Here is a 53026-nt window from a genome sequence, read left to right as displayed (position 1 = left end):
AGGAACAGGGAGGTGATCATACCCCTGTACTGGGCTTTGGTGAGGCCCCACCTCGAGCACTGCGTCCAGTTTTGGGCTCCTCACTACAAGAGAGACATTGAGGTGCTGGAAAGGGTACAGAGTTGGGCTGCCAAGCTGGTAAAGGGCTTAGAACATAAGTCTTAGGAGGAAAGGCTGAGGGATCTGGGGCTGTTTAGCCCAGAGAAGACGAGATTGAGGGGAGACTTCATCGCTGTCTACAACTACCTGAAGGGAGGTTGTGGAGAGGTGGAGGCTGGTCTGTTCTCCCTAGTGGAGAGTAGTAGGATGAGGGGAAGTGGATCCAAACTGCACCAGAGGAGGTTCAGGTTAGGAAGAATTTCTATACTGAGAGGGTTGTCAGCCATTGGAACAGGCTGCCCGGGGAAGTGATTGAGTCACCGTCCCTGAAGGTGTTTAAGAGACGGGTGGATGTTGCGTTGGGGGAAATCATTTAGTAGGTTGATAGGACTGGGACAGAGGCTGGACTCGATGATCTTCTAGGTCTCTTCCAGCTGATACGATTCTATGATTCTGTGATTCTAACTTGCCCTCACACTTCAGGAGGACTAAATATACCGTTTTTACATCAGATTTCTGTTTGCACCTGTGACCTTGTTGTATTTGTCTTTGTAAGCCCAGTAGTGCGCACCTGTAGGATAGAGGCAGACAGAAATGAGAAAACCCAGTACAGAGATCAGTTCCCTTGATGATACTGACTCTGTCCAAAGGCACATGAAACTTCCATAGGTTTTTTTTTTCCCAGAATATTGTTGCAATATTCTTATTATGCAGTTTCTGCAGGAAAAAAGGTGTTCAATTTAGTGTATATTATGTCAGCCATCTGGGAAATAAAGCAAGCACTCTGTATAAGAGAGAAACTGATGGAATCTTTACCCATTATATTAAGATGTACAACGTGCTGCTTAGCTTCCCAGCCCTATTCCATTACCCCCTGCTGTTGTATGAGGTTTGACAAATTGGTTTGTAAATGGAGAACAAAATACTGATTTTTTTTTTCAAAATCTTTTAAACAGATAAACCACTCTAACAAGAAGAACAACAGATACAGTGGCTGGCCAGCAGAAATCCAAATAGAAGGCTGTATCCCAAGAAACCTATTCTGAACAAATGTATACTTCCTTAACAAAGATGGTTCTATATTTTTATATCTATGACTTTTGTAAATTGCTTCCAGAACTCAAAAAACATCTGAACAGTAATTGTAAAATAAGTCATATGCATAGTTTTTAACCTTTCTTTCCTGTGTCAAGTTTTATTCTAATGTGAAAACAAATAGGTATTTTAACGACAAATGGAAATAAAATAATCTGGTTTAGAATTATGATATTCAGGAAATCAGTCGTCATTAGTAATTTTAGAGTTCTGATTTTGTTTGTTTGTAATTTATTAGTGTATGTTTTCTTTTGCTTCCCTTTAAAGACTAATATGCAAATAGAACTTAGTCTAAATTGTAATATAAAATCACTAGCAGTAAAGCAGATTATTTTGATATTAGTTTATTGGTAACATAGCTGCTGCCTGGAAAAGTTTGGAGATAGCAGTTACAGTTGTTCAGGTGGTTTTAGTGATGCTGTCAACATGGAATAGCAATGTTACATGTAAAGATCAAGTTATTTGAATTATTTTACCAAATTTAAGCTGCAAATCTACAAGTTGTGTTAAGTCAGAGCCTTCAGTTTGATATTTCACACATCTAACAGCAAATGCATATGAACTGTTGTAACACACGCTGAACTCAGCCTCATTCTTGAAACCTAGGGATCTGACTGGAAGACCCAAGGTTTGCTGGCAGTTACAGACTACTTTGCAGTTAGGAAAACTTCTCTGTATCTGCTGCTATTCCTTACACCTGTGTTTTTGAAAGGTACCGCCTTCTGCTTCAGGCCACAATTAATCTTACATAACGTACAATTAAATTCTACACTGATTTTTCTTCAGCAGTTGCCATGAGGCGTGGAAGTACTCCAAGTATTCCATTCTCTTTACATACTCAGTTCATTACATTTGCTCTGTTCTTCACACTCTGTGCAAGTATTCTGTTATTTTCAAATGGTCAGCAGTAAAAGGTGCATACCCAATGTGAATCAAAGATATGACTACCTGAGAACCTTTCACAGCACAAGTCTCAGCAAAAAGTCTCTCTCTGCTGTAATTGTGTTTTCACTTTTTCAAAGATGCAGTTGAGTCATCTAGACAAGAGAGTTAACAATCTGCAGTGCTGAATAGCTATCATCAGCTTTGCTTCACTCATGCTACAGAGTTTCAGTATGGTAGGCAGAGGAGCCTCCAGTACTTTAATAACTCTCTGATCTCAAGAAATCATGGAAAAGTGGTCACCTGAGCAAAAACAGTGCCCCTTTTTCAATCACTTTTCAGATTAGAAGCAATCTTGCAGAGAGTCCGTTTGAAAGTGGGATTTTGACTTTGCACATGGAACTTGAACACTTTTAAATGAGCTGCCTCCTAAGGAGGAGTAAGAAGCTTTTTCATGAAACTGTAGTTCTGAAAAATTAAGCTGGGGAAATGTTAAATAGCTTTGCATTTAAAAAATACACCAAAAAATCATGAAGTTAAACATTTATTGGGAGCGAGGCCACAAGGTGTAAGGACCTCTAAAGCAGATCTCCTACCTTACCTTCTCTCTGTCCTGTGCTCTAGACCCCTGGCAATCGCCAGCCGTGGAGGTCAGTGCGGTTGATGTCAGGGGACACTGCCAACCACAAGGAGGAGGTAGGAAGGGATTTGCTGTCGTCACCTCGGTCAGGTGGGTGCTGTGGTGACACGCGGAAAAGACTCTATAACTCGAGAAGTTATAAAGTAGGTATGATTTAATAAGCGCGCTGGTGCACGAGGGATCTCTCCTCCAAAGACGTGCACACCTGAACGATACAGTCACCTTGGTTATATGCAGTGAAAATTACATATTCATGAGACACCTATACATATTCATGAGCTATCCCGAAAAAGGCACTCAGTTCCGGTGGTTGGCTGCTCCTCCTCTTGACGCTTGCGCAGTGCCTCCTGGTGGTCTTGGGCAGGGCTCTTCAGGGATGAAGGCCGTAGGTCTTCCTCACGATGAACTTTTTACCTTAGTCCCAAAACTAGTTGTTCTCAGCACATTTCATAAGGTATCTTGTCCTTGAATTCCACAAGGGCCTTTGTCACCAGATGGTCCTTGTTAGATACTCTTATCACTAGTGTTCTTGTCAATTATTTTTGGTTTATGTTCTTTTACAACGAGTACTAAACAACTCCCCCTATCTTGGGTACCATAGGCCTCTGACTAACTGCCACCTAACGATTCTGAGAGATTGCTTTCTGCAAGATGTTTCCTCCCTTATCAATTCCCTTCACGGCTCACGGGATGCTACTCCCCCCATCAGTGGTCTTCACCATACCTTGTGAAACACTTCTGGGTGCTCAGTAGAGGATGTGGAATTACAACCATGAAATGAGGTTAAAACCTGCAGAACAGTTCAACTTTTCCTGACCCTAGCAGGCAAATCCAATGGGAAAACATGAGCTTTAGGTAGTGTTAGGTTAGGTAGTGTTACTCAGGGCTTGAGTTTGTCTGTTGAAGAGCAGTGTCACAGCAGGTGGCAGCAGCATCTTTCCAGATCCTCTGCATCTGTGTGTGGAAGTATCAGACCTCTTTGCAGTTACCTGTCAAGGGCAGACACTGGAAGCCACAGACACGGGTGGAAGTCACCCTGTCTTTCACTTGCATATGGGACAGAAGCCAGAGGCTTTTGCCTCTGGAATGCCAGACTTTCCTTTTCTGTGCTTTGCCAGTGGTGGGCTCCCATTTCAAATATCCCCACCATCACTGTCCTGCTGGTCGGCGTTCCTCACAAGAAGATCCCTCATAACGCCAACCATTTAAGTAGGCATTTTAGACAGAAGCAATTAGGAAAAAAAAGCTCTTGTTCCCACTTTTCCCTGCAGTGTGAATGTGTGAAGTACCTAGAAGTGTAAAGTACCTGGAAGAGTGAAGCATCTGGACAGAGGCCCTTTTTTATGCGTCCATTTAAGAGAATGAGAAGAGTTTCAGGGTTTTGATGTGAGTCTTAAAAATCCCTGGACCCCTCGTAGTCCAATTTGATTGCAGCGGTAGGAAGTATTGATCGAATAATAGGTAACATTTTCAGTTTCTCAGGGGTAACTGTTTCTTTAGGTTCTTTGTGTAACGTTCAAGTGGGACGTTTCCACTACATTTAAAAGAAAAATACAAGAAAGGACAAGTTCTTTGTTGAAAGATGCCCTTTTGCAGGCAGGTTGTACATAAAGCAAAACTCTCACTGACTGCAATCCACTCAAAAGAGCAAAGAGAAGCTCATGTTTTACTTATACATAATGCCTGGTGGGAAGTAATGTATGAGTATCATACCTCTGATCTTTTCTTAGCTGCAAATGAAGTGCAGGGGATTAAGATGGGTAGTTTAAATAATGTTTGAGAAACAGCAATTTCTCTTTTCCTAGGACTCTGCAGATTTGATTTCACTTCTTTACTGTTTGTATTTTGGTTTGTTGTGGGTTTTTTTCATTCCAGGGTAGATTTTCAGTAGCCTAAGAAATGTGGTTTCTCCCACTTCAAATCCAAACTTTACACTAGCAGCTCTAACATGACTTTTTCCCTCTTCCAAAGATGAGAGCATAGAGACATATGCTTTAGCCTGTCCCAGTGTCCATTGCATGTCTCATTAAAAATAATAATAAAAAAATATAACAAGATTAAAGGAACAGAAGTGGAGTAAGCACAAGCAGGGCTGGTTCCACCTAAACAGTTCATAGGCAATCACATACACTATATGCGGTATTTTAGGCGTCAGACACAACCCTGCCACCCAAACAGTAACACTAAAGCACCAAAGAACTGCGAGGAACTGACTTAATTTGCCTTATCTGTAACAGAAAATGTTCTTCTATTCCTTTCCCATTGTCAGAAGCATCATTCACTCATTGCTCACATCACTCTTTGGGGAATGATAAAGTTTTCTACTCTAGGCTGGCACTTCCTATATGTAGAGATGCATTGAACAGTAAATCCCAAAAGTACATCCTTCTCCCTTGATAGTACATTTCCGTCATGTGGTAACGTTGCCCTTGGTGGGTATATACAGACAACTCATCTGCAGTCACCAGAATGATGGTCTTGCAGCAGCAGAACAACAGGCAGCTCTGTAGTTTTACAGAGCTACTAAGCAGGCTTTGTGGTATGAAAGTGCTTACTGAAATGACACCTCAGTCAACATCTCTTTTTCACATAAAAACTATTTGCCTCACCCTGCTTCTGTGTGGTTGGAGCTCAGGAGACAGTGGAAGAGGAGACAATTGAAATGAGCACCCTTTCCAATTTATATTCCTTATATTCTTCATATTCTTTACATATATATTATATAACTTCCTGAGCTGAATAATTTTGAAGAAGCTTAAGTGTTTGCTTTTCTTTTTTGTTTTAAAACAGTTTGGGTGTTTTTCTTATTTTTTTTCCTTTTTCCCATTATTTTTGGTAGCTTCTATTTGTTGGAGATTTTATTCACATAATCACAGAATCACAGCATCACAGAATCACAGAATTGTTGAGTCTGGAAAAGACCTCTGAGATCATCAAGTCCAGTCTATGATCCAACACCACCACATCAGCTAGACCATGGCACTAAGTGCCACATCCAGCCACTCCTTAAACACCTCCAGGGTCCGTGACTCCACCATTTCCCTGGGCAGCACATCCCAATGCCTGATATGCATTCCAATGCCTGATTTTTGCAGGATGTTTTTTTATGTGTGTTTTTTGGAGGGAAGGCAGGTTCTTTTTCCTAGTAGTTGTTTGTAGGATTTGTTTCTTTGCTGGCTTTTTTTTTGTTCTGGCTTATTTGTGGGACTTCCATATATTTATTTAGGCAGGGCTTGCTTTTTTGGGGATTTTTGGCTTGGTTTTTATTTTTGCAATATTTTTCTTAGCAGTTGTCTGAGGATGTTAATTTATTTGGGGTTGGTTGGTTAGTTGGTTGGCTGGTTGGTTGGTTGGTTGATTTGTCCGCTCAGGGAGGGCAGATGTAAAAATCCTGTCTGGGCTGGAGAGTCTCGCTGAGACGGGTTAAAAAATACTCCCTCTTCTGTGGAGGGCCCCTCACCCATTTGGTTTTTGCATGAAAGGATGAGGAGGATAAAAGGGTTCTTCCAAAAGGCCCGGGACCAGCATCCTTGCTGGGCAGCCCTGATGGGAGTGGGACACAGCAGCTTGCTGTCCTCCTCCCAAAACCCATCTGGTTTCAGGCCACCTGCAAGTGAACTGACATTCTGTGGGAGGAAAGGGGGGGATGTTGCTCACAGGCAATATTTGCAAGTACCTCTGTCATTTGCCCCTGTCTGCCCACCACTGCCCTGCAGCACAGCCAAGCGAGGAGCCAGCCAGCTCTGCTCTTAGGAGTTGCATTTCTGTCGTCCACCAAACAACGGAAAGAAATGAAAGGAAAAGAGGAAACTGCGTTGCACAAGTACTTGCACAGCTATCAGAAAGGAAGCTGTTTCTCAGGTCAGAATTGGTTTCGTTTCATCTGATTCCTGTCACAGCGTGTAGGTGGAGCCTGCAAATAAAAAACCGCCACAAGTTGTTGCAAAGTTAGTACTTCCTGCTGCGGGGCACCACACAGGTACAAATTTCTGTTTTACTTCTTTTAAAATTAATCATGCAATTTTTGGCTCTTTTAACTGTTCATTTTAATAGTTGCATGTGAGAAGGCTGCATAAGAGTCTTAAGTGTGGTCAAACAAGGTTGCCAAGGGTAGGATTTGTTGTTTTCAGGGATGGGGAAAAAGAAAAGGACATTAGGATTGTTTCTTCTTTGAAGCAAGATGACTGAGAGACAGTATTTAAATTGGAACACATTTTTTTAAGTACGTAGTGCACGGGGACAGTGTTCCACAACATAGTCTAGCTGGAAGTCTTCACATGTAGCATCACAAGATTTGCATTGCTTCATTTTTTTCTGAGAAGACAGTTAGAATTAATAAATAACCCAGACACTGTGTAGTTTGAAATCACAGGAGACATCGGGGCGCTCTCCTGGCGCGAAACAAAGTGAGTAAACGCAAGAGCTCTGTGGGTTCCAGCACTGCAGCTTTGCACTCTGGGTTTGGTAGCGGGTTCTGTTATTATCCCTCAAGATGCAAAGCTGGGATCGTTAGAGGAAACGGATGCACCTCCTCTTCAGGACTGTCAGAAGGTTGGTGCTTCCTGCAGGTGTGGTTGTGTAGCATGGTGCTTTGTGTTGTGCCAGGGGAAGTTTCCAACACACAGGCAAGCAGGTTCAAAGAAAACAATATTTTCACAATGATGGAGGTAGCAGCAGCTCCAGTGAGGGGGGTGTTGTCAGACTTTCAGTATCAGCGTGTCATCCAAATGTTATGTTTCTCATGTGGATTCTGGCCATTTTCAGAAAGGCACTTAGAAATTGCAGCTCTTTTCCTCCTCTCCTTTCTTTCTGTGATGATTTGGCCCTGGCTGGAGGCCAGGCGCCCACAAAGTTACTCTATCATTTGCCCTTCTTAGATGAACAGGGGAGAGTAAAAACCAGAAGAGGCTCATGGGTCAAAATAAGGACAGTTTAATAAAGCAAAAGCAGGGGCTGCGCATGGAAGCAAAGGCAAACAAAAACATTATTGTTTACTTCACTGCAGCAGGCGATGTCACTGGGAAGCTGAGCTTCAATACCTCTAGCAGTTGCTCCAGAGACCAAAACACAAATAATGAAACCCCACCCACCACCATCCTTCTTCCTCCTAGCTCTCTGAGCTGACGTCACATGGCATGGGACACCCCTTTAGTCAGTTTGGATCAGCTGGCCTGGCTGTGTCCCCTCCCAAGATCTTCCCCACCCCCAGTCCACTGTTGGGGGGGAATGTTGGAAAATCACAGCCTCGGTGCTGTGCAGGCACTGCTGAGCAGTAGCCAAAACCCTGGGGTGTTACCAACACCCTTCTAGCTACCGCTACTAAACACAACACTATGAGAGATGCTGGGGGGAATATTAACTCCATCTCGGCCAAACCCAATACACTTTCTTTTATCGAATGTTGTCAAGGCTCAACATACAAAGAAATCGCTATGCCTGCGTGGCACAGTGAAGGGTTGCACCAATCTATTTAACCTTTCTCAGGTTCACGTGGAGAACAGCCGGCTAGCCCCAGAAATCTGTGGATGATGCTTTACTTTGCTGCTTGCTGTAGGTATCTTTTTTAGCTTGTCTATCTGTGTGTGCGCACTGCGGTCTGCACCTTAGACCTAGCTAAAAAAGCACTGGAGGTATAGCCCTTGCACTAAAATATTTCCAAGTAGTCACTTTTTGTGGCAAAATCCTTAAGTCTCAGTTTCCCATTTGTCACGTTTATCTTGCAAGATCTTTGTTGTTAATTTTGTTTTCTTTTTTCCTGGTGGCCTTACCACACTCTTTTTGCATTTCATCCTCTATTCTCTGTAAGGATAGCTAAAGATTGCTGTGTAACCTCTTTCTGAAGGGAACACATCCATGCTTAGAAGGCCATATACTAAAAACATTATGTGAATAGCTCTGAACACAGCCTGTTGAATATAAATGATAATGTAAAATTAATGGAAAATTGTTCCTGGGTAGTATTTACATTCATTCCACTAAATTGAAAGACAGCGAGTGGGAGAGGCAGTGAAGGAGATTCCTGTTAGAGACATTATGATAAGCACATTATTTCCTGTAACAATAGAAAATCCAAAAGAATCTAGTGGCCAGTGAATGGAGAATGCACTGAGATAGAGCAGATCAAGCACCGAGTCCTTCTTGAAGCAAGAAAAATCTTATAATTCATTAACAGAAAGAAAAAAAAAAAGATACTGAAATATCAGAAAAAGGGGACACGAGGAGAAAGAGGAGAGAACTGTATAATGAATACTTATAAAGAAATTAAAGTAGTTAAGTCATCTTTTATTGCTAGTCAGAACTGAGAAAGTTTCCGATAGTAATTTATTATTTATTTTTATAAAAGGAGACCAGAATATCTATTTAAAAATGTATTGCTTTAGGAAGAAGAAAGACTGTATGGAATTAATCTATATTTTTCTAAACTTGTTTTACATATTGAAAAACATATGCTTTACACATTGAAAGTGTATTTAAAAACACTGTCTCTGATAATGCTGTTTTGACATCTGCTCAGATTAGAAACCTGTAAACTTAATTCAACCAGAAAAATTAAAAGAACAGGAAGTTATTTCAAGCAAAAATGTGTTTCTCCTTATTTATTTTCCCAATTGTTTGACTTAAATAGATCTTAGTTTTGGCAGGGGGAGTTTAAAAACAGTCTAGCTTTGAAAATATACTGTTGCAATTTTTTCTTTAAATCATTCTCTCCAGAAATCAATTTCCCTTCACATTGAAAGCTTCCAGTTCTTCAGGCAACCATAAAAAATACCTCAACAAAATGTTTACATAAAGAAAAACTGAACAAGGAAACAAAAAAGTCTTCTAGTTCTCCCTTCTCTAACATCATGTCAAGAAAAGTACTTTTTGGAGAGGGTTTTAAGCTATGAGGGGGGACTTGATGTACTGAGCTTCCAAAACAGGTGTAAGACTTGTCTTGGACAAGTGTTTCTACTGTGAGAGAGGTGAGTTGGGCACACAGCAGGCTATGGCTTCCTGTTGTCCTACTCTCATTGCCATTAGCCCACCCATGCAGACCCTCCTTGTGCAGCCGCACAGCCCTGTGCTCCTAACCCAGGTGACTGAAATTAAACCCTCACATGCTCTCTCCAGCCAGGCCCAGTAGCTGCTGTATCAACTGAGCTTCTCAAAACACCTCTCAGCAAAATATTTCATTTAGGAAAATTGGCTTTTAGCAAAAACTGGTGTAATTTCCCCCCTCCACAATATTCTTGTTTACTCTGGCAACTTTGGGTTTTTGAAACCACGAAGAAAGCGTAAGAGAGGTAGAGAGATCTAATCTAGTGAAAGATGTCCCTGCTCACTGCAGGGCAGTTGAACTAGATGGCTTTTAAAGGTCCCTTCCAGCCCAGTGCATTCTATGATTCTAAGTGTTTCAAGTCTATCCTTTGGAGGGGCAATTTTAAAGATTTGAAAAGAGCTGTGGCACTTGATACCTACTGAGCGTTTGAATCGATAAATAAAAGTCATGTTTGATTTTCTCTGCTCTGATCACTGTTGCGAGCTGGAGTCACTCAATGCCCCATGTGTGACTCCAGAAATTGTGCAAAAGAGTGGTGGGACAGTGATCAGTAATTAGTGAAGCACTTGTGGACTAGGCTGTCAAGTGGTAGGCCAAAAAATCATCAGGCCATGAATGATAACAGTGTAGTGATCAAACAACTTTCTGAAAGAATTGCACTTTCCCTGAAGAAATATCTTTTTGCATGACCTTCCTTAGAGCCATCTTGAGGAGCTTCTGTAGCATCTCTTGCACCAGACTTAGAAAATAAAGGTCACCTGATGTCACAGAACATGACTGAGAAGAAGCTTGTGTGGGATCTGAGTAAGCTGAAGAAACAGAACAACGGAGAACAGGACAAGGTAAGGCAGATACCAGAGGAGATCATAGATCCTCCCCACTCTTACTCCTGTGTTTCAGTTTGTGCCCCAGAATTAATTCTCATGTCTCTCTGCACAATCAGCACTTGTTAGGTCTAAGCCAAGGAGTACTTGTGGGATCAGGCCCAAGCAGTCACTTGTGTAACTTGAAAGATAGCTACCTGCAATTATTCTGCAGGCATAAAAAATACAGGTGTAAAAAGTAGGATGCCAGTGGCCTAGGAGCCAATTCAATGTGCAATGTGTATCTGTTTCATTGATAACAATTACCAAATGTTGAATGGAAATCCTAAAAACTGAGATTTTTTTTACTTGAGGCTCTCATACCTTCAACAGAAATACAAAGAAAGACGATTTGACACTGAAAAGAGATTGTTTTCAAGTGTGTGTCATAGTTACTGAAATTCCCTGAGAATGGTTAGGGTTTACTGGCTAGTAAACATCACAATGAAGACAATGGGGAGGAGTTACCAATATGGTTTTAAAATACATGCTTCTGGTAATGCATATTGTCTTTCTCATCTTGAAAGAAAATTCTACTCTAATTACATCTGATTTTCAGATGTGGCTTTCTTAGACGAAGGTGATGGTGGGAAACTTCAGTTTATTTTTTTAAAAAAATAAGTTATGAATGTGCCTGGCCCATTAAGGTCTGTAAAATACTGGTGTTCTCAAAAATCACATTTCTAAATGCAGCAGTCAGAGTGGAATATGGGGAGAGGAATAGGAAGAAGAGACAAAGCTAATGTTTATACACTTTAGCTGAGCATATTTAAAAGCAGGAGGAGCAATTTTCTAAAGGACTGGAAAGTATTCAGTTTGTTTTAATGAGAATTAAGAGTCTATGTTAATATTTGGCACATGTATTAAAACCAAAAATGTTACAATAAAACATCTAAACCAAATCAATTTATCCTTCACCCTAGCCTAAAATGAGACAAAGAAAGAAGAAACATGATGATCTAAAAGATTTTAGCTACGTATTAAGGACACTACTGCAGAATGCTTTTGGTATCAACACACAAAATAAATCTTCTGACTTCAAATCAAAGATTTAACAAGATATTCTATACTGATTTATTTTATTACTGAGACTAGTCTTCATTTGTGTCCACATACTTCAGTACATCTGTAGATGAATGAAAGAAAATGGCAGTTATGAAAAAAATAAGTTAACAAAGCACACTTAGTAAGTCTCCTTTTAATTTTTATCTTTCAAGGAAAGGTTACAAAGTTTGGTATTTTTACTAAGGATGGTCATCAAGCCAATCTCAGCTGATTCTGTTGTATTTACATATACCTGTTTGTAACATGAAGGTACAAGGATGCACAGTGGTATGAAGTATAGCTTGGTGCCAGTACATAATGTTTACTAGAGAATGATGAGCTAGAAAAGTTGCCTGAAAGATGTTTTTTGTGGAAAAAAAAATCTTTTACAATATGTCTCTAGCAGACAACAGAACATCCTGTGTACAGACAGTATGTGGGAAAGGTCCGCCCCTGCATTGATCTCATTGACAGCCTGAGAGCTCTTGGAATAGAAAAAGACCTTGCTTTGCCCACAATTGCTGTAATTGGAGACCAGAATTCTGGGAAAAGATCCATCCTAGAAGCCTTGTCTGGTGTTGCTCTTCCTAGGGGAGATGGTAAGTATTCACTTCCTCAGGTTTTTATCTTACTATCTTGCTTTCACTTTGATGAGGTGGAAGGGATTTTTTTTTTTTTTTGGTCTGGGATTAGATAACTCTGTGACTGAGACTGTATTTAAATTGTGAGATTCCAGAGGCCTTCTCCGCTCTGGCTTCCAGAAGAAATGGATGTGCAGGCGGTGGCACTGCAGGGTAACTCCAACGAGGCACATGTTCTGGGTGGTCAAGAGATCAGGAGTAAGAAGAGTATACTGTAGCATTCTTGACCCCAATCTTGTGCATTTCCCAGCAAAGAACAGTGTGACAGAATATAAGTTACCATGGAAGACCAGTTTTAAAATTTGCTTTTAGGATTGGTTTGCGGTTTTTTAGCAACATTTTCTTACAGATACAATTTTTTTGGCAAAGAACGTACAAAGATCTTTACATACAAACATGTGCCTTGCATGATATTTAAGTCAGAGAAGATTGTTGGAAGACTTTACAGCTCAAGAAGATTCACTTTCCAATTCTGCATGTGTGTGTGTATACACACACATATAAGTTCTGCAAGTTCTCTATGAGTTGACAGTACCATCTAGTCTTTCAGGCTGGATTTCAAGAATCAAATTTTCATAGGATGTAGGTTCAGCACCAAAATGCTCACCCAAAGGGGTGCAAATCTCCACCCTTGGAGGTTTGCAGGACAAGACAGGACTGGACAAAGCCATGTCTGACCTCATCTAGTGCTGGTGACAGTCCTACTCTGAGTAGGAGGGTTGACGAGAGCCCTTTGGCAGTGTCTCTTGCAACATTTCCACATCTCTATGTGAAATATTAGGCAATCGTGTGTAGGCCACGCAGCCCATGGCTGTGTATCATGCATAACAACTGCTGGGAGAGTCACCTCTGTCTTTGGAACTGCTGCAGATAATGTTACTCCATGTCCGTTGGAGCTTAAACTGAAAAGAATACCTGCTACCCAGGCATGGAAAGGAAAAATTTGTTTCTGCAACGCCAGCACAGAACTCCAGGATGCCTCTGAGGTGAAAGAAGCATTAAGAAAAGGTAAGTTATAACGTAGTCCCCTCTTATGTGGTTTGCTCAATCTCCTGTGAATCCTTTCTCCCCTTTCCGTAGGCTGAGAAGCAAGCCCAAGACTAACACAATGATTGCAGCCAAGAGTAACATCAAGAGCTGAATTCAGAGCAGGAGAAGGTGGGGTAGCATAATATGTGTCTCTCAAGACAGTTGTACTACCTATTACTTCAGTGGTGAAGATTATAAGCCACTCATCCAGGATGGAGAGATAGATAAAATATTCCATAAGTGTCTGGGAGAAGTCTCACATTTGCTAGCCCTTGCGCTTGTTGGGGACTTCAGCTTTCCAGATGTCTGCTGGAAATACAACACGGCAGAGAGGGAACAATCCTGGATGTTCCTAGGGTGTGTAGAAGATAAATTCCTGACACAGCTGGTGAAGGAACCAATGAAGGAAGGTGCCCTCCTAAACCTGCTATTTGTGAACAGGGAAGGCCTTGGGAGGGATGTGGTGGTTGGAAGCTGGGAGAAGATCTGGGACAAATAACTTGATCTCTCAACCTCTGTATCAAAATGTGAAGAATATAGAATAACCAATATTTATCTTTCAAGGCACCCAAGGATTAATTAATGCCTACAAAATATCTTGATGTTGAGGAAGCATTTCTACAATTGACCAGTATTTTATCTGATCACTTTCATTGTGGTTTATGTACATGCATTTTGTCTCCATCCATGAGAGTTCATAAGGATACGCTCTGTAAAATATTACAGTTCACATTCAAAAAGGACTCCACATGTCCATGTATTACATAATAACTTCTTCAGGGTTTTGCATAAGGGGATTTAGATGTGCAGCTGGATCTGAAAAAAGAGCCAAGGCTAAAAAACCCTTCGGTGGTAGTAGGTGCTTTTCAAAGTCATTGTGTTCAGCTTTGATTTGATGCATTGTTTGAAGCTTGTATTCATTGCCTTGCTCTTTTCTCCTTGCAGTGCAGAATGCTGTGACTCCTACTAAAAGTGCCATTAGTGAAGAACTAATCTCCCTAGAAATTCAGTCCCCACAGGTCCCAGATCTGACACTGATTGATCTTCCTGGAATTGTCAGAACTGCTACGGGGAAACAGCCAAAAGACATTGGGATACAGGTAAAATTCAGTCTCTTATACCAACCTGTGCACAAGGTCACTTCTGTAACCTACCTCATACATGAGCCTTTGCTGTAGGACACTGGGGTTATTATGCTGGGCTTCTGAGCCAGTAATAGAGCTACTCTAGCAACGAGGCCTGCTTTTCAGGCAAGGACATGCCGATAGGAACAGTGAGGTCCAGGATCTCTCCTGCCTGCTCTGTCGTGCAGGAGGGAAGTGTCCACAGTAACCGTGAAGGAGCCACGTCAGGTGCCTTGACAGCGATATGGACCCTGAGCACAGTGCTGTCCCTGTGACCATGGGCTAGCCTAGAAGATAGATACATCCTAAAATGAGTTGTCTCTTACCAGCTCTGTGGATGTATTTGGCAAATTTGAATAGATCTGAGTGCTTGTAAGCTTTTCTGGAGCAAGGTGGCAAGTTAGGCCTCTTAGACATTTGTTGCTCTGTCATCCTTCCTTACAGAGCACATCAGAATCAGACCCATCCTGATTTTTCTCATCCCTTAAGGCATCCCAAAAGTTCCTTTTTGAAGTAAACATAATACACATTAAACTGAAGGAGACCTCTACTCTTCTTCTGGCTGCCTTTAGTAGAAAAGCTGGGGAATGCAAATACAGCTCTAGTTAGACAAGGCCAGTTGTGAAAGTGCTGTGCAGGAGCTGGATGTATTGTTTCTCCTAAAATACGTTTGAATAAGAACTTGGAATAGGAGTAGCCCAAATAAAAGTAGACATATGAGGAAAAATGAGACAAGACTGGATTGTCTGGTCTTTACTCTTTGGGAGAAGAGTGAATTAATTTCACAGTTAGACAGTAATCTTTCTATTCAGAAGAAAGTAGCAGGTGTGACATGATTCGCACATTTCCGTCATCTCCAGCTGCCTGCATCCTTCAGAGATGGAGGCTATAATAGTAGCATGCCAGAATTGGGAAGGAGAGGGTGTGACATGATTCGCACATTTCCGTCATCTCCAGCTGCCTGCATCCTTCAGAGATGGAGGCTATAATATTGTAGCATGCCAGAATTGAGAAGGAGAGAAGAGAGACACCCTTACCAAAACTTAGAAAGAAGAGAGTTAACTTCCTTCAGTATAAGAAAAACAGAGCTGCGTGAACCTTTGGTAATGCAACACAAACCATGAGAAATTCTCTTAGTTTGGCACTGAAACACAGAAACAACATCAAGAGATATCGTGTGTGACTTGTGAGCTTTTTTTCACAAATACTCTACTGAATTATAAGCCGAAGATATTTCCTCCTTTCAGAGATACAAATCTGAGATTTATCAGCATAATCTGACTTGCTTGTATACCTAGACATCACGACTTGTTTTTTCTGACATGTAGTTGCTTATGAAATATCTTTAATATTTCCATAATTAAATGGATGAGAGGTTAAAATTGATATAATTTTCAAGACAGGCATGACAACCATCTAGTCTCATTCAGGCTAGGTGTTTGGATTAATAGACACAGGAAAAGAAGCTGCATTCTTCTGTTGGTCCATTTCCATGCCATCCTCAGTATATGTGACATTTAATGAATCAGGCAGTGGCTCATGTTGCTAGAAATGATCATATCCTACATGCAAGCATCTGTTTCACTGAACTTTATTACTGCTCTATTGCAATGCAGATCAAGACGCTACTTAAAAAAACTATTGGCTGCAAAGAGACACTCAATTTGGTAGTGGTGCCATGTAATGTGGATATTGCAGCAACAGAAGCAATGAAAATGGCTCAAGAGGTGGACCCCAGTGGAGAAAGAACACTAGGTGAGATAATTTTTAATTTACAAGTTGGAGAAGTGCAATATTATTTTTTCCATGAATGCCTGATGTTCCATATTCCATGCCAGATCTGTGAAATCAGCTACTAGAAGAAGGGAGAAAAAAAAGGAAATAACATAAATTACTTGCAAAGCTTGAGATGATCCAGTAGTTCTAAGAATCCTTCAGTTTTGAGTCTTGCTGGCATTCATGTTATAAATAATTGGAAACTTAAAGTTCAGAGTTGCTGACAGACAAGCTTTACTTCTGCCTGTTAAAACACATTTGCAAGGCAAAAGGTGTAGTGGAAGGCCAACTATAGAGCAAGATTTACAGTGCAAAGCCCATGATCTGAGAAGTTTTTAGGAGAGAGAAAACAAAACGGAGAGAATTTGCTTTATAAACCATGGTACAGGTGTCCTACTGCACCTCTCCCACCTTCAGCCTCAGTGCTTGACTGACTTTCTCTTTGGATAACTTCACAGGGATCCTCACAAAACCTGACCTGATGGACAGAGGAAGTGAGGAGATTATCATGAACATAATGCGAAACCTGGTCCTGCCCCTTAAAAAAGGCTACATGATGGTGAAGTGTGGTGGACAGCAGGGCATCTACAACAAACCAGCCTTGGCTGATGCAATCCGTCAGGAGAGAGAATTCTTTCAGACTCACAGATGTCTCAGGTACTTCTAGCAGAAAGGACCTAATTGAAAATATATCAATATATGATTGATTTGCTGCTGAGTCGTCTTCTGGGAAAATCTGTGCCCTCGTCACAGGCAATGTGATTTCACAGGCAGTTTTGATCAATGGCAGGTGAAAAGGGTTTTGAATCAATGTACTTCACACATGCAGAAATAATATAACAGCATATTAATCTGCTGTTAGAATTTGCTCTTTTCATACACTTTTCTCTGTTTCCCCTCGCTCAGCCAGCAGCAGTAGCTGTCAAAAAACTCTTGCATAAAAGCCATGGTGCCCTGAGTCCTGGGCTGCTGCCACATCTGTACTAGCACTCCCTTTCTTTACTCAATTTCTATGGTAGAACTAGTGAAATCAGAGGAAGCATCAGTGATACCTCCTTGCCCTGTACATGCGGTCATTTCAAAACAACTTTTTCCTCTTTTTTGCAGCATTCTTCTGGAAGAAGAAAGGGCTACTATCCCTCATCTAGCAGAGAAGCTCACAAATGAACTTGTGAGACATATTATCGTAAGTAACAGAGGTGCCATGTTTTGTCATTTGTATTGGTTACTACCTAAAAATAAGTTCAGCCCTTAAACATTACATTACAGTTGATTTCAATTGAATTGCATCTTTACAAGCAGAGATAGTACTCAATTATGCTTCGTTCCGACAATCTGAGAGCAAATTGAACTGAGGCTTAGAGTCAAAGAAACCCATGCTCTGTCCTCAGGTTTGCCTTTAAGATGAAGATTGACAATAGGAAAATCATTTAATCTACCTGTAACTCATAACTCCTACCTTTGCAACAACAGCCATGATATTTCATTTTGTTTGTGAAGAGTGTTAATCAGCTGGGTGACAAGTTACTGCAATGAGCTTACTAGAGTATGGTCACTTCTATTTAACTGAAAATGTCTTCAAAATCTCAAGGTCCAATTGTTTTTGTGTCAGGAGGACAGAGCCAGGCTCTTTTCAGTGATGTCCAATGACAGGAAAAGGGGCAATGGTACAAGCTGGAACATAGGAGGTTCCACAAAAATATTAGAAAAAACTTTTTTACTGTGAGGGTGACAGAGCCCTGGCACAGGCTGCCCCGGGGGGTTGGGGAGGCTCCTCCCTTGGAGACATTCATAAACCGCCCGGATGGATTCCTGTGTGACCTACTGTAGGTGATCCTGCTCTGGCAGGGGGGCTGGACTAGATGATCTTTTGAGGTCCCTTCCAACCCCGAACATTCTGGGATTCTGTGATTACTGTAATGATGTAAGTATATTGGAAGTTTAGTTATATATACATGTATCTGTAAGTAATATACCTTATTCCATTAAGGGAAAATGCTAAAGCACACGGAATCTCTAAATTCAGTCCTGAAGAAGAAAAAATATTATTTACATATATTTATACTTATATAAAATAAACACCTAAACAGTCATGCTCAGTCAGTAATGGAGGGGTTAGTACATTCCCCACATCACCACTTCCCTGGCCCAAACTTTGAGGACATAGTTTCTTGCTCACTGCATGTGAAATGTGGCCCCAGACTGCAGCTACTCTGCCCATCTCATAGTGAGGTCCAGCCTGATTTCTCAGGGAGGTCCTAAACCCCTGCATTCTCTCAGTGGAGGACATACTTGCTCTTTCCTGCTATCCCACTATCACCTGTGGGATGAAAGGACAGTGAGCTCTTGGCCTCCTGAGAGCAGCAAAGACCATCTGCAGGTTTAGGTCACTCTTAGGGGGATTTTGTTTTTCTTCCAAAGCCAGGCATTTTCAACCTAACTAAATGTCCTTCTTCACTGTTTGCCGCCTAGGAAACTTTGCCAACACTAAAGAACCAAATACATGAGGGGCTCCAAAAAACGTTACAGGCTCTACAAAAGTATAGAACACCTAAAACAGATTCCGAGAAGTTGATTTTCCTCACGGATGTAAGTATCAATATGGGTTTGATCATGAAGCAGAGCGAGGAGGACCACTGGAGCTTGTGACCTCTTATAAGAATTCTTTTCCTGTGGTTATGTGACAAGAGAATTGAACAGCAGCTCAGCTGATTTTTCAAAATCGAGCATTGATAAGATCAAATGCGTTCCTGATATCAAAATATGTTTTGCAAGTCCATCTAAGTGTCTTGTCTTGGAGAGTTAATCCCTCACAGTAAACTGTCAGCAGAGGTGCTTATGAAGGCTCATCGGCCTTCAAAGATTTCACAGAAGCCTGGTCAATTAGAATTTAGTAAATGGTTCTAAGATTCCACAGAAAAACAACACAAGCCAACCAAACAAAAAAAGAACAAAACAAAAACAAACAAGAATATCAAATTTGTATTCCTCTAGCTGGTTTTGAGAAAAGAAAACAAACAAACAAAAACAAACAGGAGCTAAGGGCATAAGAGATGTAGGGAAGAAACATTTTGAATGAACCATGTTCCGGCTTTAATATCAAATGCCTGAAGATTTATTTAACATATGCAAGTTAGTATGAACAAATGAAACTTTACTACATTGTTTGCTTGTTCTTTAATTCATTACAGGTGATCAAACTCTTTAACCAAGACATCTCTCAGACAATATGTGGAGAGGAGCAGTTGTTTGGAAATGAAATCAGTCTGTTTGCAAAAATCTGCAAAGTGTTTCAAATGTGGGAAACGCTTCTCCTAGAGTGTGTTGAAAAGGGTAAGCACAGAAAACCACCACTTGCAGCTAACCTGAGATTCCATTCGCTTGCTTTTAAATCAAGACATAGCATCATCAACAGGTTGTTTTCAAGATAGTGAAAAACAAGAAGCTAGGAGCATTCATATGGTGTAGTGTTAGGCAACTTATGCTTTGGTCCTTGGGGACAAAGACCTGATTTGCCTTAAATGCTGTCATTATGGAGAGATCAGTGAGTGTCTCTCTTCTCCCAGCAGAGAAATAAAATCTAGACTATTGACCCTGGCACGGAGATTATCTGAACCAATCTTCTAAACAACAGCAACAAAACCAACATCATCATCATCATCAGTATATTTAAACTCTAGAATACATCTGTTACAATTCTACTATTATTAGGAATATTTTGGAATTTTGGTCTTTTTTTGTCCTTCTTTAGCTCTGGTTTAAGGTGTGGAGAAAGTAATTCTAAGTCTGAAATACCCACAACCTTGTAAAGAGTACCCCTTCCTGTGCATCACCCAGCTTGCTGTTTAACTGAACTCAGTTCTGAACTGTGGGTTGGATAATACATGCAGACTGAATGCTGATGTACACTCAACATCTTTTGCAGCATCTTTTTCGCATCTTTCATTTGTTCTTAGAGATGAAATAGTACCAGCTGCCCATCAAGCTGTGGCTCTTGAAACAAGTTCTTGTAGTCTTTGATGCTCATGTATGTCAACATCAATAGTGAATCTAAAATGATAGATACAAATAGGCTGCAGGACCCCATGTGTTGCCCGATCTAGTCGAGAGGTGGCGTCCCTGGCGGCAGGGAGGCTGGATTAAAATGATCTCTAAGGTCCCTTCCAGCTTAGGCCACTCTATGATTCTATGATACAGTCAGCCAGAAACAAATATATTATATTTGCATCTATGTGAAGAGAGACAGACAAGCAAACATTAGTGTATGTCAGTGCTTCTTATGTCCCAGCCGCAAAGTACCAAACCAATTAATGTGATTTTGTGGAGAGGAATGAGAATAAAATAATGAAGGCATGAAGAGACTGGTGTAAAACCAGCAGCAAGCACTAGCAGAAGGATGCAGCTTCTGCAACTGAGTTGCAGAAGATACATAAGGCATTACATGGCAGCTGAACTGCAACGGGGAATCCTCTGGGCACTTTTAGACTATCCCAGTTGATTTAAGCTAATACATCCGACCTCACAGTAGAGTCAAGGTAGCAGCACACAGCAACTCTTACAACATCACAGCTCCTGCTGGCAATATGCTACCCCAAAATCACATGCACGCATGCTCAGGTGAAGTATTTGCATGTGCAGCAGAGCAAGTTCACTTACATAGCGTGAAAACTAGAGGTAGATTTAGTGCCCCCTTCCTTGGTGGAAAGAACTGTTGTCAGCCACAACTAGGGCTTCTAAAGGTACATCATTGCATGTCAGATGATTCTGTTTAACTTCAGCTTCCTTATGATGAATGAAAGTATTAAAAATAGCAAATACTGTGGATACTTGAAGCCTTGAACTTTCTGTTGCAAAGCTGACAGATGTTCTTGTGCCCCTGTTACAGCTTTTTACTACCTTACCTCTACAGGTTCATTTTCAGACTCTGATACTCCCCATCTACCTCTGTCATATATCTGAATGTTGGAATTGAATGTATTTATAGCCTGACTTCTAGTTCCACATATGCACTTGATCCTTGTTCTTACTAACAAGGAGGAGCTCCTGGGGAGTGTGCAGCTCAATGGCAGCCTTGGCTGCAGGGATTGCAAAATGGTGGAGTTCAGGATCATTAGTGCAGTGAGAAAGGAGAGCAGTAAGCTCAGGACCCTGGATTTCCAGAGAGCTGACTGATGGCCTCAGGGATCTGCTCAGTGGAATTCCATGGGATAAAGTCCTGGAGGGAAGGAGGGTCCAGGAAAGCTGGTTAATATTCAAGGATCACCTTCTTCAAGCCCAAAGGCTATGCATTCCATCAAAGAGGAAAGCTAGTAAAAACACTAGGTGACCTGCATGGATGAACAAGTAGCTCCTGGACATTCTCAAATGCAAAAAAAATGTAAACTATAGGGCATGGAAGAGAGGATAGGCAACCGGGAACCATTACAGAGAAGTTGACCAAGTAACCAGAGATCAAGTTAGGAAAGCTAAAGCTCTTCTGGAATTAAATCTGGCTAGGGATGTCAAGGACAAAAAGAAGGCTTCTATAGATATGTCAGTGACAAAAGGAAGACCAGGGAAAATGTAGGACCACTCTAGAAGGAAACAGGGAAGCTGGTCACACAGGATATTGAAAAGGCTGAGGTGCTCAATGACTTTTTGTCTCAGTCTTCACTGGCAAGGGCTCCAGCCACACTGCCCCAGTTGCAGAATGGATATTCAGAGATCGGAGTGCTGAAGAACTCCCAGCTGCGAGTGAAGACCAGGTCTATAACCATCTAAAGAACCTGAAGGTGCACAGTTCCATGAGACCTTACAAGATCCATCCACAGGTCCTGAATGAACTGGCATATTAAGTCACTAAGCCACTCTTCATCATATTCAAGAAATCATGGCAATCTGGAGAGGTTCTCACTGACTGGAAAAGAGGAAACGTAACCCCCATCTTCAAAAAGGGGAAAAAGGAAGATCCAGGGAACTATAGGCCTGTCAGTCTCATCTCTGTGCCTGGCAAAATAATGGAGCAGATTCTCTTGAAAAGCTGCTAGGGCATATGGATATAGAGGAGGTGATGGGTGACAGTCAACATGACTTCATCAAAGGCAAATCGGATCTGATAAACTTGGTGTCCTTCTGCGATGATATTAACAGCCTTGGTGGATGAGGGAAGTGCCACTGATGAAATCTACCTGGACTTGTACAGAGCATTTGACACTGTCCCACATGACATTTGGAAGGATATGGGTTTGACAGGTGAACCACTCAATGGATAAGGAATTGGCTAGATGGCCACACTCAAAGAGCTCTGATCAGCGGCTCAACGTCCAAGTGGAGACCAGTGACAAGCGGTGTCCCCCAAGGATCGATACTGGGACCAGTGTTGTTTAACATCTTTGTTGGTGACATGGAGAGTGGGATAGAGTGCACCCTCAGCAAGTTTGCCGACAACCCCAACCTCTGTGGAGTGGTTGACACGCTGGAGGGAAGAGATGCCATCCAGAGGGACGTTGACAGGCTTGAGAGGTGGGCCCATTCCAGCCTCAGGAGGTTCAGCAAGGCCAAGTGTAAGGTCCTGCACCTGGGTCAAGGCAATTCCAAGCACAAATACAGGCTGGGCGGACACCAGTTTGGGAGCAGCCCTGAGGAGAAGGACTTGGGTGTGTTAGTTGAGGAGAGGCTCAACATGAGCACTTACAGCTCAAAAAGTGAACTGTGTCCTGGACTGTGACAAAAGGATTGTGACCAGCAGGTCGAGGGAGGTAATTCTCCCCCTCTATGCTGCTCTGATGAGGCCCCACCTGGAGTACTGCATCCAGTTCTGGAGCTCACAGTATAAAAAGGACATGGATCTGCTGGAGGAGGGCCACAAAGATGGGTTGGAGAACCTCTGCAATGAGGACAGGCTGAGGGAGCTGGGATTATTCATCTTGGAGAAGAGAAGGCTCCAGGGTGACTTAATAGGGCCTTCCGACACATGAAAAGGGCCTACAGGAACATTGTAGGGCTTTTTACGGGGGCCTGTAGTGATAGGACAAGGGCCAATGGCCTGAAACTGCAAGAGGGTAGATTTAGATTAGATATCAGGAAGAAATTCTTCACCGTGAGAGTGGTGAGGCACTGGAACAGGTTGCCCAAGGAGGCTGCTGGATGTCCCATCCCTGGAAGTGTTCAAGGCCAGGCTGGATGGGGCTTTGAGCAACCTGGTCTAGTGGGAAAGAGGTGTCCCTGCTCACAGCAGGGGGATTGGAACTAGATGATCTTCAAGGTCCAAAGTCCCTTCCAACCTTAACCATTCTATGATTCTGTGATTCTATGATTCTATAATCTGTGATTCACAAATCTGACCCCAAAACAGGGCAATATCAAAAACTTTCAAAACACTTTGACACAAATCTTTACCTGAATATGTAAAATAATTCAAAACAATATACCTCATTTAAGATGGTAAAGTCATAGAATGTCAACAAAGAAATATCTACTCTGATATCTTAAATAAAAATAGCTAGTCAACAGTTGATTCCTTGGAATAAGACTATCACTAAATTCACTAAACAGTGAATCTATAACCTGTGAATCTAACTAGTGAATCTATAATCTCTTTTTTTACATCTATGTTTTTTAGAACTCAGGAGCGACTGGTAGTGGCCAGTTCTGTGAGGGCAGTAACTCTAAGAAGAACTAGTGTTTCTGAGCCCCATCAAAATTTCTAGATTGCTCTCCGTCAGTTAGATGCTTGATCAAGTGTGTAAGATGGCTCATTCACTGAGCAACTATGTATGTTAACTCAATTCTCTAGTAACAGTATTGATTGAAAGATCGTCTCAGTAGTTATTCTTCTTAAGAGCAATTCAAAGAGCAGAAACAGATATCCTTTTTAAATCTTAAATTTATAAATTGAGTGATTAAAGTAGTAATGCAATGTTACTTTAATATTACAGTTGAAAAAAATGCACAGAGGAGAACACGGCAATATGAAGACCAGTGTCATGGATGGAAACACCCAGCCTTTGTCAATTATAGGACATTTGAGAACATTATAAAAGAGCATATCGTAGAACTGGAGGAACCAGCCATTTTGATAATGAACAACGTGATCGGTACGTCTCTCAGGCCACATGAGGCTGTTGTGTGGGGGACACTGGTATGCTTATTTTTCCAGGATAAGCCAACATTCTCACTGATGGAGCAAGAGCTCTAGCCAGGATACTTCAGAGTGTGGAAGTGAATCTGCTTCTACCTGGGGTCTTGCTTCTTCTCTAGAGCCTCCAATCTCTACACATGGTCTCCAGCATTTGTTAATATTTTTCCCAGTGGCTGTTGGAAGGGAGTTAGAAGGTAACTGTGATAAATAACACAGTAAATAAACAGTATAGTAGAAGTACCTGGTGCCAGCCAAGTGGCCTGGTATTCCCAAGCCTGGGGAGTGACATTTGCAGACCTCAACTAGGAATCCAGATTTTCCAACTGTTTGCATAATGTTGTATGTATTATATAGTGGCTGCTGGGGGAAAGGGTCTAGAGTTCATCCAGTAAAAAGCACCCAAGGAAAAGGTATGTCATGATTCTGTCTCTTCTGTGTTTGCCTTAGAAGGCAGCTATGGTGTCTGTGCCAAACTCAGTGCTCTGTAATATATGTACTAGCCCCTGTTCCCAGCGAGGCCACTCAGGGGGCATTGTGGTTTGAGACTATCCAGACAGCAACAAAGAACCATGCAACTGCTTGCTCACTCTTATTCCCCTCCTTTTTGGGAGGGGGAGGATAAAATTCAGCAAAAAGGTCGACAATCAAGATTAAAGACAGGGAGGGCTTACGCATCATTTATGGTCACGGGCAAAACTAGAGTAGGTGTAGGAAGAAAACATCAATTTAATTTAGACAATAAAACCACCCCCTGTTTACCAATAAATTAGATCTGAGTAAGATAGTAAAAAACATAAATACAACCAGATCTTAAATGCACCTTCCCCGCAACCCTCCCTTCTTCCCAGCTACCTCCTCCCTCTGACAGCACAGAGGGGCAGGGATGTGGGAGCGCAGTCTGTCCATTACACAGTGTCCATGCCACTTCTTCCTCCCCAAGGAGAGGACTCCTCACAGTCTTCCCCTGCTTCAATGTGGTGTCCCTCTCATGGGAGACAGTCCTCTTCAAACTTCCCCAATGTGAGTCCTTCCCACATGGTCACAGTTCTTCCCAAACTGCTCCAGTGTGGGTCCCTCCCATGGGCAGCAGTCCTCCCAGCGACAGACTGCTCCAGCACTGGCTTCCCTTAGACTTCATGCATGGTCGTCTGCTCCAACCCGGGGTCTTCCGCATGATGCTGAAATCTGGGTCAGGGAACCCCCCAACAGCTTTCTTCTCTTAAATACATTGATGGCAGAGTTGCTGATTGGCCTGGCCTTGGCCAAAGGCAGGTCCAGCTTTTACCTGAGGCTGGCGGAGGCTCTGGAAGCTTCTCACAGGCACCATCCCAGTAGCTCCTCTGCTGCCAAAAAACCTCAACAGACACAAACCCCACACAGGGGGTGAGATGCATATATGCTTACATAGCCAAGTGATGGCACATCTGGTTGGACACAGCTGAAAGCACAGAAATTCCTTTATCGAAGGAATCTCAGTAATATTCAATCTCTTGGGTGTTGTTACAGGAAGTCTTTAATGGCTCACAGTCTCGGACCTAGAAATCTAAATTCCTACTTACTTGTATTGGTCATAAAGACAGAGAGCATCAATGCAGCTGCTCAGCTATTTCTGGATGAATACAGAAGATGGCTGGTTTTCCCAAGTCTTACGTTAACAATAGCTTAAAAACCTCACTTGCTTACATTACTCTATTTTTTCTTTTCTTCCATTAGGACTGATTGAAGAGAAATTTATAGAACTCGCTAAAAGGCATTTTGCCAATTTTGCCTCTCTGATCAGAGCTGCTAAGGTGAGACACTACTTATAACCTGAGATCAGAAAAGAGCAACACAGAATAGTGTTTGTAAATACAGCCATGTTTACAGTACCTATCCCGTTGCATTATCCTTATGCAAGTGTGGAATTTCTTGCAGGCCTCAGTTTCTATAAAATAAGGAAGAGCTTGAAAATGATAGCATGTTTACAATGGCACTAATCAAAGTGCATTTTGCCTTTCAGTGCAACTTTGATGAGATCTAAAACATACATTCCTCATTCACTCTTACCATATTGTTCATGCATGCAACACAATGCAAAGGAAACTTGATATGGCTGCCTTGAAGAGTTTATAGTTAATTTCTAACTGAAGTCCTGAAATTATTGGTAAGCGTATGGGCAGCCTCAGCATGCTAAACAGTGCTTTTCACCTTGCTGAAAGGCAAGCAGGGTGTTAGCCACTGCAGGAATCTCATCTTTGATAAAATAAAACAGCAGTAGACAAGCCAAAAATCATTTAGACTATGGGAGAGTTAGAAGATGGCTGTTCACAGTTTGCGTGTTTGCATGCATTGGAGCGGAGTTAAGTGATATGGATGTCATTGAAGGCCTTTTCTCAGAAAGAGCTTTGAGGAAGAGGTGAGAAGCAATGCTGGACAGCCAGGAAGCTGAGTCTATTCACAGGGTACTGCTTATAAAGGAAACTCCCAGGAAAAAGTGAACGAAATAGATGGTTTGTTATTTGACTTGCACAGCCAAACCCTGCTGAGCTCTCAAGCCAACCAGACTTCAGATGTGAACACAGTGAGAGGAGTGAAGAGAGAGAAGGTGCTGGTAGACACTGAAGATGAGAAAAAAGATGGGACACTTTCTTAGGGATGCTAGGAAAGCATTTTAATGGAATTTGAGGATGACTGATGCAACTTTACCCCCTTTCCAGGCTTTTAGGTGGAAGTATCAAGAAGGCCAGAAAGCATCTGATTACTGCAATAAAAGCACCAGACATGGAGGAGTTAGGCAGGGTTGGTTTGCTAATAGATAGGAGGCTTCAGGTTTTAAGAAGGGCAGGAGAGGCAACAGAGTTTGGATCAGTGCCTCCTCTCACTAGCTGTTGCAAGAGGGAGACACAAACAAAATGCATGCAAAACCTGAGGGCAAGCTGCAGGCTGAACTCATAGCTGGCCATTGCTACTTGTTCCCATCAACCTTGTGTTTTCCTTCAAGGTCCAAGGACCAGATTTTGAGTGATCCCACTCGTGTTTAAGGACTGGCCCCAACCACCGTGTTTTCCCTCTCTTTCACAGCAGAGGAATCAGAAGCATTACTCCATGTTCCTGAGAGCTGGTCTGGGATTAGACAGTGCTGCAGCAAGAACTATTGATCACTGTGTCCACCCCACCCTTCCCTGGGGTCACTGCTAAGCATTGCAAATGTCTGAGAACTTGTTCTTTTCTCTCCTAGACCAGAATTGAGGACATTAAACAGAAGCAAACAGCAGAGGCTGAAAGACAGATCCGGACCCAGTTTAAAATGGAGAGACTTGTATACTGCCAGGATGACCTTTACAGTAATGATTTAAAATCTCTTAAGGCAGAAAATACCATGAAAGTTGGCAATGAGAAGGAGTTGCAAGTTGGAGCGGCTTTGAATCAAGAGCCTACCATTGTCCAGGACATGGTTTTTTACACAAAGGTCTATTTTGATGTGAGTTTACAGACTATGATATAGAAGCTCTTCTGCACCTTGAAAAGTATAACATATACCCCTCCTCTAGATCTCGTTGTAGTCAGTATGAGTCTTCCATGAAATACTGTGCAGATGATAGGTATAAGTGTCTCATGCAGGTACAATGCACAGCTTTTGTATGGATTAATTGAAGCTTCTGACCAGTGATGAAAGTGCCAGGACAAAGCTGATCTGATGGGCTGTGTCAGCACAGTCACTGGGGAAAAGTAGTTGCATGCTGTAGGATATGGTGATTAAAAAAGCCTACAGGTTGTTAAAATAACAACTGGCTCCTAAACCACTTTTTATCTACCCTCCAGCCTGGCATGGCTCCCTGCTGCAGCTGCCCCTTGCTCAGGGAATATACCATTGGCAAGCGAGTCTTTCTTCTCACCCTCCTCTACCCCTTCATGGAGAAGGGGGTGACTCCCTGCTGCCTATGTAGCCCCGTGCCAGGGCAGTGCTCTCTTGCTGACTCTCCTCTGGGGGCAAGTGTCCAGAGGAGGAAAGGGCAGTCACTTCCCAGCATGGAGGAGAGGTTAGGATGGGGGAGAGCACTTCGTGCTGTAATTAGAAGTTACTGATACTCAGTGGACGGGAAGCCCCCCAGTCCAGCAAAAGTAGCAACAGTCCTAGGATTGCTTTCCCCACCACAAGCTCATCTCATGGTTTTCAAACAAAAGTAATTTCCACAAGTTCAGCAACAATTTGTACAGCACTTTGGCATTTAGCACAGCACCTGAGAGCTCAGGTCAGCCTCAAGCCCCTCTGTGTATTCCTGCAGCCAGCAGAAAGTGGTGTTGGTGGCATGTAGTCAGATCCTAAACTAATGTGGCAGGAGGAGCCATAATAAAATAAGTTAAAATGGATTCAGCTATCTGTAGAGATCAGAGCGCTTACACTGTGTTGCAGATAGCTCCATAGAAGCTAAATCTCTGAAGACAAATGGAGTCTTTTAACAAAGTATCATGTTAAAGAAAGACAGCAAAGAGAACACGGAGTATCAGGATTTGCTTTTGATCTTTGTTTCATAAAACTCCCTCAGAAAGCACCAAGTTCAATATTAATAATGCAGTAAGGTAGGCAGCAGCTTTCCTTGAATTTCAATAACAAGGCTTTGACAAATTCCCGCAATTAAATGTTCAGACTGCTCAGGCTAATGGAGAGAAAACCATTGGCTTTCAGAGAACAAGAGACAAAGGCAGCACTGCATAAGCTCTTCCTTCCTGCCTTGCTATACTCTCTGCTGTAACACAAATGCTGTAGATGCTGGTTATATACTTTTGTAAATGCCCCAACCATTTTCAGCGATTATAACTGCCAGGACATCATGTTTCCATGGGGCTTATGCAAGGCCAAACACACTTTGAATAAGAATGATAAATCTTCATGGCCTTTGAAAACAGCATGCATAAATGTGTCACCTGTGACAGGACAGTAAAGATTATGGGTACGGTCTGACTCTAGAACAACACCCATATTTAAATCACCTAGGTTCCCTAACGCCACAGTCTGTAGTGCTTAGAGAATATGTAGGCTCAGTAAGTGCTTTAGTTGACTCAGCCAAATTGCTTGCTATTGGCTAGATCTCTGCAAACCAGAAAGAAAAAGTAAACATCTAGTTTTAGGTATTTCTCAGCTTGAGCTGAGCTCCATTCTTGTAAATGAACAGTTTACAGCCACTGAGCTCCAGGGGTATCTAAAGACAGAAACAACTTAGACTTCTCTGGAAACAAGAGGCTTAAACCCTATAGGACCTACAAATCAAATATGCCTCTACCTGGTCATCTCGCTTGCCATGTTCAAGTCAGGTGTTACAAAAAGAAAGGAAGATGGCACCTCTCTCAATTTCAGCCAGTCACTCAGGTGCAGGTGCTTACCTGGCACCAGGAGGGCTGGAAGCAACTCCCAGCCTTGGAAAGGTTTGGAATTTCCCATCACCCAGCAGCATCAGCCAAGCCCTGCAGGTGTCTCTGGGAAAAGCTCTTCTAGGTCAATCTGTTTCAGTTTGCACCAATAACTAGACCAGACATTTTCTCAGGTTAAGTAGAAAATTATCTCACGGAGATATCAATACACATAATGTAGACACAGCCTAGTCTCACTACGGCTGAAGACATTTTCCCTTAAAGCTAAAGCTTACTCCAAAGCTGCCTTACACTAAAAAAAACAACCAGGTCAGAAAAACCATCTAAATACAGGAATTCACCACCTTTGGGGGAAAAAAAAAAAAATCCGTACCATAGTGGATTGGTAATGTTCAGAAAAGACAGGTTTGATGCCAGAAATTGTTCACAGGTACTGTTCATCAGGTATGCCCTTGTGTGACTCTTACCAATGACAGTTGGCAGAGCTAAGCTGGGAACAACCTGCCTTGGATTTAGTTTGCTGAGGAAAAAAAAAAAAGCAACAGCTGACATTTCCTTAATTTCTAGATCTTTAGGCACGAAAGAGATTAACAGCAAACATTTTTTAGTTTTTAGGAGCACTGACTTCTTGAGCAGGAACTCAATTCAATTTTAAAACATGCTGTCACTTCTTACCAGATTACCTACAGCCCCTTCCTTTTTTAGTTCTTTTGGTGAAACTAGCCTTGTACTTTTTTTTCCTCATTCTCTTGCAGGGAGCAACTAAACGCCTCTCCAGTCAGATACCTCTGATTATCCTGTCTTTTGCCCTTCATGATTTTGGGGATAAATTACAGACCACAATGCTACATCTTTTGGAAGAATTTAAGGCAAGCCAGGACTCGGAGAACAAGACTCTGAACTCTGTGGGAAGATTCGAGTTACGTGGTCTCCTTCAGAAGGGCAGAGAAGCAGATGAACATAGGAACTGCCTTGGTGAACAAGTTAATCGTTTCACCAAAGCCTGCCAGTGCCTGAGAGCCTTTAACTCACTGTAGCTTTCTCAATTTTTCAGAATTATTGTTCTACTCTTGTTTTCTATTGAATAAGTTTGTAAAGTCCCCTGAAAAAGTAATATCAACACAGACTTTTAACACTCATGTCACTCATTGGAGGGGTTGTGATTAAGTAAATGTTATCCCATTTCTTTATGAACTCTGTACAATCATTGAAATAATTATTAAAAAGCTAGAGCTCCGAGCTGTGTTTCGATGTGGGGGTTTTTTTGTTTGCTTTTGTTTAATGAGGATGAGGGCTTTCACCTGTATAACTCACAAACTGTATAAATCGAATTATCTAACTTTCCTAAATGAAATTTACTGCACAACTCTAGTGATCCCCTACTTCCCTTTGTGGGTTTGCCTCTCTGTGGTGGTTGCCTGCCCTACCATTGCCTGAAAAATAAGTGGCAACACCTTCCAGAGTCAAGTCCCAGCCCAGAGGTAGAGGGTGCACAGGGTAGGCGTGAAACAGTTCCAGCCTAGAGGGAAAAGAAAGTTAACGTCATCTGATCAGAACATCCACAGGATGGCTCCATTTCTCTTTTTTCAGTTCTGTAATCTGTAGAAAAAGGCTAAGAGACTCTTTCTTTTGGATACCTGGAGCTTTGCCTGAAATTTTGGGACTGATGGGCAATTCAGTAGGTGGCAGGACTTGAATATCCAGAAGGGATTAAACCACCTGGGGTTGTTAAAAATTAGAAGGGTGTCTCAGCATGTGACTTGTTTCACATCTCCTTCCCCTGCTCAAGGGGAAGGAAATCAGTTGAAAGTGTGTTTGTACCCATGTATCACACAGTAATTTTCAAGATGCTTACAAAAGAGGCCTTCTCTCAAGGCTAGAAATGACACTATGTGTTTAACCCTCCGAGATGAAACTGCAGCAGACGGCTGACTCCTGTGGCACGTCCTTCACCCCATTACAGCATACTGCTTTCTTAACCCCATTTGTAACTACAGCCAGTTTTGCACATTTCAGTATACTGTTTTGTAATACCGAATTGCAGTGCTACATGTTGGAAGCCATTAGAAAGCCTGATATAATAACAATTTATTGAATTTCTATTTTGGAAGTACTTGAAACTCATTGGCTACTTCATGGTATTTCCCGAGGCACACTTTATGCTCATGTGTCGTTGAAAACACCCTGTCTCACAACTAGAGAGGAGAGGCAGGTACACATTACTTCAGGCAGCTTGAGATGTAATAACAAAATAGGGTGTGACTCCCTCAACCCACTGCCTTTAGGCTAAACTTCCTTATTTAATTCAATTTCACAAGTCAGATTAATTTCAGACCCAGCCACTAAAGACATGCAACATTCCTGGACCTCCAGCTCTGTCTCCCCGGGTTTGTTCAAGGACCTAAAATTTTGCAATTAAACAATCCCCTGGATCATACTCTTGTGTTGTTTTTCTTTTGTTTTGTGTTTTGGGGGATTTTTTTTTTTTAATCAGATTTTCAAAACACTTCAGATATTGAATCCAGCAACAGATTCCAGTGAAATCAAAGCACACAGATATAAACCACTACTAAGGAAAACTATTTGTAACAAAAAAAAAAAGAAATCTTTATTTGGTGCAGTGTTTACATGCAAGATTGCATTTCAGTACCAAAACAGAGAAAACAAGAGTAAGTAAAGTCATTTCATCCAAAAGATTCATCATTCTTAACAAAAGTGACTTGGTATGGCTTTTTGATCCTCTGTACTATGCTTATAAATTAATTTGAAAATCCTACTTGAGGTGGCACTCGGATATTAATCACAGTTTGCTAAACACATACATGAAGGTACATAAAAAGGAGAGCTCTAAGGAATTAAAAGCCAAATTTAACAACTGAGGTAGTTCATCTGGTCACGCAGATTTGTGTTTCCTTGTGTAAAACATCCAGCCTCTGTGTGCATGTCTGCAATCAGAGGTCTATGGTTTGCAACACGGCCTTACTGAAAAGACATTGCCCTTTGCCTTTCACAGCAGGGAGAGTTCAAGAGTCAATCCCGATGACGTGCACAGCCAGGGACCTCGTCATCAGGACACTGAAGTCAGCTCTTCCTCCTACAGCTCTGGAACATCCCCTCTCCGCAGCCGACGTCGAGTGATGGCAAATCTCACCCTTTTTGGGTTCAGAGCAGCTTAAAGGCAGAACAGCACTTTGAATTACTGAGACAGTCAGACTGGTCTCAGGTCGAACAATCTGACTTGGATGACTGCTGTGCTGAGATCCTGAGGATTTTTAACTACCTGAATATACAGTATTTTTTTGCTGTGCCTCAACTGTAGTGCATGAAAACTTGCCTTCATATATACCAAAAAATATTCATTTCTTTTTTAAATTGCCAACCAGCAGCTCAGAGATTCAAAGTTCACATTACTTAACATTTAATTTAAAACATTACTAACCAAACTGTCTCAGCATCCTGCTACAAAAATCTTTAAATTAGTTTGTGATTAAAATTGCCATTATAAGCCTATGTCTGATTATCAAGTGAAATTTACTCAACTAAAGAGAGGCATTTCAGCAAGCAGTTGACAGAAAGACACGAGAAGAAAGGTGCTCATTGTGATAATCCTTCACTGATTAAAATCAGTCACTGTAGCCAGCACAGAATCAAATCTGCAATCCTTCATGTTTTTTTAAAAAAGAAAATTCGAAGAGAAAAAAAAAAAATCATTTGCAAAGTGAATAAATATTCCAGGCACTCATGGCTTCATTTATTCTTATTCTCAGAAATATCGATCGGTAAGAAGGACAGCATTTTCATCTGTTTGCCTGTTTTAAAAAAAAAAAAAAAAACAAAACACAAGGGTTCAAGTTCTGCTGGCAGACTATCTTACCAATTACTTGGACGCTTCTCAGCAAAATAATTTAATTAGCAGGAAAGGAAAAATTCATTTATTTTTACAAATACAATAAAGTTTCAGAAGTTGAGACATTTTAAATTATTAAAAGCACCCAAATAGTTTACCTGCATATTTTTATAAATCCAATCTGCAAACACAGTCATATTCCCATACACTCCAGGTCTGTTAGGACTAGCACAACCAGTTCCCCAGCTGGTATCTCCAACCAGCCACCACACCGAGTTTTTGTTAGTTACTAGCGGACCTCCGCTGTCACCCTGTACAGAAGAAAAGCATGTTATTAGTGACCTGGCCACCAGGAAAGAAAAGACATAATTCATTTCACTTCTGGAATACAGGTTAAGTTTTCAAAAAAGCTAACCACCATTTTAAGATAGTCACTGAAACAAAATGCAATGGCAATTATGATGTTAAATGATAACTGTTTGCAATAAGGACGAAAATTGTGTGCCTGAAGCACTAAATGAGACAGGCCTTATTGACTTTCTAGTTCACAGGCATAATGCTAGGGTATCGCGGTGATTATGAAGAGCATTCACTCATCCTTAAGTACCAAATAACAAAACATCCTTGAAGCATTAGAAAGGACTGCCTCACCTTCTTTGGGTATTTAGCGAGAACTGCACTGGCAGCCACTCAGAAGATGAAACAAAAGCTCTCCATTTAGAAGGGGTGAACCACAAAAGGAATTAGAAGCCTAACCAAATTCTTATTTATTTATTTATTTGTAATGGGATCTGTCTGAAATTAACAGATTACTAAAAAAGCCTTCTACTAAGACCACAAAAATAATCAGATCATTATTACCTGACAGGAATCAATTCCTCCTGATAGATATCCAGCACAGATCATTGTAGGCAAAATCATGCCATTATAGATAAAGATAGAATTACACCTCGAACGTTCTATTAAGGGCACCATAACATAATTCAAGTTATTTGATGTTTTACCTGAAATTGAAACGTGCACAAAAACACATGTACAGAGACAAAATTAGAACAAGCATCACACTATGGTACTATTACAAATCCCAGCAGCTAGCACTATTCAAGATGAAGTAAGCTTACTAGAAATATCAGGATGGACACTTAAGATGTATGGTCCATCACACAGAGCCAACTGTGACATTAAAACTCCCTTCTGAGAGGCTGGTGAGTTTCCCTGCTTTGCTGCCAATGTACTGTACAGGCCAGAGAACATGGCACCCACCTGCTTATTCCAGGCCCAAATCATCTGTATTATCTACAGGACTACTGAAAGCACATGAAGCCAGTTGGCAAGAGTCGAAGAGGATCTTGCCACAGTTTCATGGTCCAGCAAAAGGTGCCAGCCATTCCCACATTCAGGGCCCACCTTCCCCAAGACCACCCTCCTCTTCTTTCTACTCAACGAAACCTTTCCTCCTTTCCTTTTCATTTCTTACAAATTTATTTGCATCATGCTATTTTAGCTTGAGGTGGTGGAAAGGCCAGGTTCCTGCATTTTCCCATGTCCAGAGAAGGCTGGCTTGGCATACAGGTACCCTTGTTACAGAAGAGATGGCCCTGCTTGCAGCAGGGGCACAGAACTGTCTCCTGTGTGACTGTATCTGGCCCCTGGTACTGATTTGAGGCTCCTTTGCAGTCGGCTGAATGCAAGACATCACAACTTGCTTTGAAAACACTCTGTGTAAATACTAAGTGCTGTAAAATGAGTGAATATATAGCATATCAACAGATCTAGCTCAAACTGTCAAATCAGCCCATGCAACAGTTATACATAGACTGAAGAGGATGAAGTTATGTAGAAGACTAAAATATTTCAAAACCACTCTTTACCTCCTTGGGACTCTGCTCCCCACCCAGATATCCAGCACTGCTGATTAGGCTCGAACATCATTCCTGGATTAGGCAAACAAACTGGCCGTATGGTATCTACAAAACAAACAAAGTGACATCTGTAATCCCGTATGTCCAGACATAATTCAGAATAAATGCATACTAAATACATCAGCATGACCATCACTTAAATACATGTTCACCATCCATGTTCTCTGTACTTTACCTTCCTTGCAGATAAGCAATACCACGCGATGCAGGCAGCAGCAGAAAGCCCAACAGCTGCCCTTTCCCAGATGGCTACCTGATTGTCACCTCAAAGTGAGCAACAAGCACAGTCCATGGTTCTAACTCAAGGCCAGCTAGAACCATTAACACCAGCTCTTCTAATCAGCAGAGGACAAGGAAGAAAAAACTTCTCACAACTACCTTTCTGTATTCCCTTTGCAAAACCCTGCTGACAATAACCACAATGTAAGCAGGATTCCATGCCTAATATGTAAGTGTGGAACACAGAAATCCGGTAACAGACAACATCCCTGCTCTCAGCAGGTCATTTTTAGTAGCTTTAAATTGATGCACTGAAATATAAACGTCCTGTGCACAAAAAGTCCTTCAAGTTTAAATAATAGTTTGTCCTCTGTTTTTTTCCACTGATTGCTCACAAATAACCTAAATCTACTTTTAAGAAAGGAACTTCTTCTAACATTTGGTTTGGGGGTTAGGTTGTTTTTTACCCAATTATTATTTGACATAGTTTGATTTAGGGTTTAGTCAGCTGCTCCACCACTACATCCTGAGTCTGCACATCCAGGAGTGGCAATACTTAAGCATTGTACAGCACTCTGGGGGAAAAATGCACTGCTGAGATGGACCTAAACTTCTTTTCCACATACTAGATTTAAATAAATCTTACTTAGAAAATCAGAAAGTGTGTTCCCTGTCTTTAAGAAATCTCCACTCACATTTTGTGTTCTTCTAAGTATCTACAAGGATTTCTTGATGCATTTCAGAAGTTTAAACAGATGTGCTTGCTGCCATTGGATTTTTGCCTTAACAGCAGAGTACATACCAGTAAAACTCAGCGGTGTCTCTAACTTCATAAGGGCAACATCATTGTCTTTAGAATCTGCATCATAATCAGGATGCGAAATTATCTGTTGCACTTTGTATCCATTTCTGAAGAGCATCTGATCCTGATACAGAATCCCAGCATAAGCCCTCCAGCTGTATGGGTCAGAATATCGTCTAGAGAGAAAAAAGGAAAAAAAAAAAAAAAAGGGTTAGAACTTTTTCTTCTTTGATAATGAGTCACAGATTATGACCTCCAAAAAACTGTCTTCAGAAATTATAGTCAAATGCACGTGCAATCAAGAATACACATGCATTTAACTACCATTTCTGAAGCACAAGGTAAAAAAAATGCAAGATATCTAAATTTGAGAAAGCTTGATTCTAATTTTATAAACATGTTTTTTTAAAAAATCTTTTAAATGGGTTAAGTATGACTATCTATCCCCTTAGCTACTCAGCACAGCAAATTATAGTCTGAGACTGCAACACTGAAGTCTATTGATTTCCATAGCTGAGAGATCAAGCAGCTCTTTCTGAGGTCTCACATGTCAGCAATATCACTCACAGGTACTATCCAAAGCATGCAAGGGCATCAGAAGCCAACATTAGTAAAAAACATGATCTGTTGAAGGAATTTCACTATCTTGAAATTCTTAGGGGGTTTTTTGTCTGGTTTTGATTTTTTTTTTAAATGTTAAACATGCTTACTAGATGTCATTCAACTAGTCTCTTGTGCTCCACTACAGCTTACAAATCCTTAATAGAAAAACTTCCCACAAGTGTTAAAACTCACTTCATGAGAACTGCCAAGGCAGTACTGCTTGCAAGTCATCCTCCTCAAAAAAAAAAAAATTAAAATTGGAAATCAGCTTTGTGACACCTACAGCTTGGTTACTATTTCTAGAACTTTGCACACTACAGAGCTCAAATCAGAAAAAAGAGGAGGAATAAGTTTGTTCAAGTAAAAATAAAAATTTGCATTTCTTTCTCAAGGTTAAATACAAAGACATTTTCCCTTGGCTTAGCCTCAAACTGTGATCCAGTCAACAATCATTAAAATGCTTTTCCTTAGCGGTTTTTCCTTCCAACAGAAGCAGATGCCTTTTAAGCATATTCTGCCACTGTACACAAGGTACCACAACACCCTTAACTCTCCTTTAAAGATTAAAAAGGTAAAAAGCATCAGCTGTTTTTTCTTGTTGATGTCTCTGTAAAGTGCTCCTTGGATAGATATAAACCTTCATTTAATTCTGACTTGGGCTTTACTACCCTGTGTCATGAAGATACAGGGAAATAAACGGTACAGGAATTTTTAAAGTTACCATATCTACATCTGTGCAATATTTGAGGATTTGTTTTGTTTTGTTTTTGTTTTTACTTTTTTTCCTTTTCTTTGTGTTTCCTCATGATCTAATTCAACATCACAGAGACATTGTACTGTCTGGCATTAAGTTTGGTGCCCTGAGTTTACTACTTAAGTTAGGTGCGTGTCTGTGCCCAGCATCACCACCTAATTTCATTTCCACCTTTAACAAGTAATAGAAGATCTTCTCCCTGTAGAAAGCAGACAGATGATCTGCAGCCAGCCTCCTCCAGAACAAATTTACTCTTAATACTTGAAAACCATGTTGCCACACAGACAAAATACTGTGCCTAGCACCTACATTCAAGGCAGTGGGGAGGGGAGGAATGGTATTTAATTCAGTTTTAAAGCAGAAGGTAAGGAGACATAAGTAGTTTTGTGCGTTTCAGCCTGAAGCAGGAAAAAATACCATTCAAGAGGCAAGATGAGCAAGCTGGGGACTCACCCTTCCACGCAGTGTGCCGCCGTCACTATCCACTGGCGAGTGATGATGGACCCCCCACAGAGGTGGGTGTCCTCCACGTGGAGGCTGACCTGCCACGGCCACTGCCCCAGCACCGCTCCGCTGCCACCCACGATTCTGTTCATAATGTTCACGTTTTTCGTGGTCAGGCCACACTCTAAGGAGTCAGTTACACACACAGAGGTGTTAGTTAAAGAGCAAGATGGTCTGGAAAATTACTTCTGCAGCTCAGGCTTTGCTAGCAGAAGAGAGTGTATGTAGACCACGTCTGACCTCTGCACTGTGGGCATTCAATACACTGCAGGTCTAGTCCCTGCCCTGAACACGAAGACCTCAAGTCTCCAATAGCCTAAATCCCCTTGGCATTGCAAAGGTCAAGATGAATATGTGGGAGTTGATGCCTTGAGTTCACCACAAACCATAAACCAGTGATTCGTCACACCTTTGAGGGCGGCATTCAAGCATCTCTGGCAAGCCATGCAGTCACACGCTTTGCGGTGTGTAACAAAACAGACAACAGCCAGGAGTCACCTCAGGACAGCCTTTAGGCTCAGGAACACACTGCCCACCCACTGAACATGTGTTGTCCCAACTGCTGGGCAAGGGCTGCAGACCTTCACCACATGGCAGATATTTAAGGAACCGGTGTCAGCAAAGACAAAAGCAACTGGTTACTCAGCATTCTCCCTATCTCTTCTCCCATCTCTCTCCTTAAACTGCATCATTTGGAACTTGGGAATCAAAGTTAAATCATCTGCCCATTGAAAGACAGCAATTACATACACAGTTTCAGAAGTATTTCTGAGCCATAACATTTCAAAGTACGAACAAGCAGAAGTTGGAGAAACACAGTCACTTACCTATGCAGCGCAGAGAAACCACATTTCCTGATGTACAGGTATCACTGCAATACAATTAAAAAACAAAGAGGATCTTAGTGAGGCAAATAATGGGCAAAGTTCACCCTCCAGCTCCTTCCTACCCTTTCCAGCTATGCGCCCTGCCTTCACTCTCATCTTCCCACTGAGGATTCCCTCCTTTCTTCACTCTCTCCAGCTACCCTACCAGCAACCATCTGGCCTCCACTACGTCTTGCATACACTAAAACTGTCATGTGGAAGATTGCAGTCACTAGTACAAAAGGTTTATAAGCCTGTTGAGGAGCAAGATGAAGAACAGCATGAGAAAAAGTTGAGCTGATTCATGAACTAGTTGTAGAGGAACCTAAACAAGGGAGACATAGGAACTTTGCAGACACAGCGGTCTACAGGTTTAGAAACTAGACACTTCAGTGTTGTTTAATGAGAATTAAAAAGATACTTTCCACGGAGAAAGACCCATTTTGCATACTGTGTGTTCATGTGACTAAAAAAAAACCCCAAAAACAGTTGTACCAGGTGCTGTGAATGTGTTACAGCTGGTGGCTATTGTAGCCCCACAGAAACTCCTGTTGATGTTCAAAGAGCCTTACGAAAGTATCTTTGACATGGCAACATTCTAGACAGCATGGAGGGAAGAGGGTCGGACATCATCTCTTTTGAAAGAGGAAAGAAAGGATGAAAAAGTGACAGCTGTGTTTTAAATAGAAGGGAGAGCAGCTGCTGCAATCAGATTAAAAACAAAGTCTCTTTCCCTCTAACAATCTCCACTGAAAGAAGTGCTTTCATTATGCTGCAGGCAGAAGCTACAACGCTTACAACAGCTAAAAAGACTCCTGATAAAAGAAGTTTGTATTAAATGAAGATACCTGCTATACAGCTTTTTGTACAAGTCTATATTTCCAGCACTTGTGTTCAGCTTCATGTAGCTTTTAAAGCTGACTTCAGGTGCTACTCCTCGACTATAGAAATACGTATCTCTGCAAAACAAGAAAGTCCATTATGAAACCAGGTAGTTTCAGTTTTCAAACAAGAAATAATAAACTGTTTCAAGCTAGAGCTTCTGACATAAAAAAGCCTAAAAATATGATTCTTAATTTATTTATTTTTTAATTAAACACAGAACTTCAGTGGTGTAGTACAGCGCCAGAGACTTGGATTCTTTAAATATTTGATAATTTCAGTTTCCCATGAATCAGTTACTAGACTAAAATACTGTTTTTATCTAATACGCATGCATGATAGGAATCTTGAGGCTTATGAAACAGGGCAAGATGAAGAGATGCCTTTGCCAGTACATTTACACAGCATAGCAAAGTTCAGGTCCGACAAGCTGTGACAGCCATGTTTCTGTGAGGCAACAAGAGGGGCAGCAAGTGCTGCTGTTCTGCCAGCTTTCTAGCCAAGGACCAGCTCTGTGTGGTTGCTGCTGAGCTGTCTTATTGGGGTTGGAACTGCTGGGGTCACTGATGGTTCAGAGACACAAATTCAGAGCATCATGACACAGCATGGACACACACAAGTTCTGTCTGCCTGGGGAAGAAATTTGCTCTATTACTTTATGCATGACAAAAGACACTATTTGCCAACCGTATCAAAAAGAGGCAATGTTAAGTGGTTCAACCACAGGAGAATTTAGGCTTTGGCATTACACGGGGAGAACATGGCAGAACTAAGGACCATGAATGTTTATGGTGAGCTTCCATATGAGCTGGTTTTACTTGTGTCCTCAGAAGACCAAGGCTTTCTGTGTAGTACTAGTGATCATAGGTGAAGTCAGACTGGATGTTATTGAGCAGTTACAATGATCTGAAGTGAGCTCTGGAAGATGACTGTAAGTGAACGTTCTAGATACAAGTGACCCCACTGAGTAACTACTGCCTAAGTGCCAGACCCTCGTTACATGTTGAAGCAATGTTTAACTTTGATTCTGTAACAGCTACCATTGTTAGCATCAAAACCAGGTAGGTTCACAAGAACTAGACTGCCAACTGCTTTTTGTTTCAGATACATACTCTTAAAAACAGCAGGAGGGAAATGTTAACCTTTCTGTGTATATGCAAAGGCTGACGAAGGTTAGACTTACACACTGTAGCCCATGTCTTCACATGCAGTCCTCCCATAATCGTCATTCCAGTCATCTTGACAAACAGGATACCAGGATTTGCTGACAGGTGAATAAACTTCCAGGATAAAGTCTGGTCCAAAAAGCCTAACTGCCAGAAAAGGAAGAAGTAAAAAAAAAAAAAAAAAAGAAATCAATAACATCACACATTACTGCTCCTTCTCTACTTAAAAATATTGTTACCCATAGTATCTGCTTGTATGTATGAACTGGTTTTAAGTTAATGCTGCCTTCTACTCAAATTACGAGTAAATATCAAGTAGACAGAAATAACACAATGACATAATTCTTTCATGTAAGGCAATTAAAATGAACTGCCAGTTTAAAAATGCAAGTGTACAAGATAGTGTTCATATTTTCATTTCAACTTTTATGCTCAAAATTCTCTTTTGCATTCTACCACTGAGAAAAACTGCAGTAGTCATTCGTATCTTTTATCTACAGAACCATATTTCTTAATACATCATATATTGTCTATAAATAAAATATAATCTATTGTAGTATCTTTTATGTTATGTCTTAATACACTAAGAAGCACTTGTAGAGCAAGAGTGTAACAAGGAGCAATTAGCTTTGACATTCCATGTTCCATTATGTATTTATTTCCACAAGAATTTAATACAAAACAATTCAAGCAAAAGAGCAGATTGAATAAGCTTCTCTAAAAAAACATTATTCAACCAAAGTGAGAAGAATAGCTTTAGAGCATGTGCCAGTAACTGCTAACCCTGCATGACACATGTACAGAATAAAAGTTCCCAGAGAGAGAATAGGAGCACAGTTTTCCAGTGAGGCACTGGCACAACACAGGTGTTAGAAACAAGATGCCACCCCTCTGGAGAAATAAATGATGTTTCCACCTTCAGCTCCACACTAAAGCTTCCCTTGGCATCTTCTCAGTTGGAAACACTGATTAGACAAGGCTTTCTTACACAAGGGAGTTATGTAGTTAAATCATTATTGGGAGAACAACAAATCCAAAATTATGTTACCATCTTAAGTTCTACTGTGAAGACAAGGATGACTGTTTGTGCCAGAGACAGTGTTATGCTCAATGTTATTTTTACAAAACATAAAAATCTCATTCAGATTAAAAGGTAGTATTTTTAAAGCTGATTCAAAATTAAGACAGCTCAAACCCAAGTCAGTCATTGTGTTTCAGCTTTTCATTTGGACTGGAAACAAACTGAGTATCTAGATATATCCTTCAAAGTGCTTAAACATCCTAAACTACTCTATATAATCATAGAAACATCAAGGCTGGAAAGGACCTTAAGATCATCAAGTCCAACCTACAGCCCTACACCACCCTAACACTAAACCATCTCCTGAAGTGCCACATCCAGCCGTTTTTTAAACACATCCAGGATGGCGACTCCACCACTTCCTTGGTAACCCATTCCAATGCTTCACCACTCTTTCACTGAACAAGTTTTTCCTAATATCCAAGATAAGACTTAGGCTAAAATAGACCTATTGCAACTTAGGCAAGACTTGGACAAGGCTCAAAAACTCCTGCAGTTAGCTGAAGTTCTCCCCTCCCTGGACTGTTGGCACTCACCACATCGGGCTTCATCCTCCCCATTGGGGCACTGGCTCACTCCATCACACCACATCGAGGGCGGCATGCACACTCCTGAAGATCCACACTCCATTAAGGAGCCAAGACAACGAGTCTCTACTGCAGAGAGAAACACAGCTGTTAGGCTAAACATCAGCTTCAACTCAGGCAACTACTGCCAACTCTCTGTCTAAAGGAGTATTCCACTTTGATGGAGCAAAACATCAGAAGGAGCTCTTAAACTCAGAGAGGGGAGGAGACCTAGCCTGACATCACAGAAGATGTATTGCTCTGGCCTTTATACTGCTTGCCAGATTAAGCCACTGATGCAGCAGATTGGATTTTATCCACTGCCTACTGTGAATAAGCAAGCACCATTAATTTGTCTAAAAGGAGACAGCTTTACAGTGACAAAGCATAACATTTATAAACAGAAAAGGAGGAAAGTGATTACTCCAATTACATCTTTTTGCTTTTTCTGCTATTTAAAACAAGATTATATTTACCCTATATAAATGAGTGAGGAAAGAGAGGAAGGAAAAAAAAATAGCCCTAAAACCACAAAGTGCCATCCTAATAGTTTTAAATGAACTTCCTTGTCTCTTCCTTTCTTTTCCTGCACAGAACAGAAAGGAGAGGCTCCTAAAAACACAGAAAATTGATTTTTAGTTTCCATTGAAAAGTGGCTTTCATTGAAAGGGAAATCAGGACAGCACAAGGAAAAAATTCACCCGAGCCAAAAAGAATTCTATTATCTCAGCTTCAGACCCCAGTTACCCCAGCTGGGGATGATTTCCAAAGTGAACGTATCTTGTATGATGCAGCTTACAGCAGTGAGACAGGCTGGGCTCACACAGTGGTAGCACACTTTCAAAGCAAAAGCCTCACAGGAACAAATAAATGGACAAAAATCGCTTCTGCTTCAAGAGAGACGTCATTTTACCGAACTAAGACATACCTCGAGTGCTTACACTCCTGCAATTAAGGTATGAAAATTTACCTCAGTCTCTTTACTTGAAACTAAGTGAAGTTCAAATCTGGAAAAAAGTTGCATTTCAGAGAGGATGCACAGCAGCAACTTCCCTAATGAAATGCACCATGGAACGTGTTGCACGCACAGTCACGTGCCAACTATCCCCCAGCACAAAAACCCTTGCAAGAGGTCAAATTACTCTTTACTAACAGCTACAGTGCTGTACAGTTGTACTGCACTAGTTTTTGTCAGACAGCTTTCCAGAGAAGCCACCTGAATAATCCACTCCAGAAAAGTCAGAAAGAGGACACCACCTAACACCAAAAACGTATTTACTTGATGAAAAGAGAGAGAAGAAAGTGAGAGCAGCACTGTTCATTAAAAAGAAAAAAAAAAAAACCAAAACACCTCACAACACAAACAAAACTGAGCCATTAGGAAGCGATATTAGTTCATCTATCAGGAGATAAGTAATGAAGACTTTCCCTTCCTCAATTCAGCATAAAATGGAAGAATGTGTATTTCTAACTTTAGAAGTTTATCTTTTCTTTCAGAACAACAACAACAAAAATTCTTACCAAAATACCATATGAAGAAAGCAGCAATTGCACAACAAATGACGAGTAAGATAGACAATATAATAATTATTATTTTCTTTACACCTGAAATGAAAGCAAGAAGAAAAAGAGAAATTAGGTTCACAGATAAACGTAATCTCCAGCCACCAACACTATCTGCTTCCTTGACATTAAAATCAGACATTTTTCGACAGAGATATTTTTCTCCACTTCACCACCCCTCCTCCACAGCACCCAGGTTCCTGTCCAGTTACGCCAACATCCCAGACAACTATTAGTTTTTCATCTGCAGGGAGGTGACTCCTTCAGTACAGGAGTTGGAAAATCCCTTTTATTTGCTATCTGGTTTTGAAAGTCCTTGAGTCTAATTCCTGACAAAACTTACTTGATCCACAGGTTCTCTCGGATGGAAGGGCTACTGGCCTACTTGACTGGTGGGTAGAAACTCTTGGGACGTAGCTTGGCACTGACGGAGCATTTGTCGAGAAGTACTGTGGATATGGGTTAGCACCTACTGGCTGCCTGGCAGAATAGACGTTTTCTGGCTGAAAGCCATGATTTTCATAGTATGGCGGTGCACTCTAAATTATAATGTTGAGGGGAAGGAAACAGAAGAAAATTGAAAAGAAAAAGGTAAGACTGCAATTGGGGCAAACCACGTTTCAGATGTTATTTACATTCAAAACCCTCCTAAGTAATTCTGCCAATGCAGAAACACACCGTGCATGCATACACATACTAGTGCCTCCAGTTTACACCGAGAAAGAGATTTAGAGTACCAATCTAATATCTTGCGCTTTGAATAATAAAAAATAACAGAGATTGAGGTTGGAAGGTGTACGAAGAGATCAGTTTCCCAATTCAAATCAACCCAACCTAAGAAGGATTATTGAGCCCAGCCCTACAGATGGCTGCACAAATAATTGCACTGAAACATCTGACAGGGTAAAAATAATCAGCAAGGACAGTTTTAGGCAGCACTGTCATTGAAAGAAATGCTGGAAAGAAACAGCTTTTGTGCATGCAGTTGTCCAAGTCCAGGATAAATGCTCACAGCCTCATTTTATCCGATGACCACATCAGGTATACCTAAGCTACTACTGAAACACACTGGCCTACAACAGGTAGTGGAATATTTATTCTGAAAGAGCTTTAAAAACTAGTTAGAAGTCATTCCAACCTATCCCTCCAAAATAAGCTTTAAAATCATTAATCTCTTCCAGGAGTATCTGAGCATTTGAAATACTACTTAAAATTCAAGCCTTTTACACCTGCCTCATAGTACATCTTTCCCTTTTTGCATAAAAGAAAACACAACAAAACAGTCCATATTTTAGAAAACTTGTTAACCAGGATATCACTCAATAAATCATTACTTGTAAAGAGATAAAACCTCAAAAAAAACCAAAACAAAACAAAAAACCAGGGACTAATATTCTGAATATTTTGTTACTTACTGCAGTAGTGGTCATCTTTCCTTTGTCAGCAGTACTGAAATAATTCAAGTGTTTGGAAGTAAACCATGAACCTATTTTAAAACAAACTAAAAAAATATAAAATAGAGCAATCACAGCCAGAACCTTTGTCTACCTTTCTTGTTGCTTTTTTCTTTGGAAAAATGCCAAATCTGGGGGAAAAGAAAATACGGAAATATTTCAAGAGAAGATACAAATTAAGGTGCAGCATGAAATTGGATCTCAATAGCCTCTCAATACAACCTTGAGGATTATACAGTGGCAACTATTCATTAACACGAGCGCCACACAAAACGAGAAGATTAAGTTAGTGCTCACTCTCACTGACAGAATGAGAGTTAAAGAATATCCTGGCAACAACCCACATGGTGTCAATACCAAGTTCAGGTCCTCCCGCCTCTCTCAACACTTACTCATGTATCACTCTGAGGTTTACGACACAGAAACAAGAACATGAACAAAGAATCAGGAAATACATATTCAACTAACTTATTTGCTAATACTGTGGGTAGCAGCCCCACAAGCCACAACTTTTTCACTGTTCTGTGTTGCAAACAGTTGTTTCTTTGGTTGTGCGTTGTAGCCACCACACCAAAACCAAGGAGAGAAGCATGTCAGGGAAACAGTATGGCACACCAATACAGAAGTTTTTCAAACAGAGTAAAAGAGAGGAGGGACATCTGATGTTCTGATCATATAGCAGTTTATTTTAAAGTTAAACATTAACGTTAAGTAAAACCACAGATTAGCAAAGACGCAAGAAACACAAAACATTTGCTGCCACAGTTCTAAAACAGGCAGTTACACACCTCCACAATTGCTGTAATAAATAATTTGATCTGTTAAGTCCTCTCACAATGTTACTCTACATCAAAAAAAAAAGCCTAGTAAATGCCTCATTCAGGCACTCAGAAATACCTTTCTCCAGCTTGCAGAGCAGTACCCTGCGCATAGGCATGCCGCCATGACCCCTGCTGAAAGCCACGACTATAAAGAACAGTCGCATTAAGACACAGCATAATTCAGCCTGAAGTATAAGGTTATATTTTAGAACCTGTACTAAGGCGTCATCTCTCCCAAAGCTGAACTGTGAGCATCTTTGAAGCAGATTTCAACAGCAGCTCAGCAACTCGAGTGTGCCAATACTTTGTGACAGTTTAGGAAGGTTGATTCTGCTATTTGCTTGTTAGTGCTAGCAAAAAAGTAGATAATAATGCACTGTTGAACTCTTCTTTGCATGGCAGACAGGTGAAAAACAAGTTTTGACTCCTACTTACAGTAAGTCCATTGGATTGGTGACTAAGGCTTCAGGATTTCTACTTTATGTCGCATCCATTCTTACCCAGCTCTTCACAGCAGTCCAGAAATGTAGCTCTGCCCAGACTTAAAGGACAAGTAACAGGTTGCAGGAAGATGTTTTTGTTCCTTATTCTCTGAAAAGGGAGGGGAAAGGATTAGGAAGTGTAGTGATAGAATACTAGGTGATGATTCTGAGGTAAGCCAACAAGTACTCTGACCAAAAGAAAACAAAATATTTTTTGCATTACAGTTTGAAAGGCTTTGCAAACTAGCAGGCAACAGTCTTCCTCACTCTTTTGTGGGTTTTTGTTTCTGATTTCTAAATGAACTGAGGAAAAAATACCTGTTGCTTAACTGGGTTTTAACTATTGCTCCCAATTTAGTTCTTGTTAATCTAATTTCCCATCCATCTTCTGATTAAGTTTCATTATCATACCACAAAACACAGAGAAGTCATGGGTACACACACATTTCCATAGTATTACACATACACATTTGCCAGTCTATTAAAAACAAATCAAACTACAACCACTGGGCTTCTCTTAGTTGGCAAATATCTAAGGCAAAAATCAATGGGTAGCATCCAATAATAGTCCAATAATTACCTAGTTTTCTTAAATACACATCACCGACACTTCCACCTGTTTTACAAATCCATCAAGGATGCTGCAATAACTTCACAGATAAGGAAGCTGGGTCATGGAGAAACAAACTAACCTGTCAAACACTCCACATCCCAACAACTATAGAGCTACAAGAGACTGGCCTGTCTTATCTCAGTCTAATATTTTGGCCTCTTACTTACCTCACATATCAGATAGATTTAAGTAGATCCTGCATAAAAGTACTATAAACCCTCTCTGGCAGAGAAGAGTTCAGTGGCAATGCACAACTATCCTTCTCTCCCACTGCTAGCAATTGCTGCCTACATGTGCTAAGCTATAATGGCCCTTTACTGGGCACCTCTGAAGAAACTAACCTCGAGCGTCCTTTAAAGTGAACTGGTGGAGTCAAAGTATACAGAGATCTCCAAGCAAGGAAACAGGGATGGAGCTCACTCCCACATAAGAGATAGGGCCTAGGTAGCCAGAGCCTTGCAAGTCTGCTTGCTAACACCTTCTAGCTTTGGAAAAAGTATACTCAAATAATGAAAGGGACCCATCACTCATAACCTTGAAGTTCAAAAACTTCAGTTCACTCTGGTACGGATGGAGTAGAACCAGCATTTGGACCTCCAGCAACACACAAGGTCTAAAATCAAGTGCGCTTTTCTTTCATAACTTAAAGAAATAACGCTACTATTTCTAATGACATATGAGAATAAGAGTATAAAATGTATAGCCATCGCTGACATAGAATACTGATGAATACAGTGAAACAATATTGCCTCACAGCTCACAGCTATTACCTGAAACTTCTTAGCTTCTTCTTGAATATGCCCTAGGAAGTATTATAATTAAAGTTCTCTCATGGGTCATCAAAATTTAAAATATATCAATTTTTTTCCAATAAAAGTCAGAATAAAATTAAATTAAATCTAAACAACAACGAAAATATTATATTAATTCAAAATAAATTTAATCCAATGGCCTTTTTAGATTTTCCATGCATTTTTGCAAATCAATTCTTTATATCTCAGCAGAAGTTACAGTAGAGTTTGTCTGTACTTCATCTGATAGGATACTACTTAATTGCATGTAAACTTCCTAGACTATTAGTCCTCCAAAGGCTTGTCCTCCTCCCCATCACAGGGACAGTCATGCTGTCCCCTGGACAGTTTAGTACCCAGCACAGACCGGTACTGCGCAGCTCTAAGTGGTCCTCACTGCCACATCCTCCCAAGCCCCTCACATCGTTACTTCTGGACAAAGAAGGTCGAGCCTCTGCTTTTGCCGCCTTACAGCAGCATCAGCTCATGACTCCTCTACACTGCGTTTCCTTTGCTAGCCGGGGGCCAACAACTCCAAAAGACGACAGAAAGAACAAAAGGTAAAGAAACCCTAAAGATTTAATCACGATTTAGTTAATGAAACCAAGCCGGTTGACTTCTACCCCGGTTCTCCATGCAAGAAACAATAATGGTACTTCCTTATTACACACCAAGTTGCAAGTGTTTAACTAAAAGCAGCACCATGCTTTGGAGGCATAGAGTTCTACATGTTTATTATTAGTTTCCACAAGCTTTTATACAGAGATCACTATATGTTGTTTCCATGCCTAGACGTGCAAGCCAGTAGGATGGTCTAATTACCTTCAGATACCCTAACAAAGCACTGAGAACTCAACTTGGCCAATGAAGTCAGAGTTATATTAACAGTATACCTCCTGCATTTATGTATCTCTTGAATACATATTTTGTACGATTTCCTGCAATATAGACATCATTAACTGTTTGCTAAACCCTACAACAGGTATTAACAATTTGAAAAATCTACGAGTAAAAACACCACACTAGTTCTTCAGTTAGACCTACATAAAAGCAATCACATGCAAAACAATCACATGCAAACAAGGAAGAAGGGAGAGGACAAAACAGTTAAAAGCCAAATACATGAAGTCAAGTTCAGCTTCTAAAAGGAGGAAGCATAAAGGCATCCAAACACTGCCCAAACAGAACACTAACACAGCGCCACATCCAAAGAATTAGCAGTTCCCTGTATCCAAACAAGGAAATACACCATATGCAAATGAACAGACTAGTAAAACTCATTAAGATGGCAAAGATTCCAGCACAAAGCTCAGCATTAAAAAAGAGCAAGCCACCTCAAGGGCAAGCCATCTAGCTTGATGACACTAGAAAGGAAGTATGCTTTCATTTCTTTTTATTGCCAAACGTTTTAAGTCCACGTGGAAGTTTCAGTAGCATAACCTTAAACACAATATAACCCTGACAGAAAGCTGGGGAAGGAAGGGAGGAGGAGTAATAAAAAAAAAAAAAAAAACCAAATAGATAAGAGAGATGGTTCTAGATGAATTTACATGATCTTTTCACACAGTGGCCAATTCCTGTCTTTGCTGCCTGGACAAGAAAAAAGAAACATGGTAAAGGTTCCTGTTTAACAAGCAGCATTAAAAACTATCGTGACTTGCAAATGAAATATAGAAAGGTTAAAAAATATCCTATTATATATGAAAAAGGAAAAGAACTAAATAACAAATTTAATCTCATTTCATTAACAAGATTTCCTTGAAACTTCTTCAGTGAGTAGTACTAAATATTTTTACTGTGATGATTTAAAAAAGTGAATGTGGTTTACTCCACAAGGTAAAATTTATCCTCTGGAAGGACTCAAAGACAAAGGGAACGAAGAAATAAATCCCTCAAAGTCATCAAAATCTGGTTCTCTCAACGTCCTGGCCTTTCGGATAACCTTCTCAATAGAGGTAAGCTCCACTAAGTGTGCCTATGCAGCAAAATTACACATCTTGCAGAAAACTATATGAGACTCAGTAAATAGTTATACGAAAGGTTGCCACAAATAGAGCCTTGGCATTCTTAGCTCTCCTAAGAAATAGCTTTGAAGCTATTCTAGATTAGATTCTAAAATATCATTAAACTGTAGAACTACTTATCAACAGGTGTCAAAAATAGTGCCTTTTGATAAGCATTATCAGCAGGTCAAATAAAGACCTCAACGGTATTGCCAAGGCCAGAGAATCAAAAATGCAAACTTCCACATTCAAAAAAGGCATTACAAAGCTCTGAGCACAGATATAGATGGTGCTGTACTCAAACCACGAATAAACATCTATTTGTCTTCTCTGAAAACAAACATTACCATGAAACTCAGCCTATCACAAATACATCACATGCCTTTGTTAGGAACAATGGGGTGGGAAAGGAGGCTGGAAAGCTGTTGCCTAGCTGAGTGGGTGGCAAGTGGCGGAAGACTCTACCAAAAAAATCCGTTTCTGAAATATAAAAGACCAAGAGCCCAGAAGAATCAGATTTGCTGGCATGGTAGGAGATGGACTTGTTGGTCAGGCAGCAACTGCAGATGCAGCCATTGCCCGCAGCACCCAGCACCCCATGTGCCCAAGTCACGGTGTTGATAGAGAACACAGCAACAGCCAGTCTGGAATTTGGATGTTTTCTTCCCCTACATTACATTGCCACATCTGCCTCTGCACTTCACCATTCAGCAGAAGCAAACAACCTCATCTTCTTACAGTAAAATTCCAATCTGTCTATGGGACTGAAAACCTCTGGCAAGGTAAAAAAGCTCTCAAGAATCCTTGTTTACCATATCCGAATTGCAAATCAATATGAATATGGCACGAGTAGATACCCCCTTCAAAAGAAAATATAAACTAGCAATGTTAACAAAGCAGACTTCTTTAGAGATTTGTCCAGGTCAGCTGTTTTCAACCTGTGAACTACAGATCCTGAGGAGCTGTAAACCACTTCCAAGGGGTCTATGGAGATAAGAAAGAAAAGCAATCCTGCTGGCAGGTGATTTGAATTCACTCCACAGAGAGGCTCGCATTGCCAGAGACAGGTTAAAGGACCCACGCATCAAGGGCGTGAGAAGAACTCATGTAGAAGAGCAAACACGGCTGAGCTACCATCATTGTACTGAAACTACTTGGTGTGGACCGACCCTAGACTGGTACAGGAGGAAGAGCCCGTATCTCCGGGCTCTGCAGCTGCAAAAGAAGTGTTTTGATCAGCACCCTAGACCGACAACCTAGAACCGTTTTGCTGTGGTTTTCCATCAACATCCAGGAATATAGTTTCAACTTATTTCCATTTTCAGGCTAGACTACCATGACAGATTTGCTCCAGACTGTCTTTCACATTTACCAGTATGAAGTTTAACAGTTTAAGAATGAAAGGAAAAAGGCAAAAAAGACTGGTTAAGTCCTATTTTGACATCAGATTTTACATTAGTCCACCTGTCTTTTGGCTTTACAGGCAAAACAGAACTGTTACAGACAACAGCCACAACTGCAACTATCTCCCAGTTTCATTGATCTATTCCACACACAACATCCATCTCCTCCCCCTAACACTGCCTTAGTAGATGCAAATCATCCTTCATAGGTGAAGCTGCTGTTCCTCTAGGCTGTTTCTAAAGCACTAAATGGTACTTTACTCAGGGCAAACACCGATACTTAGGACAAAGGAACAATGTGAGAATGGCCTCTTAAAATTCATTGCCATTCACCCTCCAGAAACCTGGGGTGAAATTCGAGGTCCAGGTGAGCTATGATGGTCAGTAATGCCACCTGAGGGGAGGGAGGAGTGAGTTTAGCATTCAAACATTTGGCTCAGAAGTTTCAATGACATGGCTCCTACGGGAAGTCACTCTATCAACGAAGTTACTCTCCCAAAATTACTTGAAGTTGTGACAACTGTAACCCGGAATTAGTGCAAGAAATCAAAACAGTGGTGACATCAATACACAATGAAGAGGCCCCAGAACTAGATGCTGTTCTGGTTTATTCTCCATAGGAGTCTCCTCACTCGGTGACCTTGAAAAAGCTGTCTGATCTCACGGTCTTGTCTCCCTTCAACACGACACAAAAAAAAAAGGACAACATCCACCTCGACAGCACCCTTCCTCCCGTACGTCGTCGGATCGTGTTCTTCACTTTATAACCCTCCTTTCACCTCTTCTGGGCTAGTTGAGCCCCCGTCTTGCCTACCCACCGCTCTGCCGGGAAGCACAACTTTTTCGCGCTGTACTTACCGGTAGAGAAACCAGCTCCGGAGACGGGGAAACCGGATAAAGCAGAGGGAAACTCGGCTGAAAGGGGCGAGCTTACCAGCCTCCAACGATTTTATGAGCCAGCTCCTCCTCCTCCTCCTCCTCTCG

At 41.1% G+C, this 53026-nt stretch overlaps 3 protein-coding genes across 3 annotated transcripts in view; 2 read left to right on the top strand and 1 right to left on the bottom strand.

Moving 5' to 3' along the window:
• The window catches only part of FAM3B (family with sequence similarity 3, member B), a 6651-nt gene extending 5506 nt beyond the window's left edge, over positions 1 to 1145 (top strand). The window contains exon 6 of the mRNA XM_009879306.1: positions 1056 to 1145. Within this exon, the coding sequence (XP_009877608.1) occupies positions 1056 to 1145 (90 nt within the window). The remainder of the gene's footprint in view (positions 1 to 1055) is intronic.
• A 9383-nt stretch (positions 1146 to 10528) lies between these two features.
• LOC104281342 (interferon-induced GTP-binding protein Mx-like) lies at positions 10529 to 30737 on the top strand. Its single transcript, XM_009879305.1, has 13 exons — positions 10529 to 10597; positions 12066 to 12261; positions 13174 to 13311; positions 14278 to 14432; positions 16073 to 16211; positions 16691 to 16889; positions 17340 to 17418; positions 18705 to 18821; positions 19424 to 19565; positions 24149 to 24307; positions 26065 to 26141; positions 27569 to 27811; positions 30456 to 30737. Exons 1-13 carry the CDS (start codon positions 10529 to 10531, stop codon positions 30735 to 30737), a joined length of 1995 nt encoding a protein of 664 aa, XP_009877607.1.
• Positions 30738 to 32723: 1986 nt separating this feature from the next.
• TMPRSS2 (transmembrane protease, serine 2) lies at positions 32724 to 46866 on the bottom strand. The gene is made up of 13 exons (XM_009879304.1): positions 46852 to 46866; positions 44819 to 45014; positions 44434 to 44517; positions 42883 to 43002; positions 41283 to 41412; positions 40066 to 40176; positions 39179 to 39222; positions 38301 to 38475; positions 36491 to 36666; positions 35419 to 35514; positions 34409 to 34551; positions 33706 to 33858; positions 32724 to 32852 (listed from the first exon to the last, which is right to left on the bottom strand). Exons 1-13 carry the CDS (start codon positions 46864 to 46866, stop codon positions 32724 to 32726), a joined length of 1572 nt encoding a protein of 523 aa, XP_009877606.1.
• Positions 46867 to 53026: the final 6160 nt, after the last annotated feature.

This window comes from Apaloderma vittatum, unplaced genomic scaffold (genome assembly GCF_000703405.1).
Source record: "Apaloderma vittatum isolate BGI_N311 unplaced genomic scaffold, ASM70340v1 scaffold7992, whole genome shotgun sequence".
NCBI classification, from domain to species: Eukaryota; Metazoa; Chordata; class Aves; order Trogoniformes; family Trogonidae; genus Apaloderma; species Apaloderma vittatum.
The sequence above is the reverse complement of the archived record's forward strand: the minus strand, read 5'-3'. Positions and strand labels throughout refer to the sequence as shown.

Coding starts and splice junctions, on each gene's coding strand:
- LOC104281342 (XM_009879305.1), top strand. CDS start 10,529: ATGACTGAGAAGAAGCTTGTGTGGGATCTGAGTAAGCTGAAGAAACAG. Junction 10,598..12,065: donor ACAACGGAGAACAGGACAAG/GTAAGGCAGATA, acceptor ATATGTCTCTAG/CAGACAACAGAACATCCTGT. Junction 18,822..19,423: donor AGTTGATTTTCCTCACGGAT/GTAAGTATCAAT, acceptor AATTCATTACAG/GTGATCAAACTCTTTAACCA.
- TMPRSS2 (XM_009879304.1), bottom strand. Junction 41,413..42,882: donor GGAGGATGAAGCCCGATGTG/GTGAGTGCCAAC, acceptor CTTTTCTGGCAG/TTAGGCTTTTTGGACCAGAC. Junction 33,859..34,408: donor GAGGAATTGATTCCTGTCAG/GTAATAATGATC, acceptor TCTTCTGTACAG/GGTGACAGCGGAGGTCCGCT.